Consider the following 72,089-nt stretch of genomic DNA (forward strand, 5'->3'; position numbering starts at 1 on the left):
ATCTGTTTGAAAAAAGATTGACATACAATTGGATTGATACAATGAATAGGATCCTCTGGAACCTCTTACAGCTATTAAAGAAAAAAACAGCAATGCCTGGTCGATCGATAATGGACAGAAGAAATGTTAAACAATATTAGTAGAAATCACAGTTAAGGGGATTGCTATTTGCTTAAGCATGACTGCAAAGACTTTGCATAATCTTTGTTGATTCAATGTGTCGACTGATCAATATTGCCTTTCCCAAATTGTCTGGGCTAATGGCATTACGTTAAATAGAACAAGACACCAGCGGGGAACCAAAATGTCTTGCAAACAAATTAACCCAAAATGCAAATAGGTGGTTTAGGAAGCCGTTTCGTTTGGATGAGCTATTATCTCCTTTACCTTCTGTAAACTCAATTAAATTCCTAACCACTCTCTGAAAGATTAAAAGGCAATTTTAACTGCCTGCCCAATGATGCCCTGTCTTCCTGCAGGTTAGATTGAACTTTTAACCAGGTGAATATTCTACACTCCTCAAACCCAGGTCCGATTACCCTCCAAACTTCTGTACCCTGAGCCCAAACGTAGCTCCCTGCTGAACTCCACCCCTTCCCTCTTCACCTCCACCATTTAGTCAGTTGCCAGGTCCATCGTGATTGGATCCCCAACAGTTAGAACCTGCAACCTGATTTCCCGTTCCCATGGGTGGCTCGGTGGCACAGTGGTTTGATTCCTGGCTTGGGTTTGACTCGCGGCTTGGGTGACTGTCTGTGTGAGGTTTGCACATTCTCCCTGTGCCTGCGTGGGTTTCCTCCAGATGCTCTGGTTTCCTCCCACTGTCCAAAAGACGTGCTGGTTAGATGCATTGTGCATGCTAAATTTTCCCTCAGTGCACCCGAACAGGTGCCGGAGTGTGGCAACTAGGGGACTTTCACAGTAACTTCATTGCAGTGTTAATGTAAGCCTACTTGTGACATGAACAAAATTTTTTAAAAGCTGCCCACCATGATGCACTATCAATACCCAGAGACAGAATCTGGAATAATAGGCTTTTATTAACTATAAAAGGGAACTAACTCTACAGTAACTCTAACGAAGGGACTGTTTCTCACCAGACTTTACGACGACCACTTGAGCTCTCCAGGGGCTGGTACTGATCCCCTCCTTGAGGAGCCGTTGGACCTCGGACCTGATAAAGGCCCTGTCTCCAGCACTATACCGCCTGCTCTTGGTGGCGATAGGCTTGCAACCAGGGGCAAGATGAGCGAACAGAGAGGGAGGGGTGATTTTAAGAGTCGAGAGACTGCAGGTTGTGCGCGGTGGGCAATTTCGAAACTGCTGGTTGCAGACGGAGAGCGGGGGAGAGGCCCATTATAAATCATAGTCACACTCCTCAGGTGGGTCAGGAAATCCAGCCCCAGGAGTACAGCCGCGCAGAGATGAGGCAGCACGAGGAGCCTGAAATTCTCATATACCGTGCGCCTCAGCGTCAGGGTCACTACGCAGTATCCGAGGACATTTCCAGAGCGGGATTGCGATACCATGGAGAGCATTTGTTTGACGGGCTGCACGGAAAGGGCGTATCGACTTACCGTATCAGGGTGAATAAAGCTCTCCCTGCTCCCACTGTCAAACAAACAATGCTCCACGTGGCCATTTACCTAGACGTCCATTATGGACCTGGTGAGTTGGTGAGGCTGGGACTGGTCCAGGGTAATCGACGCCACTGTCGAGGCATGAGAGAAGTCACAGGCTGCTGACGACGTCGAAGATGGCTGCCCCCGCTGGTTGCACGCGGCCGATGTCGTCCAAGATGGCGGCCACCGTGGGTCACATGCGGCCGATGTCTTCCAAAGTGGTGGCTCTTGCAGGTCGCACGTGGCGCTACTGGACCTTGAGGTGGACTTTGCCCAGCAGACCTTCGCATAGTGTCCCTTCTTCCCACACGCGGAGAAGAACGAATCCTTCGCCGGGCAGCTTCACCGGGGGTGCTTTCCTAGGCCGCAGAAGTAGCATTTCGGACCAGTGGGGACTGCCGCGGCGATAGAGTAGTGGACTGCACGTGGCGTGGTGTGGGTCAGGGGCCCGCCCGAGTACTGGGGAGGTAGTGGCAGCAGTGCCCACGATGCACTCGCGTGGTCGGAGGTGTAAGCTTCAAGATTACGGGAGGCCAGCTCCAGCGATTCGGCTACGCCACGGTTTTCTGCAGGTCCAGCCCACCCTGCTCCAGCAGCCGCTGTCGGATATAACTCGACCCGATGCCCGTGACGTAGGCGTCCCGGATTAAGTCCTCCGTGTTTTGGGCGGCTGATACTGCCGTACAGTTGCAGGCCCGGGCGAGTACCCACAATGCGCCCAGAAATTGGTCGCACGACTCACCTGACTGTTGTCGGCGTGTAGCTAGTAGATGTCATGCGTAGACCTCATTAGGCCACTTGTGGTATTGGCCTTTTAGCAGTTCGATTGCGGCCGTATACGTGTCGGCGTCCCGGATGGTAGCATACACGACAACGCTTACTCATGTGTGGAGCACGTGGAGCTTGTCAGCCTCGGACTGGATGACAGCGGAGGCGTCGAGGAAAGCCTGGAAACATTTTAGCCAGCGATCAAAACTATCAGAGACTCCCATGGCTTGAGGGTCCAGTTCGAGTTTGTCTGGCTTCAAGAGTTGCTCCATCACAAGAAAATTTTAATATAGTTAATAAAATTGGTGCACTATGCCTCGATTCCTCGATATGTTAAAGCTTGCTGTGGTAATGAATTTACTATTCCAGAAGAGCAATGTAATGGAAATACCATCTGGCAGTGCAGTACTGTTGCTGTTAAAAGCACTCTCCACAAAACATTGAAGCAACCCATAACCAATTGAAACATGAAAGGTTTTGGGATAATAAATTAAACCAGTTAAGCTTCATTTATTTATGTAAATTAGCATGAATTAAAATAATAATTTCTGCCACTGATTGGTTATTATATTGTGAGCAACATGTGATGTAGTCTTGTCTGGAACGTAAATGCTTACACATCTGGGTCTTGCTCCAGTAACTGTTGAGATGCGAACCTAACATTTGTCTGCAGCACCAGTTAATTATTGCTAATATTAGTTAATTGTCAGAGAGCACATTTAAACATTAATTTAGAAAGAATCACATGTTCACCTCGATAAATAATTGCGTTTGAAATTTCACACTTTGGCACCATTGACTTTGAATGCTAAACATTGTCCTTCCAGAGAGATTGCAATCTTCAACCATTGCACTCATGGAACTCAGCATCAACCAAGCCTTTCTGGTCTGGGTGTCTCAGAGCTGCGTTGCACTGCACTCAAACACAAAGGTATAAAGTCAAACTGATAAAATTCTAGACAAGGTAGATGCAAGAAGGTGGGGGTGTCCAGAACCAGGGGTGACAGTCTGAGAATACAGGATGAGAGGTCACATGACACCAGGTTATAGTCCAATAGATTTGTTTGAAATCACAAGGTTTTGGAGCGCTGCTCCTTCGTGGGATGAAGAGAGCGCTCTGAAACTTTGCGATTTCAAACAAACCTGTGGGAGTGTGACCTGGTGTTGTGTGACCTCTCATCCTGTCCACCTCAGTCCAACACCGGATCTTCACATCTGAGGATACAGGGTAGACAGAGATGAGGAGAACTTTCTTCACCCAGAGAGTGGTCAGTCTGTGGAATTCACTACCACAGAAAGTAGATGAGGCCAAATCATTGCATGTTTTCAAGAAGCAGTTAGATATGGCATTTGAGGTGAAGGGAGTCAAAGGATATGGGGGAAAGGCGGGATTAGGCTATTGAGTTGGATGATCAGCCATGATCATAATGAATAGCGGAGCAGGCTCGAAGGGCCGAATGGCCTCCTCCTGCTCCTATTTTCTATGTATGTAAGTGACATTTTTTAAACAAATTTAATCCATTCTTATGGAAGTCAACAACATTTCATGGCACTACCTAGAAAATAGCACAGAAACAGATCACTGCATCCAACCCAATCCATGCCATGTATCGCATCCTTCCTCAGCTGGTTTATCAAAATATTCCTCGATTCCTTTTTTCCTCGTGTGTTTTCCAAAGTCTAGCCTCACTATTCCCTGTCGTAGCAAATTCCACATTTTCACCATTCTCTGATCAAAATGTTCTCGTTGTTCCAGCCAGCAGGATCTTCCAGTCCCATTAATGATGATCCCCCCTCCCACCAAACCCCCAACCCTTCTAGCGAGGAAACCCATGCAGACACGGGGAGAATGTGCAAACTCCACACAGATAATGACCCAAGCCAGGAATCGAACCCAGGTCCCTGGCGCTGTGAGGCAGCAGTGCTAACCACTGTGCCACCACAGACAGCAGGAAAACCACTTTGACACCAGCAGGACCAGGAGATCCCTGGTCAATGGAGGGCCGCTTCCGCTGCGGCAAAACACACCACGCGATGAGCGGAATATCCCGCCCTCCGGACAAGGAAGTCTCTTTGCAATTGCTAACTTGGTTTCTTGGTGACCATCTTATTTTATGGCCTCTAGTTTTGCTCTTCCTTATTCTCTCTGTATTGGCTTTATCAGAACCATCTGTGATTTTAAAGATCTCTATTGGGTCATTCCTCATCCTTATTTTTCAAGAGAAAAGAAACACAGCCTATTTATCCTGTGCTGATAAGAAGAACCTCACAGTTCTGCTATCATCCCTGTAATATGTTTTATTCTCTCCAGTGCCTCTGCATCCTTTTTACAACATGGCACCACATGGGAAAATAAGCAAGGGAAAAAAACTGTCTCTGTCTACCTTCCTTAGCAGAAGGACCCTAGTCCTGTCAACTGATCTATAAATTACTTGTGATGCTTAGCCCCAAGCAGCGTGGTCTCCTGATTAGAGATGAAAGATTTAATGTAGAGCTGCTGCAAATAGGGGTAATGAAACAAAAACAAAAGATATTAAGAAGGACAATGCTTCATTTGTTAAAAGAACCATTCAACTTTCCAATCTGTTGGATGGAGCTGGAGTGGGCAGATCAGTGTTAGGTTCAGAAGCATGACTAACACATACACGATTGTGTCACAATGCACTAAAGTTAACATCATTCACTTTGTCCGGGGAAGCTGAAACATTTCTTCTTCATTATTACTAAACTTTCTCCTTGCTTGGTCAAGACAGAAATAAAATGTATTACTTATTAACGTCGATGTTGTGATTGGTTATGCCAGATTCATTGGATGTAAAGGCAGTGTGGCTGATAACAGAAATCGGCAGCAAGGCATTTTGTCATCTGGCCCATTTAGCATGTCTCCAAATTTGCTTGGTCCAGTTCCGTACATTAATCAGTATTACCCGTCAGTTTGCTGCTCACTTTAGGCTCCAACTGCATTACTTAACCAAAGGCAAAATACTGCGGTTGCTGGAATCTGAAACAAAAACAGAAAATGCTGGAAAATCTCAGCAGGTCTGACAGCATCTGTGGAGAGAGAAAAGAGCCAACGTTTTGAGTGTGGGTGAGGGTCATGCAGACTTGAAACATTGGCTCTATTCTCTCTCTCTGCAGATGTTGTCAGACCTGCTGAGATTTTCCAGTATTTTCTTTTTTTTGTTTTACATTATTGAACAATTCAAACAACTCTTGCTTACTTATCTATTTGTTACAGACAGGAGGGGGCAAATTTAAACAGTCCTGATTTCACTTCTCACTACCCCCTGTCAACAGAGTGATTTTTTCTTTTATTTTCCCTTCTATAAGTAGTGGCTTGTCTTCCCCAACCCTCAACCATTGGAGTTTTCCAACCCTCTATGAATAACTTGCACAGCAAACTCAGGGGTTGGTTTATTTTTGCACACCCAGACTCCAGAGGGGGGTTTCGCAAATCCCCTCCTTTTGCATATGTTACAAAGTAGGTAAGAGGTTCAGGGCGAGAGCACAATAAGATACAAGTTTGGGTTTTGCGTGTGTCAGAGTCCAAATCAGAAATCTAGTAGCATGCTTCTTCAGAGGGGAGGTTATAGAGTCATAGAGGTTTACAGCATGGAAACAGGCCCTTCAGCCCAACTTGTCCATGCCGCCCTTTTTTTTTAAAACCCCTAAACTAATCCCAATTGCCTGCATTTGGCCCATATCCCTCTATACCCATTGTACCCATGCAACTATCTAAATGCTTTTTAAAAGATAAAATTGTACCCACCTCTACTACTACCTCTGGCAGCTTGTTCCAGACACTCGCCACTCTGTGTGAAAAAATTGCCCTTCTGGACACTTTTGTATTTCTCTCCTCTCACCTTAAACCTATGCCCTCTAGTTTTAGACTCCCCTACATTTGGGAAAAGATATTGACTATCCACCTTGTCTATGCCCCTCATTATTTTATAGACATCTATAAGGTCACCCCACAGCCTCCTATGCTCCAGAGAAAAAAGTCCCAGTCTATTCAGCCTCTCCTTATAACTCAATCCATCAAATCCCAGTAGCATCCTAGTAAATCTCTTCTGCACTCTTTCTAGTTTAATAATATCCTTTCTATAATAGGGTGACCAGAATTGCACACAGTATTCCAAGTGTGGCCTTACCAATGTCTTGTACAACTTCAACAAGACATCCCAACTCCTGTATTCAATGTTCTGACCAGTGAAACCAAGCATGCCGAATGCCTTCTTCACCACTCTGTCCACCTGTGACTCCACTTTCAAGGAGCTATGAACATGTACCTCTCGATCTCTTTGTTCTGTAACTCTCCCCAATGCCCTACCATTAACTGAGTAAGTCCTGCCCTGGTTCAATCTACCAAAATGCATTACCTTGCATTTGTCTAAATTAAACTCCATCTGCCATTCGTCAGCCCACTGGCCTAATTGATCAAGATCCCGCTGCAATTGGAGATAACCTTCCTCACTGTCTACCATGCCACCAATCTTGGTGTCATACAAAGAACAAAGAGAACAAAGAACAGTAGAGCACAGGAAACAGGCCCTTCGGCCCTCCAAGCCTGTGCCGCTCATTGGTCCAACTAGACCATTCGTTTTATCCCTCCATTCCCAGACTGCTCATGTGACTATCCAGGTAAGTCTTAAACGATGCCAGCATGTCTGCCTCTACCACCCTACTTGGCAGCGCATTCCAGGCCCCCACCACTCTCTGTGTAAAAAATGTCCCTCTGATATCTGAGTTATACCTCGCCCCTCTCACCTTGAGCCCGTGACCCCTCGTGATCATCACCTCCGACCTTGGAAAAAGCTTCCCACTGTTCACCCTATCTATACCCTTCATAATTTTGTACACCTCTATTTGGTCTCCCCTCATTCTCCGTCTTTCCAGAGAGAACAAGCCCAGTTTACCCAATCTCTCCTCATAGCTAAGAACCTCCATACCAGGCAACATCTTGGAAAACCTTCTCTGCACTCTCTCTAAAGCCTCCACGTCCTTCTGGTAGTGTGGCGACCAGAACTGGACGCAGTACTCCAAATGTGGTCTAACCAGCGTTCTTTACAGCTGCAGCATCAGACTCCAGCTTTTATACTCTATACCCCGTCCTATAAAGGCAAGCATACCATATGCCTTCTTCACCACCTTCTCCACCTGTGCTGCCACCTTCAAGGATTTGTGGACTTGCACACCTAGGTCCCTCTGTGTTTCTATACTCCTGATGGCTCTGCCATTTATTACTCCTCCCTACATTATTTCTTCCAAAATGCATCACCTCACATTTATCTGTATTAAATTCCATCTGCCATTTCTCCGCCCAATTTTCCACCCTATCTATATCCTGCTGTATTGTCCGACATGTTCATCGCTATCCGCAAGTCCAGCCATCTTCGTGTCATCCGCAAACTTGCTGATAACACCAGTTACACCTTCTTCCAAATCATTTATATATATATCACAAATAGCAGAGGTCCCAGTACAGAGCCCTGCGGAACACCACTGGTCACAGACCTCTAGCCGGAAAAAGACCCTTCGACTGCTACCCTCTGTCTCCTGTGGCCAAGCCAGTTCTCTACCCATCTAGCCACCTCTTCTTGTATCCCATGAGCCTTAACCTTCTTAACCAACCTGCCATGAGGGACTTTGTCAAATGCCTTCCTGAAATCCATAAAGACGACATCCACGGCCCTTCCTTCTTCAACCGTTTTTGTCACTTCCTCAAAAAACTCCACCAAATTTGTAAGGCACGACCTCCCTCTTACAAAACCATGCTGTCTGTCACTAATGAGATTGTTCCGTTATAAATGCGCATACATCCTGTCTCTAAGAATCCTCTCCAACAACTTCCCTACCACGGACGTCAAGCTCACTGGCCTATAATAACCCGTGTTATCCCTGCTACCCTTCTTAAATAACCGTACCACATTCGCTATCCTCCAATCCTCAGGGACCTCACCTGTGTCCAATGAAGCGACAAAGATTTCCGTCACAGGCCCAGCAATTACATCTCTTGTCTCCTGAGCAGTCTAGGATAGATGGCATCAGGCCCTGGGGATTTGTCAGTTTTAATGTTACCTAAAAAAACTAACACTTCCTCCCTGGAGATTTTCTCTAACGGGTCAACACCTCCCTCTGAGACACTCCCAGTCAACAAGTCTCTCTCCTTTGTGAATACTGATGCAAAGTATTCATTTAGGATCTCCCCTATTCCCTTGGGTTCTAAGCATAATTCCCCTCCTTTGTCCCTGAGAGGTCTGACTTTTTCCCTGACAACTCTTTTGCTACTAACATGTGAATAAAATGCCTTAGGATTTTCCTTATTCCTATCTGCCAAGAACATTTTGTGACCTCTTTTTGCCCTTCTAACTCCCCGTTTGCCCTTCTAACTCCCCGTCAAATGCAAACTTACTAACCATGCCCCCTATATTCTCATCCAAATCATTAATATAAATGACAAATAACAGTGGGCCCAGCACTGATCCCTGAGGCACACCGCTGGTCACAGGCCTCCAGTTTGAAAAACAATTCTCTTCAACCACCCTCTGGCTTCTGTCAAGAAGCCAATTTTGTATCCATTTAGATACCTCACCCTGGATCCCGTGAGATTTAACTTTATGCAACAACCTACCATGCGGTACCTTGTCAAAGGCCTTGCTAAAGTCCATATATACAACATCAACTGCACTGCCCTCATCTACCTTCTTGGTTACCCCTTCAAAAAACTCAATTAAATTTGTGAGACATGATTTTTCACTGACAAAGCCATGCTGACTGTCCCTAATCAGTCCTTGCATCTCTAAATGCCTGTAGATCCTGTCTCTCAAAATACCTTCCAACAATTTACCCACCACAGATGTGAGGCTCACTGGCCTGTAGTTCCCAGGCTTTTCCACGCAGCCCTTTTTAAACAAAGGCACAACATTTGCCACTCTCCAATCTTCAGGCACCTCACCAGTGACTATCAATGATTCAAATATCTCGGCTACGGGACCCGCAATTTCCTCCCGAGCCTTCCACAACATCCTGGGATATACCTCATCAGGTCCCAGGGATTTATCTACTTTGATGTGCTTTAAGACTTCCAGCACCTCCTTCTCTGTAATATGTACACTCCTCAAGACATCGCTATTTATTTCCCCAAGTTCCCTAACATCCATGCTTTTCTCCACAGTAAATACTGATGAGAAATATTCATTTAGGATCTCACCCATCTCTTGTGGATCCGCACATAGATTACCTTGTTGATCCTTAAGAGACCCTACTCTCTCCCTTGTTACTCTTTTGCCCTTAGGTTAGCGGTTGAAGGATGATCCGTCTTTCCAGAAACAAGAGTTTGGACAAAACAGTCTCCCCCTGTGATTTTATGGGTTGGTTTTCCAGTCTGGTCTGTCCTGGGACCAGAAATTGCTGTCCGGGATGACCAGGCCTTTCAATGTCCAGCTAAATTTTACATTCCACCCGTGATGATTCCTGTGGTAGGCGGGATTGGAAAATTTCCCTCTCTGATTCTTTGGTCAGTCTATATCAACAGATTGTGCTCATAATCACTCCATCCCATAGATGGAAGATAATGGGCAGTGTGTCCATGACTTTGTGACAGTTTTGAGACCCTGACTGCATTGTGGGTCTTTGAAACTTTTCCCATTCTGTAGATGATGACATACTGGAATAGTGCACTCTGTTGGGGAAGAATGAGAGTCTGTTATGATCTGTGGTACCATAGTCAAGGCGTAGATATGTAAATAGCAAAGAACAAAGAAAATTACATCACAGGAACAGGCTCTTCGGCCCTCCAAGCCTGCACCGACCATGCTGCCCGACTGAACTAAAACCCCCTATCCTTCCAGAGCCCATATCCCTCTACGCCCATCCTATTCATGTATTTGTCAAGACGCCTCTTAAAAGTCACTACCGTATCCGCTTCCACTATCTCCCCCGGCAACGAGTTCCAGGCACCCACCACCCTCTGCCTCGTACATCTCCTTTAAACCTTGCCCCTTGCATCTTAAATCTATGCCCCCTAGTAATTGACTCTTCCACTCTGGGAAAAAGCTTCTGACTATCCACTCTGTCCATGCCCCTCATAATCTTGTAGACTGACAAAGTTAGTAGAGATACAAAAGTGTCCAGAGGGGCAATTTTTTCACACAGAGGGTGGTGAGTGTCTGGAACAAGCTGCCAGAGGTAGTAGTAGAGATGGGTACAATTTTGTATTTTAAAAAGTATTTAGATAGTTACATGGGTATGATGGGTATAGAGGGATATGGGCCAAATGCGGGCAATTGGGATTAGCTTAGGTGTTTTAAAAAAAAGGGGCGGCATGAACAAGTTGGGCCGAAGGACCTGTTTCCATGCTGTAAACCTCTATGACTCTATGACTTCTGTCAGGTCTCCCCTCAACCTCCAGTGAGAAGTGAGAACAAACCAAATTTCTCCAACCTCTCCTCATAGCTAATGCCCTCCATAACAGGCAACATCCTGGTAAATCTTTTCTGTACCCTCTCCAAAGCCACCACATCTTTCTGGTAGTGTGGCGACCAGAATTGAACACTATATTCCAAATGCAGCCTGAGCGATAGGTCTGAGTGATTCGAGCTTAATGTGATATTGTGCCTCTTGGTGCAATGGGGAAGGCTAGTAGAAGCACAAAGCCAGCCTTTTGGAGGTTGTAGCCCTGGTCATTGCCGGTGACAGTCAGCAAGGTTTATAAATAGCTGGAGAAATTCTAAAAAGCAAAAGCTGAAGGTTTGTACCTTTGGGGATGTCAAATGTGAAGCCAGGCAAGAAAGATCTAGAAGCAGAAATGAGAAGGGATTACAACCATATAATGGAGAGTTTTTTTTAACCAATGCTGGAGCTCAGGAGGAGTCTGTTAAGGTTGAATTAATGACTTGCATTTTTCTTCAGAGACAGCTCTGTACCATAATTAAACATCATAGACTTCATTGGCAAATTTAGATATTATTCATCTTGTGTTTATGCTCAACATTGTGTTTATAATTGAAAAAAAACATTAGCTAATCTGTTACACTGTCATATGCCATTTGACTCTCTGCTGTTTTTAATCTTGTAGCACAAGCTTCTACGACTATCACCAACAATATTATGCATTAGTCAGGTACATTTTAGTGTTATGCTGGGCAAAGTCCAAAGCTGGGATTCTCCCAAAAAATTCTAAGTCCCCAATTCGCATGAAAACGGGAGTAACTCCCGGTGGTTTTTTTTAAGCAGGATTTTCAGAATGAATTGCCCACATTCTGAGCACTGCAGAGAGTCCTAGCGAGATTCTCTCTGAAAATCAGGGGGTGGGACCTATTCCCGCTGGAGAGACCAGCAGCATAGCGCTGATTGGGCCACTGTGCATGCACCAATCTGTCGGTGCCGAGATCGGCGCATGTGCAGTAGCCCCGCACTGTCGGCCTCCCGATGGCTGGCCAGCCCCACAACTCCCCATCGTTGCCTCTCCAAACCCCACAACCTCCCCCCCCCCCCCCCCAATCGCTGGCCTCACGGACCTCTCCAGGCAAGCCCCGATGTGTTCCCCCCCCCACTCCAGCCAGCCCAGATTTCCCCGAACCTCAGCAGCCCCAACCGTCCCACCAACCCAACCGACCCGGATGGGCAGCCCCAATTGCCATCCTCCCTCCCTCTGCCACTGATCTCAAATGTAGAGTGGCAGCGGCACCCCCCACTGATCGCCCCCTGTAGACCCCATCCCCAAAATAGGCCACTGCCCCTCTGGCCCCACCTCCTTGGCATGGCCTGATGCCTGGTGGGCAATGCAAAGGTGGCCTTGGGCATTTCCAGTGTGCCAGGCTGGCACTGCCTGGGAGCATCCCCTCCTTACCCCTGGCCACCTGGGGGGCTTCGATGGTCTCTCTTCTCTCCAGCAGGGTTGGCACACCTGTGTCCCGTTTGAGGGGAGCAGTAGTAAACTCCACTGGAGTGAACCACTCCTGGTGGTGGGGGGGGCTTGAGGCGGGGGAAGATGCTCGTGGACCCGGAGGCAAATCCCGATTTAAATATTGAAATCAGCTCTGTGCCAATTTCCAGCGCAGAGCTGATTACTCGAAAAACCTTTGTCCCGGGGAGATGCGCGGAGGGTGTGGCGCCCAGCGGGGAGGCTGCCAAACGGCCTCTGCTGATAATCTCCCAGCCCATTGCACTGCTGGAGCATCCCTGCGGGCTGGAAGAATTGTCCACCGTATATTTAAAATGTTGTGATTCTGTTCATAACAGGGCTTCATTCGAGCAATAATTCCACTCCTTGGTAGAGTAGCTGACATTTAAAATGGTTCAAAAAGTTAGAACAATTCTAGGCAATAAGCTTTAACCATTCCTTTCTAGGTAAGCATCAAAATGTGCCTTCACAAGCAATATTCGCTCTTCAAAAATGAATGTTAATGGTTTAAATGCTGAGTTAAATTAGCCATTAAGATCAATAAATATTGCTTTAACTCTATTTATCCAGCTGATTTTATTGTGGGAGGAAAATTTCATCAAGCCATGTTCTGTACGAGTGTCTAACCAAAGTGCAATTTAAATACAAGTCAATGCTCATCTGAATTCAACCAGAAAGGGCAAACGGTATATTACGCAGCCTCAGAACAGCCCAAAAAATAACGATGCCTTATTGTCACATTGCCTTATGTGCGAGATGCAGTGGTTTGGAAGGAAACTTGTTAGTACTTGCTTTTCTTATGAAAGTGCACAGCTGTAAATATAGTATTGAAAGGATGCTGTCATTACTGGATTAGCAGAGAGTGCAGTTAATTAGTAAAAGTCAGCAGCTGCACCTTTGGGTAGCCTTTTATAAATGACAGGACTCTTTCCAACTGTTCTGTACAAGTCTAAAGAATGGAATAGAATGAATGAAAATCCAGCAGTGAGTAGCACTCCATCAGAGCCTTTCATGTCGACTGTCTGCCGAATCAGTGAATTGGGCAAAACTTGCGTAAAGGCTGAGAGAAGCCTGACACAGTAAATCTCCTCCAGGGTTTGGAGGCAATTTGTATGAAATCAGTTATTTTTTTTCCCTCTCTGCAATATTTACAATGTGGACGATTTTTAAGCTCAAAAGAGCTTCTCAGCGGCTCGCTGTCTGTTGCATTAGGAGTCCTACGGGTATAGCGTTTCAAAACAAGAGATACAAAAATAACACCATTTCATGTAGCAGGGTCAATCATGCGTGTCTGCCCTATGTCGATACAAAGGCAACGCTCACATAATAACGCACTTTTCTCGAAAAAGGTTCAACTACTCAATAGCAAACCATAGAATAGTGTATTTTTTTGTAATTTGCAATTGCACGCCTAGAGAGAACAGGTTTGATCAATAATGAGTGTCCATCTTAGAGTCATAGAGGTTTACAACATAAAACCAGGCCCTTCAGCCCAACTTGTCCATGCCACCCCTTTTTTAACCACTAAGCTCGTCCCAATTGCCCGCGTTTAGCCCATTTTCCACTATACTCATCTTACCCATGTAACTGTCTAAACGCTTTTTAAAAGCCAAAATTGCCTCTACTAGTACTTCTGGCAGCTTGTTCCAGACACTCACCACACTCTGTGTGAAAAAATTGAAAAAGAATCTTAATTTGGTTCGTGCTAATTATTTCTGATACTTTAGTTTTCAAAAAAAAAGATTGATTCATATTTATCTATCTGTTCCCTAAATTTCCTGAGTTGTGCGAGGTATTATGACTTAATGTTCACAATTTCAGACACAGACTGACAGGGAAATTATTGTAGTCAGTCGTTTCAAACATCGCTAAAACTAATCTTACATTATTCTCAACTGTGCTGATTAAACATAGTTTAACAGAGAAAGATAATTAACGGAAACTGTGATCTTATTATCAATGTGTGCTGTCAACCCGATATCAAACAAGACATTCAGTAAGCATGGAGTACAATGAGGCCTTTGGTTTCCAATCTACCCAATCACAGGCACATTAATCTTTTGAGTGCAAGCCTTAGTTGCAGGGTGTATAATCCAGGCTGACATTGAAATGCTGCCTTGTTGGAGATGCCTTCCTTTGGCTGTGATGTTAAAGAAAGGTTTCATCTACTTCATGATTTGGAGGGAGGCAAATGATAAAAATCAAGCAGCACTATATGTTCCAGACAGAGTTAAATGACTTGACCAGAAGGGGTGAAGGTGGGGAGCCTTCCAGGTAGGATTGTCAGGTTGGGAGAGAAGGAAGGTTTTGTCAGAGACGAGAATATCAAAGGTCAAGTTGGAGGGAAGAGTTGGGAAGTTAATAGCTGAATAAATATTAGAGTCATAGAGCAATACAGCATGGCAACAGGCCCTTCAGCCCAACCGGTCCATGCCGACCAGGAATTTCTTCAGCCAGAGAGTGGTGAATCTGTGAAATTCTTTGCCGCAGAAGGCTGCGGAGGCCAGGTCATTGAGTGTCTTTAAGACAGAGATAGATAGGTTCTTGATCAATAAGGGGATCAGGGGTTATGGGGAAAAGGCAGGAGAATGGGGATGGGAAAAAGAAATCAGCCATGATTGAATGGCGGAGCAGACTCAATGGGCCAAGTGGCCTAATTCTGCTTCTATGTCTTATGTATTATGGTCTTATAGCGCCCTCCCAGCTAGTCCCAATTGCCCGCATTTGGCCCATATCCCTCTAATCCCTTCCCATGCATGTCCTAATCCAAATGCTTTTTAAATATTCTGGTGAATTAAAGACTAATCCTGTTGGGAGTTTTAAAGTTCATTTGTTAGTAATTGAATATTTTAGATGGATCAAAGAATGGGAGGTTGGATGGAGCTAAGGGGATGGAGGTGGGGTGAGGTACAAGCAGTGAGTGGAGATTGGCTTTACATGAAAAGATAAGAACACAAGGAATAGGAGGAGTAGGCCATTCAGCCTCAAACCTGCTCCACCATTCAACAGAATAATAGCTGTTTTACTGCTGTTAACACCCAAGCCAGAAACTCCAAGGTGTTTTGTGAAGTTAGCCTAGACCCCAAATTTTACACTTGATTTTGGCATTCGGGTGAGCATAAGGTGTTCAACTCCAGATAGGAAGCTTTTATCAAAGAAAGTTTAGTTAAGAACACTGAATATAACAAAAAGAATTAGCATAACTTTTACCAAGTACGAGACTTAAACATGACGCAGTATAACACTGAGCTATCTCTGTTGTTCCAAGTTAAACACCATCCCACAGACACTCACCCTTCTTTACACATAGCACAAAAACCTCACATGATGCTGGACCTTCAGCTTTGCAATCCCCCTTATACAAATGCAATGGGATCACCTTTCATTCAGCTGAACTCTCCAGAATATGGTTCCATATTGCTCAATCTTTCCTCTGAGGGTTGTCATCAGGAACCAACTTTATTCCAAGAATCAATCTAGTGAATCTTCATGGTAATCCTAGCTAAGGCAAGTTTATAGAGACTGTACACAATACACTAAATCCCATCTGTACCTGCCCGACCGAATTGCAACAAGACTTCCTTCCTGTAACACTCAAACCCCTGGCAATAAGGTTAATTCTCACGGGATCCAGGGTGAGGTATCTAAATGGATACAAAATTGGCTTCTTGACAGAAGTCAGAGGGTGGTTGTAGAGGGTTGTTTTTCAAACTGAAGGCCTGTGACCAGCGGTGTGCCTCAGGGATCAGTGCTGGGTCCAAAATTATTTGTCATTTATATTAATGATTTGGATGAGAATATAGGAGGCATGGTTAGTAAGTTTGCGGATGACACTAAGATTGGTGACATAGTGGACAGTGAAGAAAGTTATCTCTAATTGCAACGGGATCTTGATCAATTGTGCTCAGTTCCGGTCGCCTCATTACAGGAAGGATGTGGAAAAGATTGAAAGGGTGCAGAGGCGATTTACAAGGATGTTGCCTGGATTGAGTGGCATGCCTTATGAGGATAGGCTGAGGGAGCTTGGTCTTTTCTCCTTGGAGAGACGTAGGATGAGAGGAGACCTAATAGAGGTATATAAGTTGTTGAAAGGCATAGATCGGGTGGACTCTCAGAGGCTTTTTCCCAGGGTGGAAATGGCTGCTACAAGAGGACACAGGTTTAATGTGCTGGGGTATAGGTACAGGGGAAATGTTAGGGGGAAGTTTTTCACACAGAGAATGGTGGGCGAGTGGAATCGGCTGCCGTCAGTGGTGGTGGAGGCAAACTCAATATGGTCTTTTAAGAGACTCCTGGATGAGCACATGGGACTTAATAGGATGGAGGGTTATAGGTAGGCCTAAAAGGTAGGGATATGTTCGCCACAACTTATGGGGCCGAAGGGCCTGTTTTGTGCTGTAATTTTCTATGTTTCTATGTAATTGGGCCAGTGGGCTGACGAATGGTAAATGGAGTTTAATTTAGACAAATGCAAAGTGATGCATTTTGGTAGATTGAACCAGGGCAGGACTTACTCAGTTAATGGTAGGGCATTGGGGAGAGTTACCGAACAAAGAGATCTAGGGGTACATGTTCATAGCTCCTTGAAAATGGAGTCACAGGTGGACAGAATGGTGAAGAAGGCATTCAGCATGCTTGGTTTCATCGGTCAGAACATTGAATACAGGAGTTGGGACATCTTGTTGAAGTTGTACAAGACATTGATAAGGCAACACTTGGAATACTGTGTGCAATTCTGGTCACCCTATTATAGAAAGGATATTATTAAACTAGAAAGAGTGCAGAAAAGATTTACTCGGATGCTACCGGGACTTAATGGATTGAGTTATAAGGAGAGGCTGAATAGATTGGGACTTTTTTCTCTGGAGCGTAGGAGGCTGAGGGGTGACCTTATAGAGGTCTATAAAACAGAGGGGCACAGATCAGCTAGATAATCAATATCTTTTCCCAAAGGTAGGGGAGTCTAAAACTAGAGGGCATAGGTTTAAGGTGAGAGGGGAGAGATGCAAAGTGTCCAGAGGGGCAATTTTTTCACAGAGAGGGTGGTGAGTGTCTGGAACAAGCTGCCAGAGGTAGTAGTAGAGGCGGGTACAATTTTGTCTTTTAAAAAGCATTTAGATAGTCACATGGGTAAGATGGGTATCGAGGGATATGGGCCAAATGCGGGCAACTGGGAATAGCTTAGGGGTTTAAAAAAAAAGGGCGGCATGGACAAGTTGGGCCAAAGGGCCTGTTTCCATGCTGTAAACCTCTATGACACTATGGGCCCGATTTTACCAAAATTTCGCGCCAGGGGAGACACGTCACTCCCCTTCTCCATTCCCCCTCCCCCAGGGAAAGGCAGAGCAAGGCCACGAACGTGCAGGAAGCTGTCGACGGACTGCAGATCGGAAGGATGGTGGAGGGAGACCAGCGATCAAGCAAAGTCGGGGGTGTGCCTCCCAGGGGGGTCCGATTCCGGTGGCGGGGGTCTGCCGGCAGGGCCTGCCTCCCGGGGGGGTCCGATCGGGGGGGGGGGGGCTGCCGGGGTGGTTCGCGGGGGGAGGGGGGTGGGTCCGCGAAGGATGGTCGGGGGGGATTGGCTTCGGCGGTTCCCCTGCTGAATTGGAGTCCCATTCGGACTTTTATTTCGCAGGTCGTTTAATGCACGGACGCAAAATGGTCTGCAACCTTGTAAAGTCGGATTCGTCGGTAAAGTTGGGCGCGAGCTTCATTAAGTCGATTTAAATGCATGCAAATGCAGTTAAATCGTCACGCCGGCCGATTCGGGCGCACCAGACCCGTGCCCGGATCGGGGCTCGGTAAAGGTGCGATCTGCCATGAGTTGGGTGCAGATCGCCTGAAAACGGACGCGAAAGTTTGGTTAAATCAGGCCCTATGTCCCGATTTGGTAAAATCGGCCCCGATGACTCTAAGGGCTTATAATGTGAAGAATATTTGAGTCTAGAGGCTGGGAGCATGACAAGGCTGAGGGTGGACCATTATTTTGGATGGAGAGGCTTACATGGAAAGATTGGTTTAGGTTGGAGAGGAGGACAGATAATGCAGAGGAAAGATACAAAGGGGATCCGAGATGAAGACTGAAATCACTGAGGTTGAGAGGTTTTGTTCAGTGTGAAGACTGAGGGAGGAACCAATGATGAGAATCTTGAGGTGGGCAGGTAACTTGGGAATGATCCGACCAGAATTTGACAAAGTGCTGGTTCTGGTGAGAAAAATGGCGTGTTTCTCTCAGTTTCCACTTCAGATCTTACCACACCCTGCGAAACAAAAATACTTGGGCAAATTTCAGCTGTCATGCAGGGGGTGGAGACTAAATATGCCGGCAATTCCCTGAGATTCGCGTGCCCCCACCAACAGTCAGTGCTGGTACCTCCCCAACCCCACCCCTCTGAACATCGGACAACTCTACCCCCACCCAAAAAACAATCAATGCCAGAACTCCCCACTTCCACCCTCCGCCATTCCCCCTGAACATCGGACCCCTTCCCCCCGGCGCCCTCCTCCCCCCCCCACCACCCCCCCCCCCCCCCCCCACCCACACAGCCATCACCAACATCCCCAGCTTCCATGGCCCCTCCTAGCCACCACCACAAATAAATGAATCCTGCCCCCCCCCCCCCCCCCCCCCATGAAGCTCCCACTGGGATCTGCTTTCACCACAGGTTGGCACTTCCAGTTTGCATGGGGCATGGTGTCAATCTGGTAGTGCCAACCTCTGCCAGGGGGCATTGCCAGGTCATTGCCTGTCACGTCTGTCTCTCCAGGGGCCCATACTGACTTCCACCACAGATTCACATCTGGGTGAACCTGTTGTAAACCGTGCTGGCATGATGTGACGTCAGCGCAGTGTGAATTAACCGGGGGGGGAGGGTGGGGGGGGGTTCTATATATAGTGAGGGGGTGGGTTAATTATATTTAAATCCATTAAAATATATATTTTAAATCAGTTTTGTGTCCATTGTGGGCATGAACCTGATTGCGTCACCGGCGAGGGATGATGAGAATCGGAAGTTACAATCTCACGATCGCCGAGCGTGGGCTCATGATCCCACCCATTTTATTCTACAGGAGAGTTGAGAAGAATGTAATCATTTGAAGGAGGAAAAACTAGCAGAGGTGCAGGCAGAGGGGCCAGGAATGACTTGTCGAAAGGTCCGCATCATCAATCCAGCAGCTTGTGTGTCACAGGCAGTGAATAATATGATCCGACAAACAAGGAGAAAATGTCACCAGCTACAAACCAAGTTTCATCCGATGCCACTGCAATCATCGACAATAAGATCGTGCATCATAAGGATCTCCCTGGTTTTGACTGGACATTCAGCAATGTGTTCGCTGCAGGTTCCATGGGGGGGGGGGGGGGGGGTAAGGGTGGCTGAGATGACAGGAATTGAAGGATTTTGGAAACGTTAGCCCCCATGCTGGTTAGGAGGTTAGTGAGAATGGAAATGGAACAGTCTAAGTTGCTACTTCTTTTTTGATTTGATTTGATGACATGTATTAGTATACAGTGAAAAGTATTGTTTCATGCGTGCCATATAGACAAATGTACATACCGTACATAGAGAAGGAAAGGAGGGCGCAGAATGTAGTGTTACAGTCATTGCTAGGGTGTAGAGAAAGATCAACTTAATGCAGAGATTTTAAGACAGAGATAAATAGGTTATTGATTAATAAGGGGCTCAGGGGCTATGGGGAAAAGGCAGGAGAATGGGAATGAGAAAAATGTCAGCCATGATTGAATGGTGAGAAGACTCGATGGGCCGAGTGGCCTAATTCTGCTCCTATGTCTTATGGTCTTAAAATACGGGGTAGGTCCATTCAAAAGTTTGATGGCAACAGGGAAGAAGCTGTTATTGAGTTGGTTGTACGTGAACTCAGACTTTTGTATCTTTTTCCCGATAGAAGAAGGTTGAAGAGAGAATGTCCGGGGTGCGTGGGGTCCTTAATTATGCTGGCTGCTTTTCCGAGGCAGCGGCAAGTGAAGACAGTGTCGATGGATGGGAGGCTGGTTTGCGCGATGGACTGGGCTACATTCACGACCCTTTGTAGTTTCTTGCGGTGTTGGGCAGAGCAGGAGCCAGAAGGCAGAGCAGTTATCTGCATGAACATTTTGTAGAATGTGAAGAAGTATTGAACGTAGCTGTGGGATTATTCAAGGAGTCCAAAGTCTGCAATGGTGCCTTATCCCACTCTCCCCCATACCTTGATTTTACATCAAATTACAGGAAAATATTACAATAATGTAACTATGCAGTCGAGAAAAATATAAAAGTGGCAAATTGTTGGCCTCCTGCTACAAAGCTCAATGTTTGAGTTTGTAGGTTTGAGGGTCCACTTGGATGCTGTTGTATGTTCTATTCGCTGATAAAGCAATGAACACTTGATCTCAGTGTTTCAAGAACTTTATTGATTTTGAGAAATGGATTATAACAGTCTCTAAGAACCTGATAAACCAATTGTCAGCCTTGAGATGCAAAGCTTTAATAGCTTAAGAAACATTAGATCACCAACAATTCAGGATTCTCAAATTCAGCATAATTCACAAATTGAGCAAGTCTCCCTCTACTGGTTTAAATTATAATTGAAGCATTCCCGCTTCATCCTGACTTTTTGCATGGTTGCCTGCCAAAGGCATTGATTGCTGTTTTATGCTCCCTCCAAACGCTCAATGGGGGTAAAGCTACAACTCGCTGATGTGTGCTGAGGCTCCCTCACCCAACAGCATCAATAAAGTTTTATACCCTCCTTCTCTTGTGGAAAATCTCTCTTGGACAGTGTAGCTGCAAGGGACTCAAGACTTTAATCTGCAGAACACTCATCTACAAAGTTAACTGTTACTCAATAACCCAGAGTTCATCATCAGTTGCTGACCAAGTGCTAACTAGTCTTGCCTAATATACTTTTAAGTCAATTCATGGAGCTCCAATGCTTGTTAATTTTGTCATCTGGATGAGACTTTTTCATCATAGCTTTTTCATGAATTTTTGGCGGCACGGTGTCACAGTGGTTAGCACCGCTGCCTCACATTGCCAGGGACCCAGGTTTGAATGGGTCTCAGGTTACTGTCTGGTTGCACATTTTCCCTGTGTCTGCGTGGGTTTCCTCTGGTGCTCTGGTTTCCTCCCACAGTCCAAAGGTGTGCAGTTTAGGTGGATTGGCCATGCTAAATTGTCCTTTGGTGTCAGGGGGATTGTGTGGGGTTATGGTGATAGGGTCTGGGTGGGATTGTTGTTGATGCAGACTTGACGGGCCCAATGGCCCCCTTCTGTCCTGTGGAGAGTCCATGTTTCATCTGTACACACGGGGGAGGGAAGTGGGGAAGTTGGAGGACTACCTTGTAGTTCTACTCCTACAACTAGTCAAATGGACAGTAACAGGTCGAGGTAGAACATTCTAGTTATTTCCTCTCTTCCACAGCTATGTCTCCACCCAGGTGCCTGTGGAGAGAGAGAAAGCACATGGTGTCCACCAGTAACCAGAATTCCTTCCACCACCACTGAACACTGAAAGGACTGGAGTGCATCATGGATACAGGACTGTTTCCATTAGTTTTATTATGACTTGGAGCTGATTTATTTTTAAAAAAACGACACACTTACGGTTTAAGTGATTCTGACTGATGATTCAGTCACCAGAATTGATAACCAGAAAGATTAGAACCAAAGTTAACTGTCATGAGTTGGACTAATGTTGCTGGAATATACATCAAGATACTGTAAAGCTATTAGTATTTGAAAATAAATTCTCAAATTGCTGTGCTCTCAGCAGTGATCAATAGGATCAATTTACTGAGACATTCCTCTTCTGTTGTTACTGTCTGTTGCTGCCTCCCTCTCATACAATAAATGTGAAACAGTCGCAAAGCCAAGATTGGGAATTTTAAATTCATTAGATTCTGCATTATTGCAGCAATGATTCCACTTCACTTGACACTTGAAAACAGAGGATGGACAATAAGCAATTAATATTCCACCCCACAAATGCTTTAAATTCGCAGTTGGCAATACTACAATTGGTTAATTTATATAATAGACCAAAAGAGAAGCACCGTAGGGCATAGTTCACCCTGTTGATGATAATGGAAATTTCAGAGCAAGAATCCAGTTGGCCAGACTTTTTAATCACAGATTTTTCATGAATTTTGAAAAAGAAATATGTCCCATATATCTTGGGAGTGAGGCAGGTCAGAGCCATCAGCAGCAAATAGGGTGAGAGCGAATAGGCAGCTTTGTGTCCGCTCTGGAGAATGAGAGCAGGGCAGTGTGAAACCAGTTGCAAACTCCCCTCTGCTGATTTGGCAGTATTGGGAGTTCAATTTCAACTTTATTTATGGTTACGTTCTGAATAGTAGAGATCTGTTGGAGCAATTGGAAAGCCAGCATCTTCCCAACTTTCACCTTTCTTCTGCCCAGGGTACCTGATACACTCAACAACCACAAGACAAGCTTATGTTTATATTGCACCTCTAAGTCCCTCCGTCTCTCCATCTCCAACTCTTCCCTGAAAGACCTTTATCGTAAAATCATTCGCATCGATCAAACTTCTTGTCGACCCTGCTCACTGATGCGCGATTAAATCACTCGGGAGGCTAGATTGTACCCAGGAAATAAAGGCTTTTATTACCAACAAGAATGGAGCACACTATATACAATACAATCCCAGACTAAAGGGTCTCCAGGCAGTGCAGTGACCTTTATACTTCCCCAGGTAGGCAGAGCCAACTGGAGTGTACCACAGAACAATATCAACAGGTAGAACAGCCCAACCCTAACACCAACAGTGACAACAGTAACATATCTACAAACACCCATAGTGCTGACCATCCATGGCTCAGCACTCATAGTGGTAACCAACTATGGTTCACCACACTCACATTTTAGGCTCAATGCCTCGTTTCTTTCCTTGTGCCTGTGTGAAGTGCCTTGGAGCATTGTTTTTTATATTAAATATGCTGTTTTAATTCAAATTGAACAAATTGCTGTCAGCAAACTAAGGAGATAGTCATCGACTTCAGGAAGCACACTGGACGGCAAGCCCCTGTCTCCATCAATAGGGACAAAGTAGAAGTGGTTGAGAGCTTCATGTTTTTAGGTGTTCAGATCACCAACAATCTGTCCTGGTCCCCCCCCCCATGCCAACGCTATAGTTGAGAAAGCCCACCAACACCTCTACTTTCTCAGAAGACTAAGGGAATTTGGCATGTCCGCTATGACTCTCAGCAACCTTTACAGATGCACCATAGAAAGCATTCTTTCTGGTTGTATCACAGCTTGGTATGACTCCTGCTCTGCCCAAGACCGCAAGAAACTACAAAGAGTCGTGAATGTAGCCCAATTCATCATGCAAACCAGCCTCCCATCCATTGACTCTGTCTACACTTCCCGCTGCCTCGGCAAAGCAGCCAGCATAATTAAGGACCCCGGATATTCTCTCTTCCGCCTTCTTTCGTCGGGAAAAAGATACAAAAGTCTGAGGTCACATCTTAACTGATTCAAGAACAATTTCTTCCCTGCTGCTGTCAGGCTTTTGAATGGACCTACCTTGCATTAAGTTGATCTTTCTTTAAACCTTAGCTCTGAATGTAACACTACATTCTGCACTCTCTCCTTTCCTTCTCTATGAACGGTATGCTTTGTCTGTATAGTGTGGAAGAAACAGTACTTTTCACTGTATACTAATACATGTGAAAATAATAAATCAAATCAAATCAAAAGAAATACCTTGCATCTCTACAGCACCTTATCACATCCTCAATCTCACTGACTGCAGTGGGTTCAGGAAGGTGGTTCAGAACCACCTTCTCAAAGGCAGCTAGTGATGGACAATAAATGCTGGACTTACCAGCGATGCGGAAATCTAAATACTGAATAAAATCTGATGAATTGTTTCTGAAGTGCTTTGGGCAAAGGCAGAGTGGTTAGCACTGCTGTCTCACAGCGCCAGGGTTCAATTCCTGGCCTTGGGTGACTGTATGGAATTTGCACATTCTCCCCATGTCTGCATGGGTTTCCTCTGGGTGCTCCGGTTTCCTCCCACACTCCAAGGATGTGCAGGTTAAGTGGATTAGCCACGCTAAATTGCTCCTTAGTGTGTCGGTTCGGTGGATTTGTAATGGTGGATGTTCTTGGTTGCGAGGATGGGGCAGGAACGTGGGCCTGGGTAGGATACTCTTTGAAGGGTCGGAGCAGGCTCGATGGGCTGAATGGTCTGCCTCCGCACTGTAGGGATTCTATGAAATGTGACAGTGAATTTGCCTTTTTGCTTACATTTCCCAATGCAATCTGTTCTAGTTGTTGAATCCAGCAATCGAAACTAATTCTGTGAAGGATAATAGGAAGAAAAAAAGAACAATAAGGTCAGACGGTCCAATGAGGACTCTTGCATGTTCTTTGAGCTAACAATCAGTTGTATGTTTTTATCAATCTGGTTTTTGAAAATGAACTGAATCAAAGAATAAACAGAAACATTAAACATTGGGAATGTTCAGCAGGTCAGGAAGCATCTGTGGATGAGGGGAGGGAGGTAATGTTTCAGGATGGGGGCACAGTGGTTAGCACTGTTGCCTCACGGCACCAGGGACCAGGGTTCAATTCCCGGCTTGGGTCATTGTCTGTGCAGAGTCTGCACATTCTCCCCGTGTCTGCGTGGGTTTCCTCCAGTTTCCTCCCACAGTCCAAAGGTGTGCAGATTAGGTGGATTGGCCATGCTAAATTGTCCCTTAGTGTCAAGGGGATTAGCAGGGTAAATACGAGGGGTTATGGGAATAGGGCATGAGTGGGAGTGTAGTTGGTGCAGACTTGATGAGCCGAATGGCTTCCTTCTGCAGTGTAGGGATTCTATGTTTCTATGGATTCTATGACAAGGAGCTTTCGTCAGAGGGCTGAGTGAGCCTGGCTGCTGGAAGGTACATTTTGGGTGGCCTTTTAGTCTTTCTAAGCCAATCATAGAGGCAGTCAATGTAATGCACACGTGAAAACATTTAACACTACCCAGTTAGAAAGTCTCGGTTACAGCAGAATCATTGCACTTTAGTTCTTTAGCTGCTTCCAGTGCTGCTGTGATCTTAATGAAATGAGGGATGGCTGCTGTGAGATGTAATAATTACTGTGTTAACAGCTTATCTCTTCAGGAGCTTTCAGTCACCTCCTCGTCTCTTTGTTCAGCAACTCAGTGACAGGGAATTCAGATGTTAATTAAACCTTACGGTGGCTGCTGCTATAATTTGGTAAGGATCACTCCAAACCTCTACCCCATCCATCCCTCGCTACCTCATTAACTATGCTGTGTACCTGCAGATCAGTCAGAGATTTAAGTTCCAGGGATGAGTTTAAAAGGATTGTTATCTCCATGTTTGCAAAGCGATTTTATTTAGGTCAAGTTTTTGATTGCGTTAACATGCCAGTTCTCAACCTTATATGTTTTTTTTTGATCAAGTGATGCATTTCTCAAGTAAAGAGTTCTCCCAGGACCTGACTCGGGCTTTTCCCTCTGTGGGCTATATTTCAGAAAATTCAATTACTTATGCAGGCTTTGTAATTACTGCTATAAGTCATGGGAATCCTGAGTGCAGCTTCTGTCGTACGCAGCCATGGTTAAACGTAACAAATATTGATCTCCTACAAAACAGCAAACCAATGATTTTTATGTCTTCACTTAATTTTACTTCAGTCAAATACATCAATAGATCTATTAAACTTCCCAAAGAACTTAATCAGGAGACATATTCAGCATTGTATCCATTGGCTGTACAGGATGGGATAGTAAATCAATTATATTGCCTTCGTATTGGGCCACTCCCGGACTTGAGCACAAAACTCAAGGCTGACACTCCACTGCAGTATTGAGGGGGTGCTGCACTGTTGGAGGTGCCGTCTTTCAGGCTAGGCATTAAATCGAGGCTCTTCTCCCTGCTTGGGAAGATGTAAATGATCCCAGGGAATAATTTTCATTCCTCAATCAATATCGCAACTCAGCAAGTTGTCTGTTATCACGTTGCCGTTGTGGGACCTTGCTGTGCACAAATGAACTGCCAGGTTTTCTGCATTACAACAATAACCACACTTCAAACAGCTCTTAATTCACTCCAAAGCACTCTTGAGGTCTTTGTTTGTGGTGAAAATCACTACATAAATTCAAATCCATCCTTCCTTCCTCTTCTTTCTTTCCTTCTATCCCTCCTTTCTTTCCTCCTTTCTTTCCATCCTCCTTTGCCCCTGATTTGGTGTATCAGGTCAACCAACACTGCCTGCCATTAAACTCTGACACATTTCAATTTTTAAAAATTGTTTTGCTGGCAAGTTGCTGAAATGATGCAAAGAGGGGACTGAGTACATGATGCTTGTGGTTAGTTATGCATCTCCTTAAACATTCTGGTTCAAGAATTGTGAAATTGGTAGCACCTGATAAATAGCCAGGGCAAAGGTTGCTTCTCTGACAAGTGGGTCCACGGCCACCTGTTAAGTCTGTGGCTGAGTGGGTCGGTTTGGTTAAAAAAACGTTGCCGAAAGAAATATTAGATTAAGATTGAAAACAGAGACAGCAATGTAAATGTTCAAATTTAAAACTTTACAATTAAAACCTGAAGGAATGAGAATCCTAAGATAAAGGCAAAATACTGCAGATGCCGGAATCAAAAAACGTTCTTGTGAAGTTGACAGTAAAACATCACAATTGGAACGGTGGCACGGTGGTTAGCACTGCTGCCTCACAGTGCCAGGGACCTGGGTTCAATTCTGACTTCGGGTGACTGTCTGTGTGGAGTCTGCATGTTCTCCTCGTGTCTGCGTGGGTTTCCTCTGGGTGCTCCGGTTTCCTCCCACGCTCTAAAAATGTGCAGGTTAGGTGCTAAATTGCCCTTTAAGTGTGCAATGATGTGTAGATTAGGGGGATTAGTGGGGTAAATGCATGGGTTACAGGGATATGACCTGGGTGGAATACTCTGTGGGAGAGTTTGTGTAGACTTGATGGGCTGAGTGGCCTCCCTCTGCGCTGTAGGGATTTTAGATCAGACAGCAAGTTTGGAAATTCCACATTTAACCACAACTCTATGTTGCTTTAAGAGCAAGCTTTCTGGGCCAATGCAGTTATATACCTGCAATTGACTTCACTGTAAATTTGAGCCACGATTTAATCTTTTGATATTTCTTCTTGCAAAACTTGCTGTATGTGGCGGAAAACAACATTTTATACAGAGATTATATCAATATTAAATGTAGTTTTTTTGATAAACTAACATTCTTTTTATGTTGACTGAATTACAAGTAGGTTTTTTGGCAAATACAATTGATCTCCAGATGTTTACACAGTTGTCTAAAATTCTAAAAATTGAGATGTGTTTCAAGATCATCTTTCTACCACTGCCATGATTAATATTAATATTTATAAGAAATAGTCAATTTGATACTAAAACTGATTATTGATTAGTCAAAGTTCAGGATTGTGGAATTGATCAACAGAGTTTTATTTTTAGAAAAGATAGAGAATATTTAACTTAAACTCCACGTTAAATCGGAATTTGATTCATATGTGAGGTCAAGCATAAAGGCTCTGTATTCTTTTCTAGATAGTTCCTATCCTTTTGGAGAGTGATGGCTTTAAAAATAGTGCACTTTCAGTCAGTTGGAAGAATGACATGACAAGATTTCACATCTTAAAACTTTTACTTTAACAAATGACTAAAATTGCAGCAATGACTCGACCCTATGGACACGATCTTATGGAAAAAATTCTAAGGGTGGGATTTTCTGGCTATGCTTGCCCCGAAACCGGAAAATCCTGCTCGAGGTCAACGGACCTTTCCATGGCTTTGACAAAGGGTCATCTGGACTCAAGACCTGCTGAGATTTTCCAACATTTTCTCTTTTGGTGACCTTTCCATGGTCCGCCCCTCACCCACACTAATTCACGTGGTGGGTGGAACGGGAAAGTTCATCCCTCGAACGAGCAAGAAAATGGGGGAATTTCGGATTTTTTTTTGGACGAATTTGAAAATGCAGTATGACTTTCTGTCATGTTTTTGGACAGAAATGCGATTCTCACTAGTTACGGAGTGAGGGGCGTCTGCTGTGGACCTGTTGCGGTGATAGGCAAACTGTAGTGGATCCAGGCAGTCATTTCAGGTCTATGACTCTGTTTCTCCCTCCAGGCTTGCTGCCTGACCTGTTGTGTATTTCCAGCATTTTCTGTTTTTATTTCAGATTTCCAGCATCTGCAGTATTTTCCTTTTATTTGACTATAATATAGAATCATAGAATCCCTACAATGCCCATCAAGCCTGCACCTACAACAATCCCACCCAGTCCCTATCCCCATAACCATACGTATTTTACCCTGCTGATCCCCCTGACATAAAGAAGCAATTTATCGTGGTCAATCCACCTAGCCCACATATCTTTGGGGGGAAAGTGGAGCAGCCGGAGGAAACCCATGGAGACATGAGGAGAGCATGCAAACTCCACACCAACAGTGTCCCAAGTCAGGAATCGAACCCTGGTCTCTGGCAATGTGAAGCAGCAGTGCTAACCATTGTGCCACCATACCACCCCAATGATCATTGTCATTCAATTCACAGTGTTTGTGTCCAATCATTATATTTTCTGGTATAATCTTTCTCAGCAACTTCAAAAAGCTTAATTTTGTTTTGAGTGTGGTGATTCTGTTAGTCTTGTGAAAATATCGAATTGTTCTTTCAGTTTTTCAAAGAACTGCTGAAATTAAAATAAAACATCTGGAGTTGAACAGGTCAGATCTGGACAGATAATTCCTAAATTCAGAGTGGTTTTGGGTTCTTCCTGAAGTGACTACACTGCAGAATAACAAATCACTCATTGTTAACCGACTCTTTCTGAAGCTATAGTAGATTTCATCAAGTTCTCTGAAATTTCCAGAGAGTACACTTACATCTACTAATTAAAATGAAACGGGATCTGCATCAAACACCTCTTCAATCCATCAGTGAAACCAGCGTTTCAGGAAAGCAAGACTTAATCACAGGGCATCCCATTAAACATTCAAAGTCGAATCTTATCTAAGAACAATGATGTTTTTGGACTTTGAAAAGACACAAATTGATTTGCAGTTTGCTGAACCAAATGAAATGGTTAAAAGGTTCACACAAAATACTTGAGCATTAGTTTGCTGACAATGTCAAGCAAGAGGGAGGGAAATGAAGCATGAGCCTCACGCATAGACTGGTGCCACAGCTTTATAATTGAAATGCTCGTAACCAAATGTATTCCATTATTCTCAGTCCACAAACTTGCACTCTATCTAAGAGCAGATATTTGTTGTGTTGTCAAATGGATATACCTAATGCTGTGTTTGGTACTTCAGTAGGAAACACTTAGACACTGAGAAAGATTTTAGACCTAACCTCACCAGTGCATTGGAGCAGAGTAATAAACCACAACTAAAAGAGAAAATGTATTCTGATATAAGAGGTGCTTTCAGATGTATAAAGTTGGCTCTCTGTTGATGGGCCATGAAATCAATATAATGTATTCTCACTCATTCACTCACAGGCTGCTTCCAATGGAACATGATTATATCCTTTTTATGAATCACATACACACAACTTCACAGCTACAATATTACCAAGGTAATTAGACCATTTTAATGATATCTATTGGCATTACTTTTAACTGTAGTGGTGTCGATCAATGAGTTGATATGGGCATAAAATCTACAGCTGTCAACAATAAAGTAAGTCAATATTGTACGTGGTTGATGGTAAATCTTCCTTCACTGTCTATTGTCAAGACAACAGAGCACAGAGGGGCTGTTGTAATCGAGTCGTGGCTCTGCCAATATGCTCATGATTTGCCATGAGGGCACTTGGAACGAATTGCAACTACTCCTTGTAAAAGACTTTGCCAGTGTGGCTTGGAAGTAGAGGTCAGTCAAGCATAACCTACCTTGTAATAGATCCACACATCTCTGTTCATACAAATGTCATCCACTACCAGGGGAATGCCAGACAATAGACTATTAGTTTTGGTGAAAAAGCAGAAAAAATATTCACCCGTGTAATAAAACACAATTGATTTGTTTACCTGCTGTTTATGAGATGCTCACTCTAGTGCACATTCTGGACTGCATGTACTGAAAACTAAATGCACCATAGAATATTCCGCTCTCTCAGGTATATCCACAAAACCAGCTAAAATAAGATCACGTCTTGCTGCATGTCCTGAGTACCTGTGCAATGTGGAAGCAAATGGCAGTTGTTGAGGCAAATTTATAGTTTGTTTCGCACAAACGAGGAATTTACTGAAGTGGAGTAACAATGAAATTAACTGGAGGAGACACAGGCCAAATAAAATCCCGCCTTCCAGATGGTTTTTATTCATTTTCCAAATATGTCCTTTCTATCTCAAAGTTACACTTGATGCACGGATAGAATCTCATCAAGATGCTTTCCAGCAATTGCCTTCAGGTTTAGACCCTGGTGCTGGGATTCTCTGATGTCATACGCCCCACCTCCACTGCCAGCAAGAACAGAAAATTTGGCGCTCAGCCAAACCTCCATTCACTGCAGCCAGGCTGGAGAATCCCAGTCATTTTTTTATACTTTTCCAATTCAATCAAATCAAATCCAATTCAGAGTCTCAACAAGTTGAGACAGTTCAGATCCAGGCTGACAAGACAGGGCAAGCGACCAAACCACCCTGTCCTGGGCCTGATCTACATGAGCCAAGCTGATTGGAGAAGGGGGAGGTTCCTCCTCCAAGACTTGGGCTCATCTGCATCTTAGCCAAAAGGCCGAGATGCCGCTTTAAAAAATTGCTTCATATGAAACACATGAAGCCCCAGTGCAACCCAATGACCTCAACCAAGTGCAGGCGATCCATACTACACTTGATCTTAGCCAAAAGGCCGAGAAGTCATGGGCAGCATAACATTGCAGTTACAAAGAAAATTCTAACTGGGATATGTGGTTGACTTAGATACCAATAATGGACCATCAGTGAAATAAATGGTTCAGACATATAAGCAACAGGGAAAGTTCAGAAATTAAATAGATTAGGAACACAACATAAAAATATAAGGGTAATGTTCTGGGGACTCAGGTTCAAATCCCACCATGACAGATGGTGACATTTGAATTCTAAAAAATCTGGAAATAAAAAGCCTAATAATGATCATGGAACCACTGTCGCAAAAACCCATCTGGTTCACTTATGTCCTTGAGGGAAGGAAATCTGCCGACCTTACCTGCTCTGGCCTCCATGTGACTCCAGAGCCACAGCAATGTGGTTGGCTCTTAAATGCCCTCAGGGATGGGCAGTAACTGCTGACCCAGCCAGTGATGCTCACATCCCTCGAACAAATATTTTTTAAAATCAGAAAACTCGGCCAGGATTACACAGTCCCCGCCTCAGTGTGTCTCCCCCCCCCCTCCACCCCCCCCCCCCCCCCCCCACCCCTACACTGCGGGAATGCAACAGCAGTAATCACAGTTGCTGATAAAACATCATAAACTGTATTTTAAGATTAGCAAACTGGTTTGTGGCAAAGCATGACCTTATCCATGCTGTCTTTGACAACAGCTCCCATTCACCAAAGGTGAACGTTTATGGCATTTTTCTACTCGCTCTCTGATAAGAATCTTAAAGGGTCAGAACCAATCTTTTAGTCACTGTTTGTAGCTCTCTGCACCAAATTTCTTGACCTCAGCCATGTCTCTCTGGAAGGATGACTGATTAACATAATGGTGGCTACCTGCTAGGAATCAAGCCTGATCCATTAATGTATGATTAAGATAGGGAGTGAAGATTAGTCAAGAATAAACAACAAATTGATGTCAAAAATAGGATGCACATGAATTTAAAGAGCAGTGAATTACTTTCATTACATTGATTTAGTTTTCATGCTCACAGCTAATTATTATTCTGATCTGGGAACACAACTACTCAACACCAATATAAATGTGAAACTGAGGCAGCAATCGGTTACTTCAATGTCTCAGTAGGTGAATGCGCAGTGCAGTGTGATGGTGAATTACTGACCCAAGGGAAGCCACTCGTGTAATCTCTGCCCTGTATCAAATTAGCTGTAATTAAATTTAAAACAAGCTTGGGAGAGAAAAAACAAATGGTCAGATGTCCTGTCCCTGATCACTAATCAGCGACCTCAGTTGGAAAACAAAGACCTAGAAACATTTAGCTGAAGTGGAGATTAGACTTGGTTGCAATTGCTTCCTTCCTCAATGATAGACAACTTTCTAGAATCGCACATGAAGAGTGATTCATTGGTAAGTAGCAGAGAGATGTCTATAGGTGCCTCTAAAATGTTTGGTGCTTATAGAACTGTGGAACTGTTAGAGCTGGAAAAATGGTGAGTAGCAATGGACTCATTGATGTCTTTAGAACTGTTGGTGCTTATAGTTCAATTGGTGCCTATAGAAATGGTTGTGCCAATAGAAATGTTTGTATCCACACACCTGCTGTTGCTTATCGAGCTGTTGGTATCTACATAACAATTATTATCTCTAGAATTAGACCATAATACCATAAGATATAGGAGCAGAATTAGACCATTTGGCTTATTGAGTCTGCTCCATTCAATCATGGATAAATTTCTCAACCCCATTCTCCCGCCTTTTCCCCATAACCTTTGATCCCCTTGCCAATCAAGAACCTATCTATCTCTGTCTTAAATACACTTCATGACTTAGTCTCCACAGCCTTCTGTGGCAATGAATTCCATAGATTCACCACCGTCTGGCTGAAGAAACTTCTTCTCATCTCAGTTCTAAAGGGTCGTCCCTTTTTGTTGGTTGTTGGTATTCATGGAAATGTTGGTCCCTATAAGCCTGTTGGTGTTTATCGACATTTATGGCGTTTGCTACCAAATAAACATATTGGACTTTAACCTGGTGTTGTTAGACTCCTTACGGTGTTTATAGATCCATTGATGACTATACAGCTATGGGTGCCTATAGCATTGAAGGCACCAGTAGAATTATTGGTGGCTAATGGACTGGTTAATGCCAAAGGAATTGTTGGTGCTCCTATTCTGGTCCTGATATTGCCGATAGAGCTGTTAGTTTGGTGGACCAGGACGGAAGGGTGAGAAGGAATCTTACTTTTCTAAAATTCCAGTAATTCTTCTCAACTTATGTAATCATACAAAATAAAACTCAGCGGGAAATAACTGACTGTATGGAAGACATGAATTGCTCCACTTGTTAAACAACATTTTAATGGATGGTGAGTTTTGATTCTCATATTATCGCTTAAAATATGTTCATGAGTGATTGGACCATTGAACTAATAAAGGTCCTTCATGTCAATGGGGAGAGGCTTGCAGCAGCTGTCAGGATTTTGAGGGAATGTCAGTGGACTGACATTATCAGTCTCTGCCTGTTACTGAATAAAATGGAAAAGCCACATTGACAAGCAAGATCTTCCCATTATTCCATTGTTCCTACAGAGAATAGCTTTCGAGCAAATATTTGGACATATTGACAGCCATATTGAGATGCACAGCTGTGCTATTAGTAATGTAGACATATAGAATGACCACAAGGGATTGGAGGGAGACAGGGAAGTAGTCCAGAGAATGATATCAGGAAAACATAACCTGCTCAGTGGGTTGTCTGCTTCCTGGCATCACCATGTTGGAGTATCATCCTGTATTCTGCTCTTCCCAAGTGAGTGAATCCAGTACGTTATTTATGGCACAGACTCCAGCAACTTATTCGTACAGAAAATAATGTTTTTGGTCAGAGATGGATGCTTCATGTCCAAATGTTTAGCAGTAAGTACTTAAAAAAAAAACTGACATTGTCAACTACATCTGTTATCTGCAGCATGCGTGTCATCATCAGTGCTAGCTTCAAGTGATGAAGTAAGCGTGACAATCAACCTTGATAACCAGCGTGCCAAAGTGATTTAAAATCCTCAGATGGGGCACTAATAATGTAATAATAAATTGGCAGAGCAGAATGTTGGTTGGCTTTTGCTTATTGTCAAAAAATGTAACTTTAATATTTGTCACTGCCAGTCTTGCTTGGTTAACATACCCCACTATTGTGGTAACAGTTCTGGTGACAGCATCTCTCAGGCCCCCAGTATTTGGAATGAGAGTATGAAAATTTTCAGGTTAGATTATTCCGACCTTATAAACAACCACGGGTAGGAAAACAAGGACTAAGAAATAAAATATGTCTGATAGACATTGTGATACAAACCTGGAGTTATGACAGTTAGAACATATAACATAGAACATAGAAAAGCTACAGCACAAACAGGCCCTTCGGCCCACAAGTTGCGCCGAACATGTCCCTACCTACTAGGCTTACCTATAACCCTCTATCTTATAAACTTCCATGAACTTATCCAAAAGTCTCTTAAAAGACCCTATCGAATCCGCCTCCACCACCACTACCGGCAGCCGATTCCATGCACCCACCACCCTCTGAGTGAAAGACTTACCCCTAACATCTCCTCTGTACCTACTCCCCAGCACCCTAAACCTGTGACCTCTTGTGGCAACCATTTCAACCCTGGGTAAAAGCCTCTGAGAATCCACTCTATCAATACCTCTCAACATCTCATACACCACTATCAGGTCACCTCTCATCCTTCGCTTCTCCAAGGAGAAAAGACCTAGCTCTCTCAACCTATCCTCATAAGACATGCCACCTAATCCAGGCAACATCCTTGTAAATCTCCTTTGCACCCTTTCTATGGCTTCCACATCCTTTCTGTAATGAGGCGACCAGAACTGGGCACAGTACTCCAGGTGGGGTCTGACCAGGGTCCTATACAGCTGCAGCATTATCTCCTGATTTCTAAACTCAGTTCCTCTATTGATGAAGGCCAGTATTCCATACGCCTTCTTAACCACAGCCTCTACCTGCGACGCTGCTTTGAGCGTCCTATGAACCCGGACCCCAAGATCCTTCTGTTCTTCCACACTGCCAAGCGTCTTACCCTTAGTATTATATTCTTTCATCCTATTCGACCGGCCAAAATGAACAACCACACACTTATCTGGGTTGAAGTCCATCTGCCACTTCTCCGCTCAGTCTTGCATCTTATCTATGTCTCATGTTTGTTGAGTTCTGTGGAAATTGTGTGATTTCAAGAACAAATTAGATACAGCTCTTGGGGCTAGAGGGGTCAAGGGATATGGGGAAAAGGGGGGATCAGGATATTGAATTTGATGATCAGCTCTGATCATAATGAATGGTGAAGCAGACTCAAAGGGCCGAATGGCCCACTCCAGCTTCTAGTTTCTATGAAATTCTGGTCCCAGATTTATTTTTCTGAGGGATAGAGTTTGCAGTGTTACTTTCTCGCTGTGTCAGATTGTTTGGGATTCTAATCTGTGACTCTTCACTTGGGAGTGTTATTAAGTAATGACCCACTCTTTGAAATGATGATTCAGCAAGGGAAGAATGGCTCAATCAATCACGAGCAGATTTAGGACATCAACGTGAGAATCAAAACTCACTGTCCACGTGACAAAATCATTAAAATGCTGGAGCAATTAGTGCCTTCTATACAGCTGGTTATTTGCTGCTGATTTTCCTTTGATTGTCTGATTACATAGTGCTTAGGTTGAGAAGCATCACTGCAATTTTGGAAAAATAGCTTTGATTGTTGCCTTCCTAAATATCCTGTTCACTGGTCAAAGTCACCACTGACATTATGTATGTTTCTCCACAGTATGTTACCTTTACTCATCTCCTCAGTCTGTACGTGGCTCTTCAAAATCTCCTTTCTTCCATTGCCTCTGCTTTGTGGCCTGTCGCCATGGCAATGCCCTTTTTAAGAGTTCTGTTCCTGTCTAAATTATTGTGCAGATTTTGTGCAATGGCTTCACTTCTAATCAGAACATGATCACCATTGGCTCTTTCCAGGATGTTTTACATTGCAAGCTCTTGCAATGGGCTCCCATATGTATTCAATAAAGTTCCCCTCCATTCCACTATTGTCAATGCTCAGTCTATTTGCCTTTCTAGCATCTACCGGATGAACCGGAACTCCCTCCAGCTACTCAATGCTGCACCAGAAGCCTCCGAGTCCTCAGCCAAAAATCTGTGCCCTCATCACGTACTTCATTCACCTTCCTCAGATACTGTGGAACTCAACTGTGCACAGTCTTCATATTCCGTTCCACCGTGAGGTTAACTCAGGCCCAAAGCTCACATCCAATCCAGGATTCTGTGCAATCCATCACCTGGAGTAAAGAGAACAACTGATGACATCTTCATTCCCACCAAGACCAAAGGGATGAATTGGAATGGACAAACTCGAGGGAAGATATTCCTCATAGTTGTTGATCGCGGTTAAAAAAAAAACAGCAGGAAACCCAGAGTATTTCACGCTCGCACTGGCATTGCTTTCCAGGTGCTATTCAACTCATGTTATAGCCTCTCCACCCCACGTGAATCCTGCTGCTCCCAACTCCCCAGACGAGTGTGATGCGCATCAATTGGACACGAGGCACAAAGCTTCGGTAAAAGAAGGCTTTTATTAACTAACAATGGAACTATCAGAACTTTAACACACTATCCCAGACTGAAGAGGTCCCGCCCGAGCAGGGGGTCTTATACCTCTCCCAGGAGGCGGAGCCTGACTGGGATGTGCCACAACAGTAACAACCACAGGTGTATCAATCCCACCCTAGCCCAACAACAACATTAGAACAACCCAACAACGACATTAGAACAATCCCACAGTGGGAACCAACGATGGTTCACCACAGAGTGATTCACTGGAATCAGGAAACAGCCCTGATCCTTTGGCAAGCAGGAGCAGCATATAAATAAATGCTCCCTGTATCATTGCCTCTCAACGCAGGCGAGGAGATGTCTACAGCAGCACAGGTTGTCTGACAGCTCGTTGTAAGACCAATGCCCCCTGTAGACCAATGGCCTACAATAGTGATGTCTTCATAGCCCATCCTCAGCCTGATGGGCAGCCGGCTCTTGAGCCTCACCGGTGGCCGCTGTTGTTCAGGTGCTGGGTCAAGCCTGGGAAGGCCCAGGTGCTCTTGTCACCTTCACCCTGCCTGAGCAGCAGTCACCAGGAATAAAGCTAGCTGGCCTGGCTGCCAACTAAAATTCATCTTCAATCACTGAAGTGGTGGAAAGGGAGAAAGAGTGAAACAGTCAGCAAGATCATCCATCTCTGGACCCTCAAGTCTGCCTAGCTCCCATCGTCATCCTGCATCTGAAGGCTGACTAGCCCTTACCAGTCCTGCCGTTCAAATCAGGAGCCTCTATCCCCCAGGGAAGGTTTTGTGGTCCTTATACTGGGTTTCCCAAGGATTCAAATGGAGGGGAGGAGGAGGGAGGGAGAGACAAGTATGTTTCCTGTGTGAGTTGTGGCAGATGCTTGCGTAGAGGAGATGTTACTTACTATTAACATATTGGACCAGAATCCCAAGATATTTTATGAAGCCAGACTAGACGCCAACAATTATTTCTGTGTTGGCATAAATGTGAGGATCGGATGTTTTGTTCCTGGAGTAATTCCACTGACAAATTAGGGATGTTTATTTAATAACACAGTTTAAACATAACTCTAACATATGAAGCAGTTTAACTATTAAAAGTTGAACAATGTTTAAAATTGAAAGGAAACAACTTTAATTTCTAGCTTATTTCTGTTTCAGTTCTGAATAAGCAACATTCCTCTTACAGGTTCAAACACCACTTTAAATGCAGTTAGCAACCATAAATATACTTGCTGTCATGACTGTAGGTGGTCTTGAAGTTTTCAGGGAGAAAATGAGTTTCAGAGCAACTTACAGAAACCTCTGTTTTCAAACAATTCCCAACCAGAACTGCAACTCTAAACTAGAAAAGGGGCCTTCTCTCTGCTACAGACCCGCCTCTACATATTAGCCACATTATCACCTGACCCATATTTCATTTGTCTAATCAAAAAACCTCAGGCGATCTTTTGTGTAAACAAAAGTCCATTACCTCTATCTAAGTAAGACTAAAATGAGTAATTATCCAGTTTATTCAGCATCTGAGTTAACTGTTTGCCAGACACACTAACTGCCTGTAGCATAAAGCTGAATTTTAAACATTGCACTTAAGCATTAAAAAAAATACATAAAAATACTATTGCACTACTATCATCACACTCTGTTGTCAAATGCTGAAGTGAAGACACGGCCTAAAGATGAATGTCTCTGGGAGACATGTACCTTTGCTGGGAGCTTATTGGCCTTGGGAAGAGTTGCCACTGTGTAAATGACAAGTAGGGTTAGAAAGCAGTGGTGCTCCCCAGGAAGGATCAGAGTGCCTCAGCCAATGATGTGGTTAAATAATGAGGCTGGACTGAGAGCTATACTGATGAAACATGGAGCACCTCAGGCCTAATGAAATGTGTACAGAGTATCTCCTGTGTGAGGTGCTTGTTCTGATCTGGACTGTGTGGTAGAAACGGTTTGAGTTGTCTTTGGGGCTGTCTGGTGTTTGTGTTAACAAGCCTCTTGTAACCCCCTCCTAATGTGCTCTGGAACTGTGATTCTAATGGGGTCAAAGGCAACAGACAATACCTGGGGCTCCTGAGATCAGGCAAGGACTATCCCACAATTGTAATGAAATACAGAAACTACAAACAAGATTACCGGGTTTGCAGCGGGCATGGCTTTCCGAGTGACCAGGACAAAAAGGGGTCACGAAATGTCCTTGGCAGACAGGATTAAGGAGAATCCCAAGGCATTTTAAACATATGTTAGGAACAAGAGGGTTGTCAGAGAAAGAGTCGGGCCTCTCAAGAACAAAGGAGGGGAATTATGCTTAGAACCCAAGGAAGTAGGTGAGATCATAAATGAATACTTTGCATCAGTATTCACAAAGGAGAGGGACACGTTGATTGGTAGTGTCTCAGAGGGATGTGTAGACCCGTTAGAACAAATCTCAATTACAAGGGAGGAATTGTTAGGTGTTTTAGGAAGCATTAAGGTCGACAAATCCCCAGGGCCAGATGGCATCTGTCCTAGATTACTGAGAGAGAGAGATGAAATTCCTGGGCCTCTAACAGAAATCTTTGTTTCTTCATTGGACACAGGTGAGGTCCCAGAGGATTGGAGGATAACAAATGTGATCCCGTTATTTAAGAAGGGTAGCAAGGATAACCCGGGTAATTATAGGCCGGTGAGCTTGACGTCCGTGGTAGGGAAATTGTTGGGGAAGATTATTAGAGATAGGATCTGTACACATTTAGAACTGAATAATCTCATTAGCAATAGAAAACGTGGTTTTGTACGAGGGACGTCATGCCTCACAAATTTGGTTGAGTTTTTTGAGGAGGTGACAAAAATGATTTATCGAGGGAAGGGCCGTACATGTCGTCTACATGGATTTTATTAAAGCATTTGACAAGGTCCCTCATGGTAGGCTGGTGCAAAAGGTTAAATCTCACGGGATCAAAGGCAAACTAGCTGGATGGGTACAGAACTGGCTTGGCCATAGAAGACAGAGGGTAGCAGTGGAGGAGTCTTTTTCTGATTGGAGGTCTGTGATGAGTGGTGTTCCACAGGGCTCTGTACTGGGACCTCTGCTGTTTGTGATATATATAAATGGTTTGGAAGAAGATGTAGCTGGTCTGATTAGTAAGTTTGCGGACGACACAAAGATTGCTGGAGTTGCGGATAGTGATGAACATTGTCAGAGAATACAGCAGGATATAGATAGGCTGGAAAATTGGGCGGAGAAATGGAAGATGGAATTTAATCCAGATAAATGCGAAGTGGGGCAGGCCGGGGAGGTGGGGGGGGTGGGGGGGGCATCAGTGCTGACCCAGCAAGGTCTGAAAGGCAGCAATCGAGGGGGGGTGGGGGCCAGAGGGGCAGCAATGCGGGATCACCGGGCTGGGCAGCGATCGGGAGGCCGGCAGTGCGGACAGCTGTGCATGCGCTGATCTCTGCTCTGACAGATCGGCGCATGCGCAGTGCCCCGCTCAGCGCTATGCTGCCAACCTCTCCAACGGGAATAAGCCGCGTCCCCTGATTTTCAACGTGAATCTCACTAGTGCACTCTGCAGTGCGTAGAATGTCGGAGATTCATTTTGAAACTCTCACTAAAAAACCAGCGGGAGTTACTCCAATTTATACGCAAACTCAGCACTTAAAATTTCATGGGAGAATCGCCCCAATAGTCTTCATTGTCAGTGATATAAAATCAAAATACAACAGAGCACACTGAGGGATAGTTCTATGCAGAGCCTCATGCTAAGGTTGTATTGTGCATAGTTAGTGTAATGGGCGGCACGGTGGCACAGTGCTTAGCACTGCTGCCTCATAGCACGAGGGTCCTGGGTTCAATTCCAGCCTCAAATGACTGTCTGTGTGGAGTTTGCACGTTCTCCCCGTGTCTGCGTGGGTTTCCTCCGGGCGCTCTGGTTTCCTCCCACAGTCCAAAGGTGTGTAGGACAAATGGATCAGCCATGGAAATGTATGGAGTTATGGGGATAGGGCAATGGAGAGGGCCTGGGTAAGATATTCTGTCAGAGAGTCAGTGCAGACTTGATGGGCTGAAAGGCCTCTTCTGCACTGTAGGGATTCTATGATTCAATAAAAGGTAAAGTTTACCCAACAGCCTTGCCCCCGACAGTATCTACAAATTCAAACCAGGAATAACCTCATCTAAGACCCACTATGATGGTAACAAGGATTGCAACTTTCAACCACTCTGTTAACCTATTTCCCTTTTCAGAGTCACTGGCCCTGAGTTTAACTTTTACTCCTTGACCGTCAGTAATGAGAGGGAAGTAGTTAAAACATAGCCTGTCGCTTAACGCCTTTAATCCTGCTCCTTCACTCTGTGTCCCAATCATTACAGGCTCTTCGGGGCTAGACTGCAGCAATATTCCGCAGCCTGGTCACGAGAGTGACTTCCAACCTCGTCAGGCCCCATGGACCAGAATAAGCCCATTGGGTAAATTCCAAAAAGTGTAATTGAAGATTTCCTTTGTCAGACTGGGAGGAGCAGCAGTGAATAAAGTCTTGCGTCTCTTTTACCCTGGGGTGCCCCCCCCACCCCCCATTTTCCCTGATACCCTTGAGAATGCCCCCTCCTTCACTAACAGTTACGAACTGTATCCATGAGTCCCTCGCTATGGTCTTCTGATGCTGCACTCATGCTTAGAGCCTTCCCAAAGGTCCCGGGACTCTGGGTATGTCAATTCAAAGGGGATCTGGCTGTTAAGAATGGCGGAGTCTCTACATTTCAGGACTCTATGGATTCACCATCTGTTTTTGAGATCGAGTTCCCCTTTTCCTGTCCCCACATTAAAATCAGGTTCAAGCTCTGATTCGACCTTTTTTTGAGACACCTCAGGGCACCTTGATGCATTAAGGTTGATTCATTGAGATAATTTCCAATAATAAAGTACAAACAATGATTAGACTGCTTGTACATGTAAAAAATAACGTAGCTTCTGTTTTGAGAAGTAAGCCAAAATCATGTCAACAATTAAGGTTCAGTTGAATAAGTGGAGGTGGGTCAAAAGGTTGGAGGGAGATGGAAATGGGGTTGGTATATACAGAAACAATTACTTTGCATCAGTGACAGACTGGTTGGGCTGAAATACATTGTAACTTTGACATATTTCCATAATTCATTCAAAAATGGATGTTCCTTTTTGCCATTCTGTTAATTAAGTTAAATCTGTGCTTAGGAAATGAGAAAATATTTTTAATACAAGTTGTTTGCTTTTAACATTGGTCAAGGAAAATAATTAGACATGAGCTGGTATGTTACTGAATACTATCTAAATGTTTTCTTTGAAATATTTTTTTCTGGAAAGTATTATTGACAATATGGGCAGTCAAATGCTTAATGGCTTCATGTGTCTGCATGGGCTTCTGTTTCATAGAAACATAGAAAAACTACAGCACAATACAGGCCCTTCAGCCCACAAGGTTGTGTGGAGCATGTCCCTACCTTAGCGATTACTAGGCTTACCTATAACCCTCTATCTTACTAAGTTCCATGTACCGGCACGGTAGCACAGTGGTTAGCACTGCTGCTTCACAGTTCCAGGGTCCCGGGTTCGATTCCCGGCTCGGGTCACTGTCTGTGTGGAGTTTGCACATTCTCCTCGTGTCTGCGTGGGTTTTCTCCGGGTGCTCCGGTTTCCTCCCACAGTCCAAAGATGTGCGGGTTAGGTTGATTGGCCAGGTTAAAAAAAAAAAATGCCCCTTAGAGTCCTGGGATGCGTAGGTTAGAGGGATTAGCGGGTAAAATATGTGGGATTAGGGCCTGGGTGGGATTGTGGTCGGTGCAGACTTGATGGGCCGAATGGCCTCCTTCTGCACTGTAGGGTTTCTATGATAAAAGTCTCTTAAAAGACCCTATCGAATCCGCCTCCACCACCATTGCCAGCAGCCCATTCCACGCACCCACCACCCTCTGAGTGAAAAACTTACCCCTGACATCTCCTCTGTACCTACTCCCCAGCACCTTAAACCTGTGTCCTCTTGTGGCAACCATTTCAGCCTTGGGAAAAAGCCTCTGACTATCCACTCGATCAATACCTCTCAACATCTTGTACACCTCTATCAGGTCACCCCATATCCTTCGTCTCTCCAAGGAGAAAAGGCCGAGCTCACTCAACCTATCCTCATAAGGCATGCTCCCCAACCCAGGCAACATCCTTGTAAATCTCCTCTGCACCCATTTCCTCCCACAGTCCAAAGATGTGCAGGAATATTGCTTATTTGGAACTGAAACTGTAATAAGCTTAAAAAGTAAAGTTGCTTCCTTTCAATTTTAAATATTGCTCAACTGTTAATAGTTATGCTATGAATTTGTTAGAGTTATATTTAAACTGTGTTATTAAACAAAGTTTATTTTACTATAAAGATTTAGTCAGTGGAATCAGCCCTGAAAGGAACTGTCCTTTCTTCACATTTAGGACAAAATAGAAAAATTGTTGGGGTCCAATCTGGCTTCCTAATTTAATTTGGGATTCTGTAGTTTGGGATTTCTGCTCAAGCCACCTGTGTTTATTTTAATTTCCTTTCAGTAAGTTTGCAGATTACACTAAGATTGGTGGCATAGTGGACAGTGAAGAAAGTTATCTCCAATTGCAACGGGATCTTGATCAATTGGGGCAGTGGGCTGACGAATGGCAGATGGAATTTAATTTAGACAAATGCAAGGTGATGCATTTTGGTAGATTGAACCAGGGCAGGACTTACTCAGTTAATGGTAGGGTGTTAGGGAGAGTTACAGAACAAAGAGATCTAGGGGTACATGTTCATAGCTCCTTGAAAGTGGAGTCACAGGTGGACAGAGTGATGAAGAAGGCAATCGGCATGCTTGGTATCATCGGTCAGAACATTGAATACAGGAGTTGGAATGTCTTGTTGAAGTTGTACAAGTCATTGGTAAGGCCACACTTGGAATACTGTGTGCAATTCTGGTCACCCTATTACAGAAAGGATATTATTAAACTAGAAAGAGTGCAGAAAAGATTTACTCGGATGCTACCGGGACTTGATGGATTGAGTTATAAGGAGACGTTGGATGGACTGGGACTTTTTTCTCTGGAGCGTAGGGGGCTGAGGGGTGATCTTATAGAGGTCTATAAAATAATGAGGGCACAGATCAGCTCGATCGTCAATATCTTTTCCCAAAGGTAGGGGAGTCTAAAACTAGAGGGCATAGGTTTAAGGTGAGAGGGGAGAGATACAAAAATGTCCAGAGGGGCAATTTTTTCACACAGAGGATGGTGAGTGTCTGGAACAAGCTGCCAGAGGTAGTAGTAGAGACAGGTACAATTTTGTCTTTTAAAAAGCATTTAGATAGTTACATGGGTATGATGGGTATAGAGGGATATGGGCCAAATGCGGGCAATTGGGATTAGTTTAGGGGTTTTTAAAAAAAGGGCGGCATGGACAAGTTGGGCCGAAGGGTCTGTTTCCATGCTGTAAACCTCTATGATTCTATGACTCTATGACTCATGCTTGAATGGATCTCAAGTACCCCAAAGAGCCTGACTGCAGTGTTGACAGAGTCTAAGTCTGATTAACACCCTGTGATTTCTTCAAAACAATTGTGGTTTACAAAAGAGGAAATGAAACCACAGGCTGTCAATCAAGCTTAGACTCTGTCAATGTTGCAGTCAGGATCAATGGGGTACTTGAGGTGCGTTCAACAATGAAGGGAAATGAAAATAAGCACAGGTGGCTAGAGGATGACAGAAATCCATTGAGCTGTCAATGGAATTCTTTTTCAAGGCAGTGCACATTGAATTTGTTGCAGATCCAAGGTTTCCATTGGAATGGATAGGGTTTCCAAGAACTCTGCTTGCTCGGAAGCCTCAGTAACTTCAAATCAAGGCTCTGTACATATATTGGTGCTGAGCGCAAAGCTGTGCGGAATGAACATCGCCGCCTGCTGCCCCCCCCCCACCCCCCCCCCCCCCCCCCCCCCGCCCCCCGACATCCCATGGTGCAATTGCCACTATGTGGAGATGCCGGCGTTGGTCTGGGGTAAACACAGTAAGAAGTCTCACAACACCAGGTTAAATTCCAACAGGTTTATTTGGTAACAAAAGCCACTAGCTTTTGGAGCGCTGCTCCTTCGTCAGGTAAGTGGGAGTTCTGTTCACAAACAGGGCATATAAAGACACAAACTCAATTTTCAAAATAATGGTTGGAATGCGAGTCTTTACAGGTAATCAAGTCTTAAAGGTCCAGACAATGTGAGTGGAGAGAGGGTTAAACACAGGTCAAAGAGATGTGTATTGTCTCCAGCCAGGACAGTTAGTGAGATTTTGCAAGTCCAGGCAAGTCGTGGGGGTTACAGATAGTGTGACATGAACCCGGGACTCCGGTTGAGGCCATCCTCATGTGTGCAGAACTTGGCTATCAGTCTCTGCTCAGCATCTGCGCTGTTGTGTGTCGCGAAGGCTGCCTTGGAGAGCGCTTACCCGAAGATCAGAGGCCGAATGCCCGTGACCGCTGAAGTGTTCCCCACCAGGAAGAGAACACTCTTGCCTGGTGATTGTCGAGCGGTGTTCATTCATCCGTTGTCATAGCGTCTGCATGGTTTCCCCAATGTACCATGCCTCGGGACATCCTTTCCTGCAGCATATCAGGTAGACAACGTTGGCCGAGTTGCAAGAGTATGTACCGTGTACCTGGTGGATGGTGTTCTCACGTGAGATGATGTAATCCGTGTCGATGATCTGACACGTCTTGCAGAGGTTGCTGTGGCAGGGTTGTGTGGTGTCATGGTCACTGTTCTTCTGAAGGCTGGGTAGTTTGCTGCGGACAATGGTCTGTTTGAGGTTGTGCGGTTGTTTGAAGGCAAGAAGTGGGGGTGTGGGGATGGCCTTGGCGAGATGTTCACCTTCATCAATGACATGTTGAAGGCTCCGGAGAAGATGTCATAGCTTCTCTGCTCCGGGGAAGTACTGGATGACGAACGGTACTCTGCTGTGTCTCGTGTTTGTGTTCTGAGGAGGTCGGTGCGGTTTTTCGCTGTGGCGCATTGGAACTGTCGATCGATGAGTCAAGTGCCATATCCTGTTCTTATGAGGGCATCTTTCAGCGTCTGGAGGTGTCTGTTGCGATCCTCCTCATCTGAGCAGGTCCTGAGTATACGGAGGGCTTGTCCGTAGGGGATGGCTTCTTTAACGTGTTTCAGATGGAAGCTGGAGAAGTGGAGCATCGTGAGGTTATCTGTTGGCTTGCGGTATGGTGAAGTGCTGAGGTGACCATCCTTGATGGAGTTGCATGTGACCAAGAATGCAACCGATTCCGGAGAGTAGTCCATGGTGAGTCTGATGGTGGGATGGGACTTGTTGATGTCATCATATAGTTGTTTCAGTGATTGTTCACCATGAGTCCAAAGGAAGAAAATGTCATCGATATATCTAGTGTATAGCATCGGTTGAAGGTCCTGTGCAGTGATGAGGTCTTGTTCGAAACTGTGCATGAAGATGTTGGCATATTGAGGTGCAAATTTGGTCCTCATGGTTGTTCCATGTGTCTGGATGAAGAACTGGTTGTTGAAGGTGAAGACATTGTGGTCCAGGATTAAGCAGATGAGTTGTAAAATTGCATCTGGAGACTGGCAGTTGTCGGCGTTGAGTACTGAGGCAGTTGCAGCAAAGCCATCGTCGTGGGGATGCTGGTGTAAAGTGCTGAGACATCCATTGTGACGAGGAGTGCTCCTGGTTCAACTGCTCCATGTGTGCTGAATTTCTGTCGGAAGTCCGTCGTGTCGAGACAAAAGCTGGGGGTTCTTTGTAGAATGGGTTTCAGGATTCCCTTGATGTAGCCGGAGAGGTTCTCGCACAGGGTCCCGTTGCCCGATATGATTGGACGGCCGGGTGTGTTTGCCTTGTGTATACTGTGTCATACTGAACAGAACGGATTACTGCAAAGAAGTGTACCGACAACTGAACAACGAGGAACACTACAGTTACTCGCAGATCCGACCAAAGAACACACCCGTCAACTCAACAATCTGATCAAGACCTTTGATCCGGACCTTCAGAGCACCCTCCGTGCTCTCATCCCACGTACTCCCCGCTTTGGAGATCTCTACTGCCTCCCAAAGAAACACAAGGCAAACACACCCGGCTGTCCCATCATATCGATGACCGTATCGCACCAATTCACCAGATTCTTTATCTCTTTCCTATACTCTGTCTTGTCACTGTTTGCGATCTGACCCACTACGGTGATGTCATCAGCAAACCTGAAAATCGAGTTGGAGGGGAATTTGGCCACACAGTCATCGGTCTATAAGGAGGATAGCAAGGGGCTGAGGACACAGATTTGTGTTGTGGATCCAGGCAATCTGGGAGGCCTGAATTGATTCATGCCATGACTAGCCTTTCGAAGCACTTCATAATGATGGATGTCAGAGCCACCGGACGATAGTCTTTAAGGCATACTGCCTGGCTTTTCTCTGGTACCAGGATGATGGTGTCTTCTTGAAGCAGAAAGACATCTCAGTTTGTTGTAAAGAGTGATTGAAGATGTCTGCGAATACCCCCACCAGCTGGTCCACGCAGTACCTGAGTGCTCTTCCAGGTACCCCATCTGGGCCAGTTGTTTTCTATGAGTTGACCTTTGAGAAGGCTGCTCTGATGTCTGCAATTGTGACCTCGGATACAGGTTCGTTCAAGGCTCCTGGGATGCAGTGCGTGCTCTCTCTGACCTCTTGCTCAAAATGGGCTAGAATTCAATGAGCCCATCAGAGGGGGTGCATTGGAGCCGGCGATTTTACATGTCTTCATCTTATAGTTTGTTATGTCTTGCTTACCTTGCCAAAGTCGGCGAGGAGAAAGGGAAATCCCTGCTGCAGAATGGAGTGCTGCAATGATTTAAAATCCTGCCATGTGACTTGGGGGGCATAGAGATTAAAGTGAGCTGGACACTTCGGAATCTACACAGCTGGCAGGCAGGAATGCAGATGTTGATCACAGAGCTGTCTGGAATCACCATGCCGAGGGTGATCTTCTGGTCTGACGGGGCTGGAAGGGGCAGTCCAGCCATGATATCCCCATCTCAGTGGTGAGGTCAACCCCTTGCCCCCAGCCCAAGCGCACCCAACATCCAGGACCCTTGAGGGACCCTTCCTCTGCAGCCTGACAGTAGCATGGGGCAAATGGCCACTGCACCTACTTCCTTAACCACACCACATGGCCCAAGGCATCAGGCCAGGCTGTCAGTGCCAGAGGGAAGTGCACCGCTGGCCCTGTCAAGACATGTAGCCTGAAGGGGTGCTGAGAGGAGTGTTGGGTAAACCTCATGCCTGTGTGGTGTGGAGTGGGAGGAAACCTCTCATTGCTGAAGGATTGGTGATGCTTCCTGATCCCTTGGGATCCAACACATCAGGTGTTCATTTGTGAGGACCTACATGAAAGCTCACCCACTGCAGATTCCACATGGGAGGTTGGCAAATCGCCTGATCTACTTCAATCAGGCTTTTAACCCACTGATTATATGTTAACTGGCTCAGTTGAATATTAATCGGGTTCTCGCCCACTGTGGGTGGGGACCCAATCGGGGCTGGCCGGGTGGGCTGGGAGCATTATGACAGGTTTGGGGTGTCAAACCCATAATTTGCCCCACGCCCAATTCTCCGCCCATTGTGATTCTTACTGGAAGCAAGTGGGCTCAGAGAAAATTCTGCCATCATTACTCGTCTGCAAATATTCTTTCTGGTTGTAACACAGCTTGGTATGGCTCCTGCTCTGCCCAAGACCGCAAGGAACTAAAAAAGGTCATGAATGTAGCCCAATCCATCATGCAAACCAGCCTCCCATCCATTGACTCTGTCTATACTTTTTGCTGCCTCAGCAAAGCAGCCAGCATAATTAAGGACCCCACGCACCCTGGACATTCTCTCTTCCACCTTCTTCCGTCGGTAAAAAGATACAAAAGACTGAGGTCACGTACCGACCGACTCAAGAACAGCTTCTTCCCTGCTGCTGTCAGACTTCTGAATGGACCTACCTTGCATTAAGTTGATCTTTCTCGACACTCTAGCTATGACTGTGACACTACATTCGGCACTCCTTTCCTTCTCACTGAATGGTATGTTTTGTGTGTATAGCGCGCAAGAAACAATACCTTTCACTGTATGCTAATACATGGGACAATAATAAATCAAATCAAATATTACTGACAAGTTCACTTCTGTTGTCAATTGTGGAAAGATAAGACTGACATCAGAAATGCGTTACTCTTCATTGAAGAAACATTTGACACTGTGTTTTGGTCCTCCTCTCATTCTGCTTTCATTTATTTTTCAATAAAATTGGAATGACATTTTTTAAAGTATCAACAGCATACAGAAAATTCAAAATATTATGTCATTAAATTATTGCGAATTCTGAAAATCACAAACACAAACAGAAAATGCTGGAAAAGCACAACAGGTCTGGCAGCATCTGTGCAGAGAGAAAGAGTTATTAACGTTTTGAGTTTGCATGATTCTTCTTCAGAGCCTTATTGCAGAATGAACCCTGTAGCAAATCAGAATGTAGGAAATTTAAACATGCAGAAGGTGTATGAATTCACGGACAGCTTTTCAAAAGAGCCAGCAAAGACATGATGGGTCAAATGCCCCCTTTTGTACTGTAGGAAGCAATGATCCATCATAGTTATGTTACAGACCATAGGAATTAAGTCCAGGTTTGTAATCCAATATGTCTGATATTATCATTACTCCCAGGCTGAGTTCAAAGAATTTAAGACCATCATGTAAAATCAAGATTATATTAGCATCTAAAAAAACATTCCCTGCCAACCAATAATAATCCTAATGATATCCAGAACGGTTTGTATGTGCCAGGAAGCTGTAGACACATCTCCTGTTGTCAGCCGCTTCTCTGCAACACATGAATAGCTGAAGTAACTTTCTCTCCATTGAACTATTGCTGATCAAAGGAGGATTGACAGCAGCAAAAGTATATTTTAGTAAAGATTTAGCTGCTGTGGCCCTAGCAGTTGGCAGTTGCTGCTGGTGAGGTGTGATGGGCACAGAAGGGTGCGAAAGTTGCCTGTGATGTCATTCCAGCATGTAATCTAAATTGACTCCTGGAAAACTGTGTCCAGAATGTGTTAGGGCAAAATAAGGAAATGCTGGTAAACTCTCTGAAATAGCAGCTGTGGAGGTCGCAGCGCATTATTGTGAATAAACTGAGCTTGATTTATCTTTTAAATATCTTCACTGAAGAACTGTGTGAGTAGTTTAACATCAGCGGCCAGGGAGAATGGATTTGCTGTGTTTTTTCACTCTGTAAGTACATATATACTTTAACATTTGTTTGCTTACTTATCATGACAGCTGCAAGGCAGGAACATTTTGTTAATTCTCTTTTGCTCTTGCCATGTGTGCTATTCTCCCGCCCTCCAATAAATGTTTAAGAGCAGGAATCGCATGCAATAACTCTGCACTGAAGGCTTTATTAATACATAAATTCTTTGGTGGATCTGAGAAACTAGAGGGATGCAGGTTATTATCGAACAGAGCTATAATCACAGTCAGCAGTTCCCAAGTCTTTCTGGTTAGATCACAGTGTGTCAGGAGCGTGCAATGTATGAAGACAAATCCTTTATGATTAGTGCTCACTTTAACTAAGCATCTTCTCTGCACTCCCGCTGCGACATTTCCAAAGCCCATCAGCCTGGAACAGACACAATTCCCAAATGACCCAGTCTTTCCACAGAAATATCCACAATGACCAAGAAGCTCTCCGCACGGGGGACATTTGTTTTTTAATTTATTAATCAGGTCAATGAACATCCCACAGCTCAGGGGAACGGACGGGAGCGCATCGGGTTCCGAGCGCTAAATGTACATACAAGCCTCTGAATGAAACATGCTGCATGCAATCTGCCCTCACATCTCAAAGGAATTTGCTTCTGTTTTTTCCTACTTTAAACACAGTGAAGTTTACGTGAAGACCCGACCGAATATTGAGGGATTCGACTGATATCAACACAGCTGATTGTATTCGAGTGCAGCTTCATCAACAAGAGAGTTTCATTAAGGTAAGTGCCTCTCTTTGGAATGCCTGCATTTCAGAGGTTCAGTGCTGAAGCACCGTTAGACAATAAAGACTTGAGTTGACATTTGCTTTGTTGTATTCCACCCTGACGTTTTTGCATTTGATCTGCAATGCCCCATCACTATTTTGCCCTTGTAAATCAGATGCTATGCAGAGGTAGAAAGAGGAGGTGATCGTTTTCTGTTCTGACAAGCAGGGTATTTATTATTTGATGATTGGTGGGGGGAAAAAACATTAATGTTTCTGCTGTTGAATAATCAAGCATTTTTTTCCTCTTCTGTGCAGCTGCTGTTTTCTGAGTGCTGTTTGAATACAGTGGTCAGTACAGTACAGTACAGTACATGGCTATTGTTGTATTGGGCTTAGCACTTTGAAAACTGTTGAAGAAGTGTTTGCATACAGTCCTGCATGTCATCATTACGAATGTGCTATCTGTGCATTTGTTACGCAAATATGTTGCATTGCAATGCTGGCACAACTCGCTGCCAACTGGTGTAAGAAGGGCAGGGCACTGAAATACTGATAATACAGAGGGTTCACAACTCACTGGTCTACTTGCTTTTTTTAAAGTGATGCTTTTGGAAATCCAAACTCTTGCAAAACTTTCAGCTCTTTTTTGTTAATCTTTAGGGGAAATAAGCAGGTGATGTACTGCGTCGGTGATCTTTGATGGTTTGTTCAACACATCTCAGTGATTACTCAGATATATCTTTCTGTGGTGAATTATTTTGACATTCCCACTTGGTGTGTATCTGCTGGGAAAATAGTTGTAAGAAATAATGGACAATTTGGGAGGAGGTTGCAAGGCTATTACTCTACTGAGGAATTCAGATGATCTAAAGACAGTTTATAGAAGGCTTTTGAACAAGGAGATTGAATTATAGCAGTAACTAACCTTAATCATGTTGTTTCAAGTTCCCAAATCAGCCACGTGTGGTTTAATCCCCACCTAACACTGTGACTTTTACAGGCGTATTAAAATAGAATGGGCTAAATCCACCAAACCTAAGGAACTGCCTTGAAAAAAACCTACCTGTATTTTTACTAACATAATTGAAGTATTGAAAATATCGGATGTTATTTTGTTGCAGAATGCCAATTAGGCCTTCAAAGAGTTAAACAACAGACTGACACAATGAAGGGTTAAATGGCCTTTGTTTACCAAAGAACAGAAATTGATCCTGACCTGCAGGCATTCCATTTGATGTCCTTGTAGCCCACACAAAGAAAAATTGTTGTAATTTTTCCCGGCCATTGAAATAAATTGGTGCTACCAGCCTTCATGGTCACCCAGCTGCAGTGCCAGATGTGCCGGTGAACTGGCTACATATGCCCCACCTGTGCTCTGGTGCCAGGTGAATATGATACTGTGAAGGGATAAAACAGCTGGCTTGCTTCAGAGATGTTGGCTGGGGTTTGAAGTAACCCTTCACTGCTTTTAGTGATTTTTCCTTCTTCAGATGATCTTACAATAAAAAAATAGAAGTCAATGTTAACAGATGAACTGCTCATGTAGAAGTTATATTGGTAACAGCTCAATCTTGACCAGACAGCTCCTTTGACTCCCTCCCAAGTACCTTTTATTATTTATAATAGAGTAAACTCTCACTTTAAGAATGTCTGGGAGACAGCCAAGTACTGCATTATGACAAAGGAAGCAATGTAAGTGATTTATCATTAAACTCTCTCCCTTTACAATACAAATCACTGTTCCCATCTACCCAAAAGCAAAGGTTTGTCTTGTATTGCCTTGTATATTCTTTCCAATTAATGCAGTGAATTTGTCAAAATTGGACTTCGCTTTTCCCCGATGAAGACAATTCTTGATTCTCATTTCTTTTAAATGAAACCTTTGGACATAGCAAAGACATAAAGAGACAGAATGTTGCTATCATTTTCACCCTCGATGTCCCATATCTCCTTCTTCTGAACAAAACAATAAAACCTAAAAGAATAACCACTGCCCAACTCTTAAACTAGTTTTGTGATTGGTTATTTTATTGGGTTATTTCCCTGTGAAATAACCCAATAAAAATCAGAAATCAAAACAGACCCATCTGTAATTTTGTCAGACAACTTTGTCAGTTCAACTTAAACCATTGAAAGTAGATAAAAAGTACCGAATGGTAAACCTCAATATTTCAGTGTGGTGTTAATGTGAAAATGATAACCCAGTCAATCTACTGTCTGTGGAGGAAAGTACACGCTGGGATTACATGGCTATGATGAATGCCTATTTAGAGTGCAGGTAGTACTCAGTAACAATTTAAGAGCAAATTAAAATTTAAAAAGCTGAAAACTCTGGAAGTGGCAATGTTAAGAATGCACTACAAGTCAGTCAAAATCCATGAAGAGTAAAGACAAGTTAATAGTGTGTGTTATAAACTAGCATTAACGTACTTTAGAAGCAACTGAATAGGTTTCAGAAAACCACCAGATGTTTTTGAGTTGAGAACTAAGAGATTGGACTGAGAGCAAGCCACTGACAAATTCTAAATTTTTCAAAAAGACATTTGATATTGTTTCTTTGGTAAAGGTTCTAAGGGAGGCTAGGGATGATGGAAGGATTTACTAGCTGAATTGGACATTTGTTTTCGGTGCTAGAAGATGATGATCAATGCATAGTCTAAGGTTGGGTGGAAGCTGACACCTACGAAGATGTCTGGATTGCAGAATATAGGAGTTTGTGGACAGCAAGATACAGGACACCAAGCAAACACACCTGTCTCCATCTCAAATCTCTTTGGCTCAGAGCTACTGAGCTGGAATGAGATTTGGAGAGACTCTGAGGCATAAGTTTCTGGACAGTTTTGTCCAGATTATAATCACGCTCCAGGATAAATCACAGCAAGTTGAGTAGCAGGGATTTGGGAAAGGTTAAGAAGAAGGTCTAGCAGACATTGATCCTGCCCAACAGGTACAATATACTCACCTGTGAGGACATGGAGAAAGGCTGCATGGAGGACAGCCACGATGCAGATCGATCAACCTGGTTCAGTAACAGAGAAAGGGTTGAATAGACATATGGTAAAAACTCTGGACACTCTCGGGATAGATGTCGGTCACATCCTTTGCAGCCAAGAATGAGCTGCCCACCCAGTGCCAGGATAAGGGATATCTCATGAAGGCTGGAGAAGAACTTGGAAAGGGAGGGGTTAAATCCAGTCATTATGATCTGTATTTGAACAAACATCACGGGTAAGAACAGTGAAGCAGCCCTGATGAAAGAGTTTCAGGAGTTAAGCTTGAAACTAAAAAGAGAGAATTTGGATAATAATCTCCGGATTATTACCTGAGCCACATGCAGACGACATAGGAGCAAACCAATTAGGAGAATTAGTACATGGCCAAAGGGCTGGTGTCAGAAAGAGGAGTTCCTTTTCATGTGACACTGGCAGCATTCTGGGATAGGAAGGAGCTATACTGAAGGGATAGTCTCCACCTGAACCAGGATAGGACCCATCTCCTCACAGAAAGGGTAAATAGGAGGTGGCAAAGACCTTAAACCAGTTAAGGCGGTGAGATGGAGGGGTTGTGGGGAGAGATCTGCAAGAAATATAGCCTAAATATCGACAGATCAGGACAGAAGACCACAGGAAAGATTAAAGTAATGGAGGACATTGTTGCAAGGGATTAAATAGGGTCATGGAATAGAATTCGAAAAAGATCGTTAAACGTAAAGTGAGAGGAAATCCTATTAACAATGAGTCTGTACAGCAGGTCAGGCAGTGGCCATATTAAAAAAAAAGCTGGAGGCAATCATGCATTGGGGGACATTGGATATAGTCAGAATTACTGAGACAGAACAACCAGTACTGGAAATTAAACATCGCAAGGTATAAGACATTCAAAAACAGGGAGGGAAAGCAGCTGCACTTATTCAGGAAAACGTAATGGCAACAGGAAAAAAGGACACAGCTTTCAGCAGACAGTAACATAATCTGTATAGATAGAGATAAAAGATGATAAAGGATCCATTTGACTAATTGGTGTTGGCTGCAGACCTTCTCAATCGGTAAATGGAAGGGAACTAGAGGAAGAAATATGCAGACAAATTAGGGAATTTAAGTAAAAGAAAACATTGAATAATAATCATGGGTGATTTCAGCTACCGTGACATTAATTGGACAGAGGAGGAACATAAAGGAGGTTGGAGTTCCTACAATGTGTGCAGACGTCCAACCCAATATGTAAAATCCCAACAAGTGATATTTGTTATTGGAATTGGTAATGTAGAATGAACCAGAGCAGAACAGAAAAGTAGAAATAAGGCAAAATCTGGACAAGAATGACCTAATGTGATACATTTAAGATGACAATAGAGAAAGACTTAAATAGGACAAAAACCAAGTTAATAAATTGGAGAAGGGCTCCTTTTGAGGGGATGAGAATAGTCCTTGGGGAAAATAAAATGGGCAACTCTATTAGAAAACAACACGGAACAACAGTGGAAAACATTTAAAAACATGTTCAATGCAACACAGGAATAATAATCTTTCTCTGAAGGAAAGGAGAAATTAAACATGAGTGGGATTCAATGAATGAATAAAGACATGGGGAGAAAACTTGAGATCGGGAAAGAGACAAATGTGAACTATAGAGACAACAGAGGTTATAGAGAATGCTAAGCGATGAAGAAAGAAGTAAAACAATTAGGATAACAAAGCGGAATGATGAATTTTTAAAATCCATTTATGGGACATGGACGTTGCTGGCTGGCCAGCATTTATTGCCCATCCCTTTTTTGCCCTTTTGAGGGCAGTTGAGAGTCAACACATTGCTGTAGCTCTGGAGTCACATGTAGGTCAGACCACGTAAGGATGGCAGATTTCCTTCCCTGAAGGACAATAGTGAACCAGATGGGTTTTTCCAACAGTTGACAATGGTTTCATCAATAGATTCTTATTTCCAGATTTTTTTCCTAATTGAACTCAAATTCCACCACCTGCCTTGGCGGGTTTCGAACCCGGGTCCCCAGAACATTAGCTGAGTTTCTGGATTAATAGTCTGCCAATAATACCATGAAGCCATCTGTTTTATGGAACATAAAACAGTAAAGAAGAAAACTGGGATAGGAACCATTAAAGGATAGACAGGATAATACCAGGCGGGATAGAGAGATGACAGAAGTATTAAATATTTATTTCTCTTCATTGCTACCAGGGAAACAGAACAGGTATACATGACGTTGAATGATGAAATGAGCAATGAAATAAGTGTATTTAAAATTGTAAAAAAGGAGTGTATTGAACAAGTTCAAAAGGAATAAAACCCTTGGTCCAGATGGATGACATCCATGTATTTTGAAAGATTCTGTGGGTTGGATAACTGAAGCATTACAATCCATTCCTAATAATTGTTAGAATAAAGTGTAGTTACAGGTTGTTGGTGGATAATTAATGTAATTCTTAAATTTTAAGAAGCAGAACATGTCCAGGGAATTATAGACCAGACAGCTTAACATCAAAGATAGCAAAAAGGCATCCTTACTAAAGGAAAAAGAGAAGGACATTTGGAAAAGATAAAAATGAATAGTTGTCATGGAAAACATAAATTTGATTTGATTTATTATTACCACATCTATTAGTACAAAGCAAAAATTATTGTTTCTTGCACGCTATATGAACAAAGCATACCATTCATAGAGTACATAGGGGAGAAGGAAAGGACAGGGTGTAGAATATAATCTTACAGTCACAGCTAGGGAGTAGAGAAGGATCAACTTAATATATGCAAGGTCCATTCAAAAGTCTGACAGCAGCAGGGAAGAAGCTGCTGAGTGACCTCAGACTTTTGTATCTTTTTCCTGACGGGCGAAGGTGAAAGAGAGAATGTCCGGAATGCATGAGGTCCTTAATTATACCAGCTGCTTCACCGAGGCAGAGGGAAGTGTAGACAGAGTTGATGGATGGGAGGCTGGTTTACGTGATGGACTGGGCTACATTCACAACCCTTTGTAGTTTCTTGCGGTCTTGTTGCTTGACTGACCTTCTCGAATTTTATGGGGAGGTAACAGAGAGAGTAAACAATGCTGATGCAGTGCTCCTTTACAGATCACACAGGAATACACACAATATACAGCACAGAAACAGGCTATTTGGCCAAAGTAGGCCACGTTGGTGTTTATGATCCACATGAGCCTCCTCCTATCTTTTGCCATCTAAGTCTATCAGCATAATCAAATGTAACTTATTTTGGATTTTCAAAAGATCTTCAATATGATTTCCGGTATTAAATGAATGAGATCCGAGAATGTGAAATCATGGATGAAGTGGCAGAATGAATTGCTAGCTAGCTTGAAAACAGGAAGCAGAGAGTGGGAGTAAAGGGTAACTATTCAGAGTTACAGAAGGTGGAAAGTGATGTTCCACAAGGATCAGTGTTGGGATCACTGCTGCTCACTATTTATATTGATCATTTGGACTGTCGAATCAAATACTCAATTTCTAAATTTGCAGTTGACACCAAATTGAAGGGATTAGTCAATACTGAAGAAGACTGCAACAATTTACAGGAAGGCAACAATAAACTTACAGAATTGGCAAAGATTTGGCAAATGAAGCTCAAACGCATACAAATGTGAGGTAATACATTTTGATAGGAAGAATAGGACATCTCTTATACTTGGAAAAGCCTGAAAAGTCCCAGAGGATTGGAAAACTACCAATGTAACACACTATTGATAAAAGGGAAAGAGATAAAAACAATCAACAGTTAGCTTAACGTCTGTCATTGGAAAAATGTTTGATTCAATTATAAAGGATGTAATTACAGTGCATTTATAAATACATACTGTAATTAAACAGAGTAAGCATGGCTTCATGGAGGAGAAATTATTCCTAATGAATTTGTTAGTATTCTTTTAGGTGGGAATGAGCAGGATAGATAAAGGAGAATCAGTAGATGTGATATAGTTGGTATGTATGTTATAAATAAACATGAAGAATGTGATCTTACCGGCTCGCTGCGCTGGTCGATAGGTGCAGCGAGCTGCTAAGATTGTGTGCAAGGCCAAAATTCTGGTTTGCGCCTGGTTTGGAGTCACACTCGATGTTCCAGGCCCTATTTTACTGGTGGGATTGGCTTCGTGCCCAGAAAGGGGCGTGAAAAGGCAGTCAATATAAGATAGTCACCAAGCAATCCAACAAGGAGTTTGGAGGAAACCTCTTTATCTAAAGAATGATGAGAATGTGGAGATCACGACTGCAGGGAGTGGTTGAATGAATAGTGAATCATAAAATCCTGACAATCCATAAGTGGCCAAACAACCCATCGAATCTGCACCAACTTTCTGACAGAGTATCTTACCCAGGCCCTCTCCCCTGCCCTATCCCTGTAACCCCACACATTTCCCACGGCTTATCCTCCTACATATCTTTGGACTCTAAGGGGCAAATTAGCGTGACCAATCCACCTAATCTGCACATCTTTGGAGTGTGGGAGGAAACTGGAGCATCTGGAGGAAACAAACGGGGAGAACGTGCAAACTCCACACAGTGACCCAAGACCGGAATTGAACCCGGGTCCCTGGCGCTGTGAGATCAGTGCTAACCATTGTGTAGGTACATTTAAGGGAAACTAGCAAGCTCACTGGGAAGAGGAGAAAAGCCGGCTACAATGACAGATATAGATGAGAAATGATGGGAGGTGGCTTGTGTGGGCAGTTTTTGGACTGGTTGGGCCCAGTGATGAGTTTCTGTGTCCAATATCCTATATAATCTTGTGAGATCTGTACAGGAAAACTGCGTTTCACTTTATTTGGGGATCGTTTTGAGGCAAGTATTTAATTTTTGATAGCACAATGTTGCATAGCCAGGTGGTGACTATAAAACAGATTTTATAGGGTTCTGAACTAATGGTTCACGAATGAACTTTAGGGAAGGAAATCTGCAGTCCTTACCTGGTCTGGCCTACATGTGACTCCAGACCCACAGCAATGTGGTTGGCTCGCTTCTGCCCTCTGAACAAGGGCAACTAGGGATGGGCAATAAATGCTGGCCAGCCAGTGATGCCCATGTCCCAGGAATGAATATAAAAAAAGTGTGCCGGTTAAGAAATAACAGATGGATTTTCATGTTGATAGTGCACTGTAATGCAACATGGAATAGAAGGCATGAACTTTGAGCATTTGGGTTTCCATCAGCAATGCCAGAAAATGAAAGGTATTGACTATGATTGCTGACCAATCACAGGAAGTCTCAATGAGTTACTGACAAGGCTAATCAAGTTCGAGGACAGAGCTCAAGGAGATTTGATTGCAAATCAAAACAAGTCATTCTAATTTCTTGCAGCTTTTTGCAAAGGTTATCTTTGGGATATTTTGTGTGGTGTTAGGTGTACTGCCATCCAAAGGAATAATGATGTATTGGAGGGAGTTGAGAATAAAATGAAAAAAGAAAGTCAAAATGATTTTGTGTCCAGGTAATGCAGGCTAACCGACAGAACTAATACTGATTCATCAGAGAAAAGACAAGCTTCACAATTCAGGCCCTTAAAATGTTGAGAGCTACAGATGGTGTAGACATATCATGGTCACTTAACCCTTACAATCCCAACACATGCAAGAAATCCTATGCAATTCTTTACCAGATCCTTACCAGATGCAATGAAGAATGCAGGAGGACATGCGAGGAGCAGCACCGGGCATACCTAAAAATGAGGTGTCCGCCTGGTGAAGCTACAACACAAGACTACTTGTGTACCAAACAACAAAAGAAACAAGTAATAGAGCTAAACAGTTCCACAGCCAGTGGCTCAGATCTAAGCTCTGCAGTCCTGCCACGTCCAGCCATGAATGGTGACAGATAAGTAAACAACTCACTGGAGGAGGAAGCTCCACAAATATCCCCATCCTCAATGATCCCAGCACATCAGTGTGAAAGGTAAGGCTGAAGCATTTACGACAACCTTCAGCAAGAAGTGCCAAGTGAATGATCCATCTTGGCCTCCTCCAGAGATCCCCAGCATCTCAGATTTCAGCCTTCATCCACTTTGATTCACTCCACATGATATCAAGAAATGGCTGAAGGCACTGGATACTGTAAAGGCAATGGACTCTGACAACATTCCAGCAATAGTACTGTGATCTTGGGCTCCAGAACTTGCTGCCTCCCTAGCTAAACCTTTTAAGTACAATTACAACTCTGGCATCTACCCGGCAATGTGGAAAATTGCCCGGGTATGTCCTATCCACAAGAAACAGGACAAATCCAACATGGCCAATTACTGCCTGATCAGTCTATAGTGATCATCAGTAAAGCGACAGAAAAAGTAATCAACAGTGCTGTCAGGTGGCACTTATTCAGCAATAATCTGCTCAGTGACGTCCAGTTTGGTTTTGCCAGGGTCACTCTGCTCTAGATCTCATTACACCCTTGGTTCAAACATGGACAAAAGAACTGAACTCCAGAGGTGAGGTGAGATTGACTGCCCTTGACATCAAGGCAGCTTTTGATTGTGTGTAGCTTCAAGGCACCCTGGAAAATCTGAATCAGTGGGAAAACTTTCTGCTGATTGGAGTCATACCTGGATGATGATTGTGGAGGGTCAGTCGTCTTAGCTCCAGGACATCCCTGCAGGAGTTCCTCAGGAGAGTGTCCTAGACCCAACCATCTTCAGCCACTTCATCAATGACCTTCCCTCCATCATAAGGTCAGAAGTGGGGATGTTCATTGATGACTGCATCATTCTTGGGGTCTCAGATACTAAAGCAGTCCATGACCATATGCAGCAAGATCTGGACAATATCCAGGCTTGGGCTGACAAGTGGCAAGTAACATTCAGACACACAAGTGCCAGGCAATGACCATCTCCAACAAGTGAGAATCCAACCATTGCCCCTTGTCAATAAGTGGCGTTACCATCACTGAATCTCTTACTATCAACATCCTTGGGGGTTACCATTGACTAGAAACTGAACTGGAGTAGCTGTAGAAACAGTTTGGCTACAAGAACAGGTCAGAGTCTGGGAATCCTGTGGTGAATAACTCACCTCCTGACTTCCCAAAAACTGTCCTCAAGGCTCAGGTCAGGAGTGCGCAAGAATACTCCCCACTTGCCTGGATGAGTGCAGCTCCAACAGCCCTCAAGAAGTTCAACACCGTCAGGACAAAACAGTCGGCTTGATTGGCACCACATCCACAAACATTCATTCCCTTCGCCAGCAATGCATAATGACAGTAGTGTGTATCATCCACTCTCACTCCCTTAGTCTTACAGTGGAAATATTTGAAAAAGTTGCACCTTGCTGTACTAGGTTTTTTGATGGTGTACAAAGTTCATAATTGCAGCTGTAAACCGTCACTGGCCCTGAAAAGCTAGATTTATTTTTATTGAATGTCAAATTTCTCCAGTATGGTTTTAAAAATATAGTTTCTCGCTTTTAGCTTAATCCCATGTTCATGTCCCAAATTGGGCCGCATGGTGGCACAGTGGTTAGCACTGCTGCCTCACAGCACCAGGGACCCTGTTCGATTCCCGGCTTGGATCACTGTCTGAGTGGAGTTTGCACGTTCTCCCCGTGTCTGCGTGGCTTTCCTCCGGGTGCTCCGGTTGCCCCCCACAGTCCAAAGCTGTGTGGGGTTAGGTTGATTGGCCATGCTGAATTGCCCCTTAGTGTCAGAGGGTTAGCAGAGTAAATAAGTGGGGTCAGGGGTGTAGTGCCTGGGTGGGATTGTAATCGGTGCAAACTTGATGGGCCGAATGGCCTTCTTCTGCACTGTAGGTATTCTATGATTCTATTTATTTCACTCTTTGTAAAACAAAATTAATAATGAAAAATTCAATGCGTTTAACTTCCTGAGTTGCTTTCTGTGAGAATATTTCAATGTGATTGGCAGCTCACCATGCTGAATGTTGCTGGATGCTCCAAGAACCCCTTGATTTGCCGCCAACTTGAAATTAATGTTGGGAATGGTGGAATGTAAGCCGAGAGATCACTGCAACTTAGTGGGAAACTTTCTTTGAGGTCTCATAATTTTGTAAACTTCTATCAGGTCGTCCCTCGGCTCTCCTGTGACTAAAGAGGGGATAAAGATTTTGTACAAGGCCCCAGCAATTTCCTCCCTCAGTATTCGGACCTCTTTCCAAATTCAGTGACCTTGTGGGATTTGTGCCTGGGGTTAACAGGGCTGGAGAATCACCCCAAGAGTTAATGGTGTAGGGAATAACATATCACATGGATAGAGGAGTGGTTAACTAATAGGAAAAAGAGAGACCACATTTGGAATATTGTGTGCAGTTCTGGTCACCTCACTATAAGAAGGATGTGGAAGCGCTGGAAAGAGTGCAGAGGAGATTTACCAGGATGCTGCCTGGTTTGGAGGGTAGGTCATATGAGGAAAGGTTGAGGGAGCTAGGGCTGTTCTCTCTGGAGCGGAGGAGGCTGAGGGGAGACTTAATAGAGGTGTATAAAATGATGAAGGGGATAGATAGAGTGAACGTTCAAAGACTATTTCCTCGGGTGGATGGAGCTATTACAAGGGGGCATAACTATAGGGTTCGTGGTGGGAGATACAGGACGGATATCAGAGGTAGGTTCTTTACGCAGAGAGTGGTTGGGGTGTGGAATGGACTGCCTGCAGTGATAGTGGAGTCAGACACTTTAGAAACATTTAAGCGGTTATTGGATAGGCACATGGAGCACACCAGGATGATAGGGAGTGGGATAGCTTGATCTTGGTTTCAGATAAAGCTCGGCACAACATCGTGGGCCGAAGGGCCTGTTCTGTGCTGTACTGTTCTATGTTCTGTGTTCTGTAAATGGGTCATTTTTGGTTTGGCAAGGTGTGATGCCTGGAGTACCAGAGGGATTAGTGCTGGGGTCTCAACTACTTACAACTTATATAAATGACTTGGATGAAGGGACCATGGTTACTGACTTGTTGATGACAAAGTATGTAGGAAAGTAAGTTATGAATATGACATAAGGGACCTGCGGAGCTATATAGGTATGTTAAATAAGTGGCAATAGATTTGGTAGGTGGAGTATGATGTGGGGAAAATGTGAACTCGTCCACTTGACAGAAAGAATAGAAAAGCAGCAAATCATTTAAATGGAGGAGGATAGTAGAGCTCCACTGGGCAGAGGAATCCGAGTATCCTGGTCCATGAATCGCAAAACATTACTGTGCAGGAAGCTAGTGATTATTAAGGCCAATGGGATGTTGTCATTTATTGCAAAAGAATTGGAATGTAAAAAGGGGATGTTTTGCTACAGTTGTACAGAGCATTGATGAGATCACATCAAGAGAACTGTGTACAGTTTTGAACTCCTTATTTAAGAAAGGATATAAATGCACCAAGAGCAGTTCAGGGAAAGTCCACTTGACTGATAACTGGGATGGGGGGATTATCTTATTATAAAATAGAATCTCTACACTGCAGAAGGAGGCCACTTGGCCCATTGAGTCTACACTGACTCTCCAACAGAGCATCGTACTCCTGCTCTATCTACTTAACCCCATTTACCATGGCCCATCCCCCAACCTATACATCTTTGGACACTAATGAGCAATTTAGCATGGTCAATCCACCTAACCTTCACATCTTTGGAGGATGGTTATGAGCAAAGGTTGAACAGTCTGGTTCTATGTCCATTGGAGTTTAGAAGAATGAGAGGTGATCTTATTGAAACATTAAATTCTGAGGGGATTTGACAGAATGGATATTAAGTGGATGTTTGCCCTTGGGGGAAGAGACTGGAACGGGGGGACACAGTTTTAAAAAATGGAGTCTCCCATTTAAAATTGAGATGAGGAGAATTTTTTTTCTTTGAGGGTCGTGAGTCTTTGGAACACTCTCCTCAAAGGCTAGTGGAGGCAGGGATCATTAAATATGTTTAAGGCAGAGGTAGATAGATTCTTGACTAACCAGGGAGTCAAAGATTATCGGGGGTAGGTGGAATGTGGTGCTGAGGCCATGATCAGATTAGCTAGAATCTTATTGAATAGCGAAGCAGGCTCAAAGGGCTGAATGGCCTGCTCACTCATTACCACATAATGTAGTTGAGGCCAAAACGTTGAAGAAATTAGATATAGCTCCAGGGACTAAAGGGATCAAGGGATATGGAGGGAAGGGGGGATCAGGATATTGAATTTGATGATCAGCCATGATCAAAATGAATGGCGGAGCAGGTTCGAGGGGCCTACTCCTCCTGCTAGTTCCTACGTTTACTCCTACTCCTGAGTTGGATGTCTGGAGATATGTTTTTAATAAGGTCTCATCTCTTCCTTCTGAGTGCTTGTAATAAGCATCCAGCTACATGTGCTTCCTTGTAGCCTCCTAGTGTTTCTAAATTCGGCATCCTGTTTCTGTCAAATGGAGAACAAAGGTTAGCATGCTGCTAAAATCACTTCACTCTCCAGGCATATCAAGACTGTTTCACTGAAAGTGACTCTTGTCATTTGATTGCTTTTTCCATTTTGTAAGTAAATATTCCAGCAGCATTTTGAAAAAGTTGCCAATTGCAGGGGAATGAGACTGTTCTCTGATCCAGCTGTCACTCCATTTTCTCTTCTTGTACCGTTCCCATCAAAACACCACTTAGCTCATTCAGAAGCTAAATTAAATCAGCTTTACGGCTGTGATAGCAAAGAAAAAAATATATAAGCGTCAAATTGACCATTATCATGACCATTTATTGGCCAGAAAACAGGACGCGAAGACGCGGCCTTCGCGACACACGACGGCGCAGAGTCGCTGAGCAGAAACTGATAGCCAAGTTCCGCACACACGAGGACGGCCTCAACCAGGATATTGGGTTCATGGCACACTATTTGTAACCCCCACAGAGTTTCACTGGCTGTCTTGTCTGGAGACAATACACATCTTTTTAGCCTGTCCTGATGCTCTCTCCACTCACATTGTTTTGTTTCTTAAAGACTTGATTAGTTGTAAGTATTCGCATTCCAACCATTATTCATGTAAATTGAGTTTGCGTCTTTATATGCTCTGTTTGTGAACAGAATTCCCACTCACCTGAAGAAGGGGCTTGCAGCTCCGAAAGCTTGTGTGGCTTTTGCTACCAAATAAACCTGTTGGACTTTAACCTGGTGTTGTTAAACTTCTTACTGTGTTTACCCCAGTCCAACGCTGGCATCTCCACATCTATTCTCTCTCCACAGAGGCTGTCAGAGCTGCTGAGATTTTTCAGCATTTTCAGTTTTTGTTGCCTAAGTCCTGGGTGGCTAAGGCATTGTTCGAGTTTCCTTTCAACAGTCGTATCACTGTCAGCTTTCTCATCCTCCCATCTGTACTGGAATTTCTCCAACTCCGAAATGTGCTCACTGCAGGATCATAAAGGGAAGAAAAAGTTCAATCCACTTTGAGAACAAAGTATAAAGTTTATTTATTAGTCACAAGTAAGGCTTACTGCAATGAAGTTACTGTGAAAATCCCCTAATCGCCATACTCTGGCGCCTGTTCGGGCCAATGTACCTAACCAGCACGTCTTTCAGGCTGTGAGAGGAAACCAGAGCACCTGGAGGAAACCCACACAGACACGGGGAGAACGTGCAAACTCCACTCAGACAGTAACCCAAGCTGGGAATCGAGTCTGGGATGCTGGCACTGTGAGGCAGCAGTGCTCACCACTGTGCCACCCACAATGAGCAGCAGGTGGAGAAATACATTCTCTAATTCAATATTAGATCTTGATGTTTAGAAATCATTTAATCTTCATTCTTGTGGATTCACATTGTTAGTTGAATTCATAGAAACAGGAGTCGGCCATTCGGCCCTTTGAGCCTGGTCCAGCATTCATTTTGATCATGGCTGATCATCAAATTCAATATCCAGATTTGTTTGCCCCCCCCAACTTCCTCCCATATCCCTTGATCCCTTTAGTCCCAAGAGCTATGTCTAATTTCTTCTTGAAATCACAGTGTTTTGGCCTCAACTACTTTCTGTGGTAGTGAATTCCACACATTCACTGCTCTCTGGGGGAAGAAATTTCTCCTCACCTCAGTCCTAAAAGGTTTACCCCTTATCCTCAAACTATGACCCCTAGTTCTAGACTCCTCCCCCCCCCCCCCCCCCCCCCGCCGCCACCACCATCGGGAACATTCTTTCTGAATCCAATCTGTCTAATCCTGTTAGAATTTTCTAAGTTTCTGTGAGATCCCCTCTCACTCTTCCAAACTCCAGTTAATACAATCCTAACCGACTTAGTCTCTCCTCATATTCTTTGATTGAACTGATGATCTGTTAGCTCCACTTTCCATATTGTACTGTTTTGTTTGTGGGTTTTATCTAATAATAGCCAGAGTTTCAATGGTTTACTTCCTCCCTATTGTCATGTTAAACAACACACTTTTGTTTTAAAATGTCCACCCTTGTTTCAAATCCTTCCAAGGCCTCACCCTCCCCATCTTTGTAATCTCCTCCAGCTCCACAATCATCTGAGAACTGAGGTCTCCTGAGCATCGTGTTTTTAATTCCTCCACCATTGATGGCCATGCCTTCACCTGTCTGAACTCGAAGCTCTGTAATTCGCACCCTCAACCTTTCCACCTCTTGACTTGCGTTCCTCCTTTGAAACACTCTTGAAATCCTACCTCACTGACTAAGCTTATTAAAAATCACCTCATGTGGCATTCAAGATGCAACATAAATAGACGTTGTTGCTCTTGTTAGACAATACCACCCATGGAAAGTGGCTTTGCGGTTCACCAGTCATACACCTGTCACCATCACCAGATGTTAACGAACTTCAGGTCCAAGAAACTTACACATTTCAATTACAATGCAAGCAATCGTAACTTCATGTCGAGACATACCAGCCCCTTTTAAAAGTAAAATAGCAATGCAATGCACAAAAGATTGCTACATTCTTCTTCATACGTGGATCTCACACTAATGGTGACACCATTCACAGAGGGACAATATTATCCTTTGTGCTGCCGACACTCCTGTCCTGAACATGGCAGTGACTAATGGTTGTGGCTGAAGCGATCGTACTGGAGATAAATCTGTCTACGTTTAACTCTGAAAAGCAGCTGATCAGACCTACATATTGGGAGCGGGCCGCTGCTGTAGGAGTTAGTTACATTCTGGCAGCTGAGCTTTGCAGTGTTGGCCAGCCTGGGGGACCTGCATTGTTGTGAGCCAGCAAACAGAATACTGAGATGAGTGAGCAGGTGCACATATGTTTGTCAAGGGCACAATGACACACACAAACAGGAAGCCGATGTGCCACAAAACAGTCAATCATCAGCACGTGGAGGTTCCTGATTCCTGACCTCTTTAGACTGTTAGCCAGGAGCTGTGATTATGCTTTGGGAATGCAGCAATCAAAGCTATTAATTGGCAAATGCCTCTGATTTAACGGAGCAAGCGAGACTTTCCTCTGCTTTGTGTTTGGGGGAATCTGTCTTCTCCAGGTGCAAGGCCAAAGGGAAAAGGAGATGTTGGGGGCAACTTTCCGGCTTTGCCGCAGTGAGAGCAGATCGTGCCTATCCGGAAAAATTGCAAACGGGCCTAAAAACAGATTTTGTGCCCGGCACCAACCAGTTTGCAATCATCCTGGTCCTTCGCTGTTGACACAAACCAGACCTCGCCAAGAAAGGGCGTGAAGACAATTAGCAAATTTAAAGTAGCATTTAAATATACTTAGCTCGTTTGCTGCTGGATTCTCCCAGCTCCTAGGATCTTCCAATCCTTAGGTGCAGTGAGAACCCGACAGGAATCGCTACTGGTCTCCACTGGCGGAGACCAGCCCTGATGGCCATGCTGGGGGAGGGGGGGGGGCTTGGGGGCCATTGAAGCCCCCAGGTGGTCGGGGACATGGTTGGTTAGTGTCCATCTCAATGTCCCAATGCCAAATATCTGTGTTGCGGAGAAAGTGGGGGAGCATTCCTCCGATGAGGGGGGGGCTGTCTCGATGTTCATTGGGTGAGGGAGGGGGTTTTTCCAGTGCAGTGAGAGATTGAGGCCTTCGTTTCAAAATGGAATCCGATCACTTTGCAGCTGAGCATACTGACGTTGAAGCCCCGCCCCCTCCCACTCCCAGAACCAGCGCACAACTCACCACTCTCCCAAAAAATAACTAAATGTGGGATGATTACGGTCCAGTCCACGCCAGACAGACGGCTGTGGATCAGTCTAGTTTTCTCACACTTACAACACTCATTTTTCGGAAAAATTCCTTTCATTGTGTCTGCTTCCTGTTTGTATTGTAACAATTAACAATTGCATGTAGAAGATGACTATAAAAAATGCAAATTGCGTGGTTATTGTATCAAGGTGGGAGGCAAGGGGGTTGTTGGGGCTGCAGGGATGCTGGTTGGTATTTCCAAGCCTCCTGTCAGAATTTGTCTGGCAAGGCCCAATGGACAAAGCAGCAAGGAGCTGCCTGATAAAATTCGGGTGCTTGATCCCCACTGATTGAACAATAGGAGAAATCCTGAGGCAGGACACAGGCACATTAACCTTTCCTCTTCTTAAACTGCTCCCAAAGTTTGTTTATGATGCAGGAGGGTGGGAGGTGGGATGGGGTCGGCGGCAGCATTCCTCGATCAAACATACAACTGCTGACCTACCCTCGGTGTCTGTCCTGAAAGTGTAGTGATGAGTGAAACCATGGGGCAAGGGATGGGGTAGGGGAGGGGTAGCTGCGTCAGGTGATCTCCAGGAGGACAAATATATGCAGATGCCTTCCACTGTACCAGGTGCGCTGTTCCAGGTGTGACATTCTTGTCACGTGCCAGCTTAGCATCCAGAGATATAAACCCAATTTTGTAAATGCAATTTTTTGCATTTAACATCTCACTAATCTTTTGATTTGACATCAGCAAATGGAGAGACTACATGCACTGGGCATCAAATAGTAAAGAGGTATTAGAGAAGGAACATTGAGTGTTTGTCAGAGTTGATTGCAATGCTTGGTTGTTTGCTCTAGTATGTACTGTAACTCCCATTAGCAGAGTCTGGCTGAGGCAAACCATACAGTATTAAAAATTTGAGGTTCAACAAGTGATTAAAATTTAAATTTCAGTTTCCATGCTATATTAAATTGAGTAAAAGGTTGAGGAGATACTGGAACTTGTAGTTTCATCAACATTACTGACCAGCAGTTGCGCAGCATTGAGGCGTCACAGAGCTTCACAGAAACATTACCGGGTAAATTCCAATCTTCTTCAGTACTGAGGGTGGGTCTGACCCACAATGCCACAACCTCTGCCAGGAGTAGGACTAGGAGACAGGTCCCAAATCCACACCAGCTGGAAGGAGGATTGAACCCCGAGCTATGGGCACCGATTTCATCCAGTACTGCTTTCCAGCCAAATAGCCCAGGGGAGCCAGAGTAGCCTGGTAATGCACTTTAAGGTGTTTTTTTATTCATTCATGGGATATGGGCATCGCTGGCTGGCCAGCATTTATTGCCCATCCCTAGTTGCCCTTTGGAAGGCAGTTGAGAGTAAACCACATTGCTGTGGTTCTGGAGTCACATGTAGGCCAGACCGGGTAAGGACGACAAATTTCCTTCCCTAAAGGACATTAGTGAATTATGCCTGTTGTAGTCCAAAGCTATGAATAGCTGGTAGAAGCTCCAATTTATTTCCATCGCATGGCTGACCAGGAATCTCTCCTACACCTACCGCCCACCATTGATGGATGTTGGAAGAACTTGCAGTTGATACTAAGCCTGTTTGGCTGCATTATGAATGCATGTTCCTCAGCCATCAAGTCCTGGAGTTGGACTGTAATACTGAAACTTCTGGCTCAGAAGAAAGAACAACACCCACCGCACCACATAATCTTCTCCTTAAGGTTCCTTATGAAAAAGACTCCTTCGGAAAAAATGATTTTGGATGGCATGACTAATTGGTCAAAGAGAAGGATTGTAAGATGACTTAACATTTCCAAGGCTGTCAATGGGTTGTAGTGAGTGGTGCCGGTGGAAGAGATGTGAATTTGAGGATCTCAAAGCTCTGAGAGAGTTGTAGAGCTGGACGGGGTCGCTGAGATGGAGGGGGTGCGAGGCCGGGGAGAGATTTAAATGCCAGGATCAGAATTTTACACTGGAAGTGTTGGGGGACAGAATCAATGAAGGTCAGTGAAGGCAGGCGATGGATAAGCAAGATTTGGCGCAGGGTAGGAGACTGGTGGCACAGTTCTGGATGAGCTGAAGCTCATGGAAGATGCACGTTGGGATGTCAATCAGAAAAGCATTTACATAATCTAATCTGGAGGTGACAGATGCATGGCTGAGTGTTTCAGCAGCAAGTGAGCTGAGCCAGGTGAGGTTATGTTGGCGAAAGTTAAGCAGCGATGGAGATGTAATTAAATGACTTCCACAGCTGATTACCTTCAGTCATGCTCAGAATTGTTGATAGTGGGCCAAGCACTTCAGCAAACTCAGCGAAAAGAAATCTCGATGACATTTACTCCTACACAGCTTCAATTATCCTTAGCACAAAGGCAGGAAATAAGTCTTGCAGCAGATTCATGAAAGAATCACGTGAAATTTAAAGTGAAATGGACTTGCGCCTTGGGGTAGTGCCAAAATGGACTCATGTTGCTCTATCGTTGATCTCGATCTCCCGACCACCCCCATTCAGTACCCCTCTATTAACCCACCTTCACCCTCCACCATAAAACAAGTGAGATTGTTTGGGACATGCAAGGATGCTGCCTTATAAAGTCCAGGGATCATGCGAGTGAATCATAGAATACCTTCAGTAGAGAAGGAGGCCATTCGGTCCAGGATTCTCTAAAGGTAAACTTGCAGGTTGAGTCCGTAATTAAGAAAGCAAATGTAATGTTGTCATTTATCTCAAGAGGCTTGGAATACAAAAGCAGGGATGTATTTCTGAGGCTTTATAAAGCACTGGTTAGGCCCCATTTGGAGTACTGTGAGCAATTTTGGGCCCCACACCTCAGGAAGGACATACTGGCACTGGAGCGGGTCCAGCGGAGATTCACACGGATGATCCCAGGAATGGTAGGCCTGACATACGATGAACGTCTGAGGATCGTGGGATTATATTCATTGGAGTTTAGGAGGTTGAGGGGAGATCTGATAGAAACTTACAAGATAATGAACGGCTTAGATAGGATGGACGTAGGGAAGTTGTTTCCATTAACAGGGGAGACTAGGACGCGGGGGCACAGCCTTAGAATAAAAGGGAGTCACTTTAGAACAGAGATGAGGAGAAATTTCTTCAGCCAGAGAGTGGTGGGTCTGTGGAATTCATTGCCACAGAGGGCTGTGGAGGCCGAGACGTTGAGCGTCTTCAAGACAGAAATTGATAAATTCTTGATTTCTCGAGGAATTAAGGGCTATGGGGAGAGAGCGGGTAAATGGAGTTGAAATCAACCATGATTGAATGGTGGAGTGGACTCGATGGGCCGAATGGCCTTACTTCCGCTCCTATGTCTTATGGTCTTATGGTCCATCGAGCCTGTACCAACAACAATCCCGCCCAGGCCCTATTCTCATCACTACTCATATTTACCCTGCTAATCCCGCTGACACTTAGGGGCAATTTAGCATGGCCAATCAACCTAACCTACACATCTTTAGACTATGGAAGGAAACCGGAGCACCCGGAGGAAACCCACACAGACACAGGCAGAACGTGCAAACTCCACACAGACAGTGACCCAATCGAACCCGGGTCCCTGGCGCTCTGAGGGAGCAGTGCTAACCACTGCGCCACCATGTCAGACCCTCGCTCTACTCATTTGATGGGAGTGTACCAGAAATTGTCATGGATTTTTGCTCATTATTTTGCTAAACTTGGTTGAATAAACTGATTGTCCTTTAATTTTAGCCTCATAGAAGAATATAACTGAGGGACGATGTTTGCATGGAGACAATTCTGTGTCCTCCAGCAGCAGAGGAGCAGTTGCTCGGCTCATTGCTCTCCAGAGAAGTTCATTACTGAATTGTGTCAAATAGTAGCAAATACTTTGAAAATCAGCTCACAAAAACCCTGGCATTTTGTCAACAGAACCTACCAATCACATAGAGGGGGACATTCTTTGTTCACATTCATTGACCTACATTTGAGATGTGACCACTGTGATGTTCCAGAAACATTTCAGGTTCACCTTCACACCTGCATAGACCACCAAGTGAAGACAGAACTATGGCATTGGTGGTTACCTCAAGGACTGGTGTTCGATTGACTAAATTCATGTGATTATGGTCACTAACTGATACCATTTGTCAACTACCAAGATTTCAATTCAAGCATTGTCCAAAAATCTATGGAATATAGTTAGGTATCTTGCGTGTCAATACACATCACCTGGGACAGGTCAACATGA

General features: G+C 44.2%; 1 pseudogene; it reads right to left on the bottom strand.

Moving 5' to 3' along the window:
• Nucleotides 1-30,983: 30,983 nt before the first annotated feature.
• LOC144481763 (U2 spliceosomal RNA) lies at nucleotides 30,984-31,185 on the bottom strand (annotated as a pseudogene).
• Between the last annotated feature and the right edge of the window lie 40,904 nt (nucleotides 31,186-72,089).

This window comes from Mustelus asterias, chromosome 2, assembly GCF_964213995.1.
Source record: "Mustelus asterias chromosome 2, sMusAst1.hap1.1, whole genome shotgun sequence".
In the NCBI taxonomy this organism is placed as follows: Eukaryota; Metazoa; Chordata; class Chondrichthyes; order Carcharhiniformes; family Triakidae; genus Mustelus; species Mustelus asterias.